Source organism: Pempheris klunzingeri, chromosome 21, assembly GCF_042242105.1.
Source record: "Pempheris klunzingeri isolate RE-2024b chromosome 21, fPemKlu1.hap1, whole genome shotgun sequence".
In the NCBI taxonomy this organism is placed as follows: Eukaryota; Metazoa; Chordata; class Actinopteri; order Acropomatiformes; family Pempheridae; genus Pempheris; species Pempheris klunzingeri.
The window spans coordinates 2,201,411-2,273,499 of NC_092032.1; the positions used below are offsets into that span (position 1 = coordinate 2,201,411).

The window sequence follows — 72,089 nt, forward strand, 5'->3', positions numbered from 1 at the left end:
TAAAGAGCTTCGTTTAAAAAAAAAAAAGGTCAGTGACTCAGTCATTTCCTAAAACACCTGCTCACTGTGGTGTTTTATCAAACATTACTCAAGAAGAAGGAAATGGTGCGTTTGTTGGGGGACTATTTCCAGCGGCTGATTTATCCACATGTGCTGCTCTAGTGAGGTTTTAGGGCAGCAGGACAGTGAAGGCGGAATTAAGTCAAATAAACGTGAACATTTCAGCCGGTGCGACAGTGTAGCTCATTGATGAGTCTTTAATCGTTTTTGGACAACAATGGAACTCAATGGCACAGAGGAAAATAATATATTATATATTATATATCAGAAGGATCCATTCAATGTTGTTTTAGGTCTTTTCATGGGATTTGTTGACCACAGAAAAACATGACAAGACTTATCCAGCGATCCTTCCATTCTTTCAATAAAGTAAGATTTTGAAAGCAGAAATGTAAAAATGTAAAAAGGTATGCCTCTTTTATCTCTAAGGTTTTACCTTTTACTTCAATATTATTTTCCAGTCAGGTTTTTATGTTATTACACATTTGTAATGTGTCCCATGGCAATGCAAACACTTTGCCAGATAAATACTTGACATTATTGGGATTCAGGGATTTCTGAAGGAATATTGTCAGATTTCAAGGGTTGTCTACATTAACCAAACCGGATGGCTTCGGTATCGGTCAGAATACTTTAAAACAAATACAATGATTCTAGATTAGAGGCATTCTAGATTAGGCAGCGATGTACGGCATATGAAAACACTGAAAACCATTTTACATTTCCCCCAATGAGCTGATATAACTAGATGTTTTTTCTATGAGCAAAGTAACAAAGCACATTATAGTGAACGTAGCTCACAGTTTGAAAAAAACACACTTAGACACATGCACAAATCAGTGTCAGTGACCCCCAATCATGTCTTCACACCTTCAGGCAAACGAACTTCATAAACTAGTGGATGAATTGCCTTGCTATTTTCCCCCTCCTCATCTCCCTTTTTGGCTTGCCTCTTCACAATTAAGTTGCCTGGAGCTGAGCACAGCTTGCATTTATCAGACAGCTTTTTCTCTTCATTATGGCTCTCTATATAAAGGCTGCTGATTTATTCGAGTGAATATGTGTTGCATGTCGCAGGCAGAAAATTACTATACGGCTTATTAACCTTTGGTCGTTATGAAATGATGGCTGGTTAGTTTGAGGTCATTTCAAAAGCAGGAAACTAAACTTATTGGCAGTCAATCACTTGAATTATTTACCAGCTATCATTTTTACATCTTTTTGTCAATCACCAAAAATTTGATTTTCTGAATGACTCACTAACAGAAGAAATGGAGAATAACACTGCAATAATCTCAAAGGTTTGTTACAGTAAACCTAAGCTCCGCTCAGAGGGGATTACTGAAGATTAATTATTTGTAATTACTATTTCCTAATTTGAATCCAGTCGGCTGATCATGTCAGTGATTTTCCCCCTCAACCAGGGTTTTAATTTCAGCCCCAAATGCCGCCTGTTATTCAGCTCACTCAGAGGTGGTCTGATAACTCCACTGCTGCTCCCCAGAAGCTCCTCTGGGTTTCAACTCATTTTCACAATGCTTTACTCACCAATTGAGCCACTTCCCCAGTGGCAGTCAGTGCACTGTTTAATTTCTGTCTGTGAAAGTGAGGATAGATGATATTGAGGCATTTAAAAAATAATTATGGGTATTTTCAACCTTTCTTGTTTTTGTCACCGTGACAACTGAAAAATATTGTCTCTTCTTTCTGCAGCTTTTGGTCTCTGCTCTCTAAGCTGCAATAAGTGGATCTAATAAGTGAATAAAACATGTGACACTAACACTTATTTAGACTTTCTTTATTGATCCCCCATAGGGGGAAATTCATCATTATCATTATATCACCTTTAAAAATCCCATATTATGAAAAATGTACCTTTTAACACACACACACATAAATATGTGTGCTTAAAGACGGCCTTAGTCCGTCCTCTCTGTTTCTCTTTCAGTAAATGTGTGAGAACATGCTGTTTAGATTTGTCTCCCCTTGTGATGTAATAAGGGGATCTGTTAATCATGTGACCTCCTCCAGCCATTCAGCAGGCCAACTGTCCCCGCCCACTGAAAACCTCCTGACTCCACATCACTGTCTGCCATTGTTGTTTGTCACCAACACCAACTCCAGGTAACACGAAGATGTCGAGGGGAAAAGCAAAGCAGCAGCAGATTGTTCTGTTCTTCCAAAACTTCAGCATTCAGACAGAGGCTGAAAACAGCTGCAAAGGCCATAGATAGATAGAATGTCTGCTATTAGAAGAATAATGCATGCATTAAACCACATAAACCTCTTCTAGTAGAACCTCCAAATACAAGTACAAACTTTAAAATGAGCAGAATATGGGACCTTTAAACATGTTGATTCAACTGGGATCTGCCCACCAATTGCCCACAAGGTGGCCATCTGGAAAAAAACAGCGTGGGATGTGACAATCCCTTATTATATCCAGTATAGTCATACTGACACAGCATCTGGGCCATGTCATGAGTTCCAACAAAAAAAAAGCAGCTGGTCACATTTTTTTTGTCTTTTTCAGGCCAAGTTCTGTGATGTGTCTTACAACACTGTAGCATGACAGCAAAAGAGGAGTGATGTTGCTGGTGTTTTCAGGTGGAACAGTCTCTCTGGCAACAATGAATTACTTCATGACGCATATGTATCCGACACATCGACCATCTTGAAAGACGCAAATGTTGTGTCGCCTAATGTCAGCATGAGAAAAAAAGCACTATGGTTATTGAAGAAGTAACAACAAGCAAGCGTTTTGCCGAAGAAAGAGAGTAGCAGAAAGAGTGTAGCATCAAAAGTTCTGAGTGTAGTAATTTAGAACTGGTTTTACTTTTTATCATTAGGAAGAGTTGAAAGAATATTACATGACATGTGGTGATACAGTGCAAGAAGGCTCATGCTAGAATGGAAAAAGTAACTTTGGAAGACAAGTTGTTTAATATAAAAAATGACTAATACAAAATGTATGATATGACATTTTTCTAAAGGTTTCTACAGTTTTATAGTTTTTTAGCTTCAGGCTGATATTTCACAATGTTTCAGCTGGGAAAACAAGATGAACGAGAAGTTACAAGGTGTTACCGTTGTAATGTATTATTCTATAGTGAGTTTTACAGCCACACTCTCTGAGCTCAGCAGTGCTACTTACAGCTGTGGAAGAGTGCTGTTCATCCCTCCAGCAGAGTTCCACACTCTGACTACCTTTAACAGGAGCACGTGGTGGAACAGCCTCGCTGACACAAACAAATGTAGGGATTTTTCTTTCATTTGTCACCTCTCTGTTTCTGCTCACCAGATTGGCCATCTGCCCAGGAGATTAGATTTGTACTTTTAGGCAAGTGTCACTAAAATCACTAGGAGCAATCCTTTGTGGAGAATGAATATTCATGTTAAATTTCACGACAATCTGGTCAGTTAGATGTTCACACTGGAGTGTTGGACAGATGGACTGACCATCCTTGTGCTCTGCCTTTAGGTGGGCAAACTCCCGACGTATTAACACTGTCGGGCAGCCAGTGATTACTTAACAAACTGTGTGCAAAAGCAATGACATGAATCTAAATCCTTGTAAAAGTGAAATATTGTTTGAGTATACCAATAAGCAAACAATAAATCTTATCCTTGTGCAAGTGGGAACTGCAGAAATGGACTCATTTCTGCCCCTTGTGGCTGACGGGGAGTAAACAAGCATTACAACTAACGTTCTCTGTTGATGGTATCTGAGTCAATAGCGGCTACAATGGGTGTTTTCCCTAATTGGCTACCGTGGGCAGTAATAAAGTTATCACAGCTCAGCACAAACAACATGCAATAAAGTAGATTCTGCATTTCAAACCATACATGTACAAGCCACACAAAGGAAAAAAATGATGCTTTATTGGAAGTATTTCGGTCTAAAAATGCTTCCAGTAAAATATGTAACAAGACACAATGCTTTAAGGCTGAGTTAGTGTAGTTATATTGATATATGCAAGGTAAATTATCCCAATAACCAATTAATAGCAGCACACAGCTATCTTGTATTTTTGGGATGATATAGTTCCAAACAATACTAGGAGTCAACCAACAGGATTGTTCCTTTAAATCTGAACCGAACCAGAAAACAAAAAGAGTGCGCAGCCCTCCCTGTGGCGGCTGCAGAATAGAAAAATTCAACACATGTTGCCAACAAATCAGCAGCATCTGGAACGGTGAATGAAAAAACACAGAAAGCTTTAGGTTTGTCACTGTATGCTCTTTCTCCTCGTGTCTTACTGACAGTCGTCACTTCACAACAGAACCGGGTAACAACAGGTTGTGGATTATGGCTGTAATGAAGCATTAATATGTTTCCTCCACCTTCAGCTTCTGTTCCCTGAGAGCGAGCGAGGAAGGTGTAAGGGATGGAGAGAGAGACAGAGGACAAGAAAAGCAGTGTAACATATGAAGGGGGGTGGGCAGGGGGGGGAGAAGAGAGATACTTGCATCTCCTCCAGTCGAGCAGGCTCTGGAGGTTTAAATGATTGTCGTGGGGCCGATGTCTGCTGCAGTCATATTAAACAACAGCTTGTCTGCAGAAATAAGCTGCAGGGCTATTGGTTTACTCTCCATCTTCTCCCTCGCTTCTTCTTCTACCCCCATTTGGTGTGGGTGAGTGTGTGTGTGTGTCTAGACAAATAATGTACTACACTTGTGTGTGTTTATCTGTGGATGTGTGTATATTGCATGCATTTGTATTTATTTATGCAATTGTGAGCTTTTAGTGTGTGTGTGTGTGTTTCTCGCGAGCATATATGTTGCTTGGTGAATAGTGTGTGTGTACTGCCTCTGTGTGTGTGTGTGTGTGTGTGTGTGTGTGCGTTACAGTGGAAGTGTTATGAGCTTTTTTCAAATATACGCAGTGACTCCCATGTGCCCGGCTATTGATTTAGAAATGACCGGCCTGCTCACTCACACCATCTGCTCTGCTAACGAAGAACGACAGAGAGAAACAGTGAATGGGCTACTCTCCCACTCTCTCTCTCTCTCTCTCTCTCTCTCTCTCTCTCTCATCTCCACGGCATTTAGCATAAAATGAAACAAACAAATAAAAGGAACAAAAGGACAACAGACTGGTATGTGTGTGTGTGTGTGTGTGTGTGTACAGCAGTAAGACAGCTTTATACTGTCTTGCTGCTGTTCCACTTGAGAGGTTACAGGTTGACCTGCAGGATCCCTTCTGAGCAGCTTCGGGGAAGCAGAAGACGGAAGTCAGAAAAGAGAAAAGAAATCTGTCGTCGTGACAAGATGTTTAAAAGAGACGTGACTGATGCTGGAAAAGCTCTATACTTAGTGTCCACTGCTATTAACCTGGACTGGCCTTTGTATTAATGAGTGCACTCCTTACATTGATTCCTCCAGCATTGTGACCAAATCTCAATATGCAGATTATGCAAGCAGAGCAGTGGGCCACTATTCAGCAGACACCTGAGCCCAGTGCTCCCAGTCTGCTTTCGCCTTGTTTGCTTCCTTCATGATTTTTCTCCCCCACATCCACTCTTCTTACATCACCGATCTTACTGACGTCCATATATTTTTGTAATTTAATTCACGTTTTATAAAGAAATCAGTACATTGTTGGTGTCACGCTTTGACCCCTTTGAGCCTATCACGCCAGCTAACAGCTCTTATACCATAAGAAGGTAATCACAGCCAATGGAGAAGCTTACTGCACTAGAGCTGCAAACACATCCTTATTTTCCTCTTATGACTTATTCATTCTGATCGACAAACCAGACAGGTTGGAAACAAACCAGCAGGTTAGTCAAACTGATCTAGAGGAGACAACAAACGGTGATGACCCAAAACGTCCATCACAGTATACAGACCCACTTCCTTCTTCAATTTAACCTATAATCTACGTCCCACTTTATCTCCAGGGTGGTAATCTGGCTCTGCTGTAATATGTTTAGAGGAAATGTTACATTTGTTTTAGCAGCGATGAAGACGTTTACATGGTATATGGAAGCAGAGCAACAAAAAAGGATTTGAAATGATAAAGCAGCAGTATAAAACAAAGGGATTTAGAGTCACAGGCCTGTCTCTGCTAACAGCCCATCTCAGACAAAGCTTCAGCTCTCTCCTGTTGCTCTGATGCTTTTAGAGTTCCCCATAGACGGCAACAACTTTGTATATATATATATATATATATATATATCAGCGTAATCCCGGTTGTAAACTGTACTACAGCAGTGTTCATGCCAGGTGCAGCTGTGGCCCCTCTGGTCCATATAAAACACAGCACATCTGGCAACACAATTATGTAGCTGCTAAAAGGGGCTGGAGATGGGTGTGTTGCATGGGCAGTGTGTGCAAAGACACACCTGCAAGTGTATGCGTTTATGTGGGTGAGTATCAATAGAGTTCCTACATACAGGTTGGCAAAGTGTATTTTATTTCCTTTGACAGGATTGCGTGTGTGTGTGTGTGTGTGCGTGTGTGTGTGTGTGTGTGTGTGTGTTGAATATTACATGCATCCCATGGCATTAGCTGTTAAAATCTGAATGTATGTTCCATGTAATATTCATTCAGCGGAGCGTGTGCAGGATCAGCAACGCAGAACAAAATAAGCTTCATATTCTCTTCTACACAGTAAATACACAAGCATGATGAAAGCTGCATTAAATGTACGAGGCATGATGTTGTTCACACACACACACACACACACACACACACACACACACACACGTTCATATAAAAAAACAAAGTAGACAACACACAGTGGGAACATTTAAAGCAATGCGTGTTTTGGTTGTTTCTTCTTCTTCTCTTGCTTTCCCCTCAGTCTTCTTCTCTTTCACCGCCCCCCTTTCTCCTCCCCCAGTGGATGTCTGTCTGCAGCTTGTTATCCGTTAGCGTGAGGCAGAGTGTGACAGTGTGATAATCCATGCCGATGTGTGCCGCTGACCCTGTGATGTGCTGCAAGACCGGCCTGCCTGCCTGTGTGTGTGTGTGTGTGTGTGTGTGTGTGTGTGTGTGTGTGTGTATTTGAGTGTGCGTCTATGCCACTTTTAACATTTAACATTCCTTGGATGTTTGTTCCAATTGTGTGTGTCTTAGCGTGTGTGTGTGTGTGTACATGAGTGTGCATTCTGATGTGCGGCCGTATCCGGATGCTTCTTTTTCTTGTTGCTTATCAGGCGACCAGGGTGATGCATATGCTGTTTCAATCATCCAGGATGTGAGGAAGCCTGCTGTTTGATATCCAGTATCAGCAGTGTGAGACTTAGCAGAGGCCGTTTTCACATTTAGTACAGTTCACACACATGGAGATCTTACTTTTATCTGGAACACGTGGCTCAGTCCACCACAGGGAAAGAGGAAGATGCCACTCCAGCCAGTCAAATATACCAGCGTGCTGACACAGCAGTGCTGTTTCACATGCACCTTTTGCATTTGTGAAAAATGTTTTTTCTTATTAATTAGTCAATTCTCTCAGTAGTGTTTTACCTAAGTGTGAAATGTAACATTAACAAACCAAAAGGGCCAAAATGCATATTAACGCAGAATGAAGCACATTCAGGCAGGTTTGTGCGTAAAATCCTTCCTAAATTCTTAGAAATGATTGGCTAGTTTCAAACTGGAGTACTGGAGTCTAAAGGACCCAAGTCAAGCAGACACTGTTTTTATTTTAATGCTGACTTTTAGAATTTCTGCCACAACGTCATTTGACAAGTGTATTAGTTTTAGTCAAATTTTAATCACTTTTTTTTATTAGTGTTAGTCAACAAACTATGTTGAGGCCTGACTCACTGTTTAGTTTGATCTCCTGTAAACTGTTTAAAGGTCTTCTCCCCCAGAATATAATCCTGGGGGAGAAACATAAAACTCTTTACTATGTCTCAATTTAATGGTGAGGTGGATGAAGTTATATAAACTATATCTACATGTTTTCATACTGTTAATAACATGATAGCTATGTCTTATAGCGGGTTTACTGGGCCACTGTGGGCAGTGATGCCAAAGAATTATCAAGAAGGCTTCCTGGTTACATTAAATACCGTATGTGTCCTGATTTATTGGGTTTTATTGGATTTATAATATGCTTGATAACCAAACATCCCAATCTGGTCATTTTAAACACTTTCTGTCAATATCTAAATATAAAATGAATTCTATCATGATACAGGATTTTATCCATCTTGTCCGCTCCTTATATAATTAAATGTATTTTGTCCAAAAGCAATCACATTTGAAAATATGTAATCTAAAAAAATATTCCGTCTTTAAAAAGCGTCATGTGACACTCTTCATGGATGGATTATGACACCTGAACCATATTTGACTGCTGAAAATGTTGTGAACACAGTTTGGCAGCACTGAACAGTCTGACATTAAAACAAACGTTTAGACATTCTGGTATTTTGCACAGGAAACGTAATTCTTCACATATTTTGAATTATAGTCCTGCCCATGGACAGATTTCATTATAGCTGTTTGACTACAAGACTCCAGTTACACAACTGGAATGAATTCAAGTTGAATACATTCTCTATTTTCCCCACAATTACTACCCAATTACATTGTTCTTTTTAATGTAATATGTATCCTATCCATTACATTTATTGCAAGTACAGTGCCACATTTTAAGAGGCTTTTTATGTAACTACTTTGTTTTACATTTTACAGGCTGGATCCTGGATATAGTAGCGTAGTGAATAATATATGACAGGATTTTCCCCCATAATACTGACACCAGTGGAACAGGCCGAGGATGCCGCTTAGATTCTTCTTAATTTTGACTTTTTTATTACATATTTCAATAATGGCCTGTGTTATCATGTTAATGTGTTTGTCCTCAAAAACGTAGGCACGAGCTAGTCATATTTTTTTTAAAGAAATGCATTTAGCCAATTAGCATGCTATGGACTAAGACAGGTCACTTCTTTTTTTTACAACTGAGAATAGGCCTTTATAATGTCAGGTCATACATGTCACATATTTCACATCAGTATTATTTGTGTTGTTTGTTAAAATAATTTCTTGCAACAGGTATCCACGATGTGTCCACATGCATGTGTTGTGTGCATTGGTTTACAGGCAAACATGTGATGTGGATGTCCATACATGTTGATGTTGATTTAAGATCATTTTTATCCTATAAAAGGGACAGAAATCCGGTCATGGTTATTATTGTCATGGAAACCAGCTGATGGCAAGCATAAAGCAACCTCACACTCACTTTCTCTCTTTCTAGACTGGTGGGGGAATCAGCCGAAAGTAAAGGTGTTACTGTGTTGGATCAGTTCCAAGTAGTCACTCCTCCACACACACACACACATACACACACACACACACGCACACACACACACACACACACACACACTCTTCGCAGGCATGGTTTTAGCTTCAGCAACACAAATACACAGTCAGACATCCTCTCCTGCAGTGGATATATAGCCAGAGCGCCCTCTGCTGGTGACAAGTATAACTGCAGCTACAAAACCTGACTTCTACACACCACCATCGTCGTCATCATCATCATCATCATCATCATCATCATCACTGTCGTCGTCAGACCACATGATTTGACTTCAGTGCAAATAACCATCAAACAAACAAAACCCCTTTATTTCCCTCAAGTATCTTTAAAGTTAGAAAACTTGTTTTATTCCCCATTGTCTGACAGTCTGTGTGTGTGTGTGTGTGTGTGTGTGTGTGTTCCAACTACCATGTTTACACTACATTCACATTCACCCATTCCTACACTGATGCCATGCAAGGTGCCACCCTGTTCATACACACACACACACACACGCCCAAGGCAGAGGCTTCAGGAACAATTTGGGGTTCAACATTTTGCCTAAAGATACTTCGACTTGCAGCTGTGGATCCAGGGACTGAACCGCCGGTCCTCCTATCAGTGGACGACCCGCTCAACCTCCTGAGCCACAGTCAGCTTTAGTGAAGATTAAGTGGAAAAATAAGGACGTTTCATACAACCTGCCACAGAAATGTTGAAGTGATTGTCATTTGCACTGCAATCTCACCTTTTTATGATTCAAATGTAATGTAGGGAGATGGAGAGGAGGACATATAAAAGAAATCCTGTCTTATTTCTGTCTTGTTATTTATAGTCATAGTCGTAGCACAGATTCATGCACAAAATACTGCTGCATACACAGAAACCTTCTCACACTGACATTGTCACACATGGATAATGCCTTGCATAGGCATATACACACACACTGTACTCACACCTGGCAGTGACAGAAACTATAGTCTTGATAGCATCTGGTCAGTAATCAGGTCCAGATTAGGGGACTGTTAATTAAATGTAATCACATTGCCTCCTTATGGCCTAACGCCATATTGTCAAACAGGACAAGACACATGGTTAAATCCTGAGCAACATCACGCCGGCTGCAAACAAACTTCAGTCTGAGCCCTGAGTTTTACATTTCAGATGTTCAGCAGATGCTCAGATATTTAGGCAGGCTTACATTAGACTGGAAATTTTACTGCTGAGCAGAAATCATAGATGAGGGTTTGAAGTTGGGGTGAGACTCTGAGACAACAATATCTGAAGTGATGTGAAAAACCATTCACTACGTCTAGGATTTAGACAACTCTGCCAACCAAGGCCTTATGCTAGCAGTGACACAGAAGAGAACAAAGAAGAGAACAAACAGAACAGTGGCTGCTTGCTTGCTGAGATGGATATCAAGAGTTTTGATTTTTTTTGTCCTGAAGGTTTAGAATTAGAATTGTGTGCTGCTCCCACTACTAAAAATTTACATTTGAATTTGAATTAAGCAAACATTTCAATTAAACTACTCTCTGCTGAATGAATTGTCTTTGTCATCACTTTTAAACTGATAGATAAGTTCTTTTGGTATGAAAGAAACAAAACAAGATCCAGTGTTGCCTTTTAGTTCTCTATTGTATCAAGACTATCTCTCCACTCTGTTACATATTCCATATGAATGGGGGGGTGTGGGGTGCTGTTGGGGTATGTGGGTATATTGCCTTGCCCAGTCGCACCGTATGGCTTACCTGTAAAGCACCTGGTGCAGAGGTGCCTACCTGAACTGAGTCAGGGTGCAGTATATGACGTGTGTATATGTATGTGCAGGTTACAGCACGGAATCTACTAACCTGTAATAGTTTGGGCATCTGTCCACAGGCAGCCTCCCTAAATTGCTCTTTCCCTTACTCTATATTCCTGGTTATGTTGGCCTCCCAACCACAGTGCATCTGTACTTCTTCTGCCTGTGACGGTGCTTCTGTCTCCCTTCAGCTGCTGTTTTCCAGTGGTCTTGCAGTTATGGGAGGAAACCGTGATTCCCTGTACTGACACATTACATGAGCTAACTCACTTGACCTGCACTGACCGCAGACAGTCAGCGAACGGCTAAACTCAACTCCACAGATGAACTGGCATCTCATCCAGTGCAAGAATAAACACGGTAGTTAGAAAGCGGAGTGCCTCTGAAGCATATTGCTTTTGGTCACCAGCTGTGACACTCAGTGGTCATCTGTGATGAGTGCAGACCAAGCTGGCTAACAGTGATTGGCTTTGGAGGCATATTCATGGGTTGTGCTGACCATGATCCATGGCTAACACTTTTGACCCGTCACTACAGTTTTCTCACAGACCTTGTGTAACAAGTTCAGCCGCTTTCACCACTGTCAATGACCCAACATGCAGAGGTGCTGCTAGCAGAACTGTCCACACTTTTAGTTTTTCTCCTACTTTTTGTTGGCTCCCAAGCAAGACTGGGCTTTGGTCCAATTCAGAATGTTGACAGTTCTGAGGCTGAGGCAAGCCATCACTGCGAGGAACTAGTTCACAACCATCAACCTCAAGGATGCGTAGTTTCAAAGAAATTACAACATTTCTGGGCTTGGTCCTGGACTCCAAGGGGGTGATCATTGTACTAACCATGGAGAGGCAACAGGCCGTCAGAGCCTGCCTCTGCTGCTTCCAGCTGTCCCCTCACCTCATGGTCTAATAGCAGCCACGGCACAAGTAGTCCTCGGTCTTACCAGACCAAAGTAATAATGATGGACAGAGTATGACATAACACGTCATCAGCTCTTCTCCCTGAGAGCTGACGATCTGCCTCTGGCACACCAGTGGACTCAAAGTCTACTTTACATCTTCTGCCCTTTCACTCGTTGATTCAGGTGGAAGAGGTCAGGCTGATTTTGGTGGCTCCTATCTTGGATGGGGCTCATATTGGTGGCCCTTAAAAGGAACAGGCTTTCCAGAACCTGAAGTGAGGATAGAGGCCAGAGGTCTGTGCACCTTCAACCAGGGGTGCCTAGTTGTGGGGCTCACCAGGTGGATCAGCTATTATTAACATTTAAATGACACACATACCTGAGATGAATGGGCAACCAAGAATGAATAAAACTCTTCAAGCCCGTATTTGATGCAATTTTACTAAATGATTATCAAAAGATTGCTTGTATTTCCGCCTTTACTTGCAAATGGCTTGCACTCGTGACAACAAGCACTGTCAGTGTTGAATCTACTGAGGTGTAACCAGACTTTTGAGCATTTAATTCTCTCTGCTGCTGCCACCAAGAGCAGGGTCTGTGTGTGTGTGCTTGTGTTTGAGTGTGTGTGTTGTGTGTGTTTAAGTGTGAGTGTTGTGTGTGTGTTTGAGTGCACGTGGGAGACAGTTGCAGAGAAGTCTGCTGTTACCCTGAGAGGGATATTGGCAGCAATCAAAGCAGTTTGTGCCATTGAATACTGAATGAGGATGGCCATCCTCATAGCTGAGGAGTCATGAGGATTTCCTGGCTGACTTCCAGGAAGTCCTCATGGCTAACTTCCTGGTTCCTCTGAGGTAGCCAGAGGCTTTCAGCTCACAGGAGTAGACCTGTACCTCTATGGGACTTGCATGCGGTCCTTCGCATGGGTGCCTAGTTATAGTGAAAAGTAGGAGTGCATGACAAGTGATGAGCAAGCAGAAGTATGGCAGGAACACCTGAAAATCCTGCAACACAGTGCCCTCAGTCATGACCAATAAAGCTACTCCTTCAGTTTAAAGCTCAGTTTATAATGTAATGTGTATAATGTAAAATATTTTATTGTGTTCTGCAGAAATTTCAGCAGTGAGCATTGTCACTCTGTTGTCTAAGAGTGGCATCATGCACATATTCCATAGTTTGCCAAGACAAATTGCAAAGCCACTCAAAACGAAGCTTTTGTTGTGTTTGTGACCTGACTCAACATCATGTGCATTTCAGTATCTAATCCAGAATAAATTTAGAAAATAGCTCTAAACCTTCAAAAAAGAAACCCTAAACCATAAAAAAGTAAATCCTAAAGCACACTAACATGCAAATAGTTCTGCTGATGGTTGCAGGAGCAAACGCAACAGTCTTTGTGTCTTCATTTTGGATGGAAATGTCCCCACAATGGCTCCAAAATGAGAAACGCATGTGTGTACTTATCTTACGTAATCATTTTAATTTATTTCATTTCAGTTTTATTTCAACTTCAGACCTGGCAGCTACAACTTTTGCCATGTTGCTCAGCTTTTGTGGTTTCCCCTTGGAAACAGTGCAGAGCTGATGCAAGATCTGGTGGGCAGTGCCTGCTCATGCTTGTGGGAGCTGCCCAATCAGAGCAGACTGGGCTTTTCAGAGGGACTTAAAGAGACAGAGGCTAAAATGGAGGGTTCAGAAAGAGGGCAAAAAGAGCAGTATTCAGTGTAGATATTGTGAGAGAAATAATCTGTTTTTCAACATCACAGCATGTAAAATATTGTCCAAAGTTTTTTTTTTCTTCCATATTCTGAATTCAGCCAAGAGGAGCCCTCTGGGTACAGCTTCCTGCAGCACAAAACACCCCTTAAAACTAGAGACAGTCAATCACAAATGAAATATAACACACAGTAATTAGCAGTGTCCCCTCAGCTAGCCAGCCCACAGGATAATGTTTTTCTGTGAGTCTGTAATGGCTGCCGTTAGCCCGTGTCAGCATTGGTTAGCTCTGCCTATGGCACGCACAAGAGTTTGTCTGAACCAAATCAAACAGGTTATTGCAAAAACGTCCTCTTGATCATCCATTGTAACATGATACTGTAGGGGCCGTTGATGATCTTCTTTAAATGTAAATGTGTGAATAGTGTGAGTCACATGGGAACTGTGTGCTGCCTGTGTAGACAGCTGGATTCATTCAAATGACAGATGAAATGACTGAAAAACACAACTGAAATGCGTGCTGTCTTACTGTATTTTAAGATTGTCTTTGATGTGTTTGGTCTACAACAGTGTTCTGTTCAAGTTTCTGAATGTGCTGAATATATAAAAACCTACAGTAATAGAGTGTTGTAGATATTTCAGCAGCCATACTTCGTATTCCAAGTTTACCAATTTACATACTTCTCATTTTCTTTCCCGGCATATGGAGTTTTCTCACTTGTCAGCATGTGACCTATGGAGTTTTGATAACAGCTGAGCTTACGTCATAGATGAGTGTACTGAGCCCAAAGCATCACATACAACCAACCATCAACATTCACCCACCGTCAGACAGAGTTAGGCAGGTTTGTCTTTCAGTGTGATGCAGCGTCATGCCGGCTTTACAGCATCTCTTGGCATCTCAGCCGCAACATCGTGTTGATTACAAACAGCCTGCGGGGTTAGAGCCCAGCCTCTCCGTCTTACTCTGAGAAGAAGATTTATTTTCTGGGGTGGGAGAATATGAGAGGGGAAGACTTTCACACTCTCAGAGGCTGTAGTTGTGCATGACCAAAACAATGTGAAAGCATGTGAAAGCCAGAGTGGAGAGTGCCAGACATCATAATTAGACTTGTAATAAAAGGTAAAAAGATCCCTGCCTAAAAGGATGTTTAGAAACTGTGCAGCTACCAAGGCTGGAAATGAGATGACCATGAGTGCCATCACTGATGTAATCAAAGCACACCAACAGCTCTATGTTTGTGCAGCAGTGGAGCATAAAGTAGAGTCAGAGACACAGTTTACTCTGTGCGGCAGCGCTCTGACAGTTTGGTGATGGAAGTGAGTCAAAAAACCAACAAAGAATTTCCTGTCATTTTGTCATTGAACACAATTGACAAGTGTTGATGAAACATTTCAAATACCATCCTTCACTCTGGCAGTAGAGGACAATTGTTGGCACTGTAACAGTTATTTACATTTAACTTTAATCATTTAAAGGTCATGAAAACGTTTTTTTTTTTCCAATCAGCTTCTTACTACGAGTGATGGGGTCTCACATGAGCACACTGTTTTTTGCCATGCTTAGAACTGTGTTTATTTAGAGATTTTTTTTATCTTGATATTCTTTGACATGGAAAGGGAGGCTCAGTTGGAAAAAGTTGATTTCCATTATGTACTTCCAAGCTCCAATCAGTTTATCATTTACTGGGTTGTTTGGTCGCTATCAAATCTGATCGAACCACACCCACACAGATGCAGATGAGAATACTGATGAGAATATGCAAAATTCTTTTATATCCCAGCCCAGATATAAACACAATTACAACTGTCACTGGCAGTCAAAAGCATTGCTAACAGAATGCTGACCAGCATTTGTCAATCCTCGTCCTGGGGGTCCACTGTCCTTCATGTTTTAATTGTTTCCCTGCTCTGGCAGACCTGATTCAAACAATCAGGTCATCATCACGTTCTGCAGAAGCCAGATATTGACCCATGCAATTGAGTCAGGTGTTTAGGAGCAGCAAAACATCTTAAACATGCTGGAAAGTGGTTCCAGCAGCATTCCTTGGAAATCCAGGGGAGAATGTATACATTTTGTGCCAGGCCATACCCATATTCGCATAAGGTCTCCAATGCGAACAGCCATGGCGCTCCTCTCAGTTTTGGCAGTTTCATTTGACTAGAGTGAACTGGGGGATTCCGACTCCAAACGTGGAATCCACGAGCAACCCAGGCTTCCAATTAAGTCCATCAATCCATTCATTGTCTATACTGCTTATCCTTAAGGGTCGAGGGGAGCTGGAGCCAATCCTAGGGTACACCCTGGGCTGGTCACCAGTCATTTGCAGGGCCAACACATAGAGACAGACAACTATTCATGCTCACATTCACATGTACAGGCAATTAACCTGCATGTCTTTGGACTGTGGGAGGAAGCCGGAGTACCCAGAGAAAAACTATGCAAACACGGGGAGAACATGCAAACTTCAGACAGAAAGTTTCAAGGTTCAAACCATAAACCTGCCAGCCAGCAGATTCCCACCTGGAAGTACTTGGGGGCAACAATGCTAACCACCGCACCACCATGCTGCCTTCCATAAAGTCATAGCAAGAATTTAAACAAGAAGCATAAGCTGAAAAGTATCAAAAGCTACAACAAGAAATAAACTCAAGTGCAAGAGGATCATCAGTTATACATATGTAAACATTCACATTTGCTTGAGCACCTTGTCTCCTGCCTGCATCTACCATTCTTCATGGAGGCTGTGGCCACTGGATTGGCAGTTGCCCCTGTGTGATAATAGTAGCCTTAGAAAGTGCATGCCTATTGTTGCTTTGGCCTCTTGTCTCCAGACAGCATCCATTGTTCTCCTCGGAGACAGCTTCCAAAGGGCTGGTGGTTGGCTCTGTGCAGTGGATAAAGCATGCTCAGTTTCCAAAAAGGTGTGCATATGGATGTTCAGGAAAGAGAACTGCACTATTGTTAATGAGTGTCAATAAACCTCTGGAAATGAGTCTTATCCTTGTATCCTTATTTGTGCTATTTTCATGTTAAGAAATGTCACCAACCTTTTGATTGGGAGCTTTGATGCAGCCATCCTCTTGTCATAGTGCAACCAGCAAGTAAACATCTCTGATTGTGTGACCATTTACACATGAAACATGTGACAGCCGGAAAAGCATTGATGCATCATTCAGTGACATATTTAGAGCCTTATATCTTATCTTAAAAACATCTGTCATGGTCATTATTGTGACAGATGGGATTAGATGGGTTAAAGAAAGCAGTTGCTTTGAATAAATAAACCACTGAATGAAATGAAGCTCAAATGATCCAATGACAAAGATACACTCAGAGGGATAAGTCGAGTCCCATGATCTGTCTTTTTTTTTTATACTGAAGAAATCAATATGATTCTCAGGCAAGCTCTGGAGTTATAAGCAATGTCTTTTTCAATGATTTCCAAGGGGGTTTGTGGATGTTTGATGGAGATAATGATATACTGCGAAAGTGTATGCCATGCTGAATCTACAAATATGTGTATCATTTTTGTGTGATTAGTGTTATGACTTTGAGAAGGGGTGTGGTTTTTGATGCAATCTGGTGTGAAGCGTTTTAAAGTACCTTAATTGGCTCCACGAGGTGTATGTGAGATCCACTGCTGTTGCAACTACGGACCAAGGTGATAAGTGGGCCAAATCAACAGGCCAAACTCTAATAACTCACTTTCAGTTGTATACAGAACATCTTTGCGTCACGTCTCTTACCCTGCGGCTCCCAAGGAGGTCATGGCCTCACAAGTTTGCACAAAAAATGCTGTATTAAATGAATGCATGGTTAGAAACTGAGTTGAGAGTTAGCAAGTTAGGTAGCTTGGATGTCAAGTTGTTGAACAGGATTTAAGGCCATTTTGAGAATAAATGTGAGAATTAAAGTCACTCAACCTTTTTTAATTCACCAAATGTAATCTAACAACAATCATGCTGTAGTTGCCTTGTGGGTATTGTTGGAATAACAAAAAAGAAAAATGTAAGCAAGTTAGGTTTAAGTTTAGTTTCACTTCTTTGTATGGTTTATTGAGATAAAACATAATGAAGGCAGCTTTAATTTTACCCCAAAGCAAATCATGCTTAATAGTTTAAGATGAATGCAATTCTTTGAAGAAGGTGGACATCTCTTGCACATTTGCATTGCATTTTGTATTTTTGTATTTCTATTTCTTTTCAATTTTTTATCTCCTTTTTCTTCGATTCTGATGTTGCTGTTGTGTAATGACAATTTCCCCCTTGGGGGATAAATAAAGGTGCATCTTATCTTATCTTACATGCAATCATGCTCACAGCAAGAGTATTGTACATTGCCAAGAGCCCGATGAAAACCTGCAAAATGGACAAAGCCTTGCATCCATTCATGTCAACACAAAGTTGGAATTAAATTTATTTCATTATTTTTTAAATAATTGTGTTTGTTTATTTATCTTTTTTTTTTTAAATCTAATTGTGCAAGTAAGATGCACCTTGTATCCAGCCTTGGTTTTGTCTGTTTGACAAGATGGTTAGACAAAGTCTGTATGTTCCAGACACAATGAATGGTAAATATGTCCATGTGCAATATTTATCTCCCATAATAGCACCCATCTCTTCACTCACTTTGACAATTTAATTATAAAATCATCAAGACTGGTAAATCATACACAAATTAAGCTAAATAGAACTGTCAAAGGATGGACTCTGACGAGCAAACAATCCTGCAACAACTCAACTGGAAATAATGAATGATACTGTTGGACTTGCCTGGATGAAAATGACCGTGTTTAGCTTCACTATCAAAACGTAATGGACACGCTGCTGTAGCAACCGTATTAACACTTTTTTCTTGCTTTTTTTTACGTTTTTGCATTAAACTAGTGTTTTATTAGTAATGTTGTTTTATGTCGTTGCCCCAGAAACATGAAAAAGCACCAAATACCTCTACAAATCTGACAGTAATCAGGTAATAGATGCAGCTTCAATATCCTGCTTTTATGTCAGTTCAGATGTTATTAGCCAATCTACATGTATGTATTGGATTTTTTGTGAGACCGTTTTCCAGCAGTAGCTACATTCACATTTGGTTTGTAATGTTAAAGGCTTGTGTGCTACTTTTTGAATATGGACGAGTGCCATCTTGACTAGCTGCAGATATAATGAAAAGCAAATATTCATTTTTGTTTTATCAACTTGAATTTGACCCGTGCAGTGCTTTTGACTGTTATTTAGCAACAACAACCATGCCTGACTGCCTTGATCGAACAGGGAGACATTCACAGTAACATTGTATGTTTGTGTGTGTGTCTCTGTAACACTGTAAATGTTGAATTTACTTTAAACGCGAGGTTTAGATTATTTTCTAGTCCTTACACTTTACATGTCATATGTACATTTAAAATGATTGGTGGCTGTAATCATTTTTCCTGTCCATACTGATAGATAGCTTCTAGCTTGTCACACTTGGTAGACAGTGAGTTGACATTTCACACGAAAAATCGATGGTAAAGCTGACTTTTATCTTCTTCTACTAGCTGCTAGCTTAGCCTTAGGCTTAGCACCAGCTCTGCAACTGCAGTAAGGTTTCTTGTTTTCTTGTTTGACTCCTTGTCCAGTACCTAATAACGCAAGAAATGCTTATCTTCTGTACAAAAACACATACAACTCAATATGTGCTGCCACACAGTATGGCAGATCATTTGAAAAGAGTTTTCTACTTTACGAGACCACACAGTAAGAAATTGCTGACTAAATTGAAAGTCCTGGTTCTGTGCAGAAAGGTTCCCCTGTGCGAAGCTCATATGAGTCTTCTGCAGTTTGAGTTTGTACCTTTTGTAATATATCAATAATAACTATGTTTAGTTTTTTTTTCTATGTTTTCTTTGTTTTTTCTAAGTCACTCAGAAATACATGGCCCTGTTTGATTAAGCTGTTTCAGGATCAGGGACTAATTTATACTTACAAACAATTAACGAGGCATGGAAAAACATTTTTTTTCCTTCTTTCACTTCTGGTTTGTACTGTAGCAGTTAGACACTGTTTGAAATATGTGGAGAATAAACACGAAGCTGAGAAAGCCATTGGCTGTCTGAAAGGAATCCATCTTGGTATCCCTCCTCACATCATAAAGTGCTGTATCCATTCAGCCATATGCCCTGGATGCCTATAAATCTGATGGGCCATTTCCTCACCTCCCTCCCTGTCAAGGAACTGCTCTATTTGGCGTCTTTTACTGCTGGCTGTGAATTTCAATGTAGTAGGTAAGATGTAACCTCTGTTGTTTGTTCAGACAACAGTCACTTTTCATACAGCCACGTTAAAGCTTGATTGTGTTCTTATTAAGTAAACATAAGGAAAACCATAGTAGTGAAGAAGTATGTTTTAATTTGAGGAAAGAAACAAAAAGCAACCCAACAACTTAATGATCGAAACAACTTTATTGGAGGTCATACTCGAGTGGGTTCACCTGAAATGTTGGTCCCTCGTGCTGCATTTGCCATAGTTGTCCTTTGCAATGAGTCAACGGACCACTACAAGTTAAGCTTGCTAATCAAACTGTTACTTTGGTTTATACGATCATCTCTAGCTTATCACTGTGATTTGAAAGTGACTGATACAAAAATGTTCAATTTTTTTGACAGAAGCCATCCTCCCTTCAAAATTCTGATTGGAATTTGGAAATCCCTCCAGAATTATATTACTCATAATGCAAATATTCATGCAGTTTGACCTTTAAACAAACAGGAACTGTTCTTTTCATAAATTTCCTGCTTTTTCCTGCTTATCTGTCAATCTACAATATAGACTGTTATTGAATAACTAAATCTTCATCAGACTGGGTACCCTAAAACTACGTCTTACCAGTGGCCAGATGTGTACCAATTTGGACACCTGACACTAACAAGTTCGAGAACCACTGGTCTATACAGTGGTCAGCCACCAATGTGTTACCAAATTAGCTTGCAACTAATTGTGCTTACTCTGCTACCCAGCAACATAACTGTCACCTAGCAGGTTGGAGCAATCCCTCTAGAGTCTCCCAATAGAGACATCCCCAATCCCCAAGTGACATGGCCACCCCACTTTGTGTTGCTTTACCTGTTTGACTTCTTAGCAATATTGCTATGTTCACAGATCTCATCAACTTGGGTTACAACAATGTTAGACTAGAATTACACCCAAAACTATGACAATAAATTTGTAATAAACCATTACAATGCTTTGCCAGCAAAACTTCTTGTTGGGGGTTACACAATGAGATAGAATTCAACCAAAAACATATCCAAAGCTGCGCTCCCTTTATGTAATGTCTCACTAACTCCTTTATTTGTTGGCCAACTACCCAGCGTCATTAAGGTATTTGTGTCAAATGACCAATTATATTAGCAAGCTTCCTGCTAAACTCTCCAGCTTAAAATTGGAACACAGCAGGGCCATAACAAGACAAAGAGACATCAAGACAGAAAAAGGCAGATAGACAGTGACTGGGAGAGGGCCAGAACGACAGGGAGAACAAGGGAGACAGGGCAGCTAAAGGAGCAGAAGGAGCAGTCAGATTTATGGCAGTGTGAAGGTGAGATAGATGGCTGTTTGACCAGTGGGCTGCTGAAAATGGTCAAGCAGCCCTTTATGGTCCAGGAGAGAAAATGAGGTAGCTCTCCCACAACTATCCATCAGAGCCATTTAGAGGGTTGTTGGGGCCTGTAAATGGTTGTGTGTGTGTGTGTGTGTGTGTGTGTGTGTGTGTGTGTGTGTGTGTGTACATTAGACTATTACAGCCCCCCTGACTTTAATGGGTGCATGCAAGCTCTGTCATGGAGCTGTGAGGTGAAAGGTGAGTCTTCAGTACACAAGTGGAGCAGGCAGTCAGAGAAGCAGCAGCAGTGCTGGGTCAGGACAGATATGTTGTTGTTAGGATTTGTGGTCAGACAGACAGTAATCCACAGCTGATAAACACTGAAAACATGGCAGGCAGATATTTGTACTCACTGTAGATCCAGGTGAACAAGGAGCATGTGAAGCTGATAGATTCACTCTGCTCTCTGCTGATGATGATGGCCTTACTTACCCCCCCCCCTTAACCCTTGAACACTAACGTTGGGTGATGTTCATCGCGTGGGTTAATGCTGAATTTCTGCTGTCTGAAATTCTTGATGTGTGTTTTCGATCAAACCTGCTGTTAACTTTGGAGGTGGCATGATTGTACTTGAAGACAATAGAAAGATGTGAGTGGACATGGACACTCCATGGGCCATATGTATAAATGACATGTGCTCAGTACTCTGCGTTACGCAGTGGCACCAAAATATGTTGGGTTTTGCACCAGTTCTGGGGCAATTCGGAAATAATTAATAATCATCTAGGATAATTAACAATTATATTGATTAATGCAGGGGTGCCCAATACGTCGATTGCAATCTACCGGTCAATCGCGAAGGTAGTGCAGATAGATTGCGTGATATTAAAAAAAAAAAAAAAAGATTTTAGTCTATCATCTATCATCCCTAATTAGGACTAAGCAGTTTAGAAAATAAATGAATGTATGTATCCTCCCTACTGCGTTTGCGACTTGATTGACGTACAGGGCGGCCAGTCTCTGATCTCTTCTCTGCTACGGGTCACGGGCAGGGACATGTGCGGTCAAACGGGCTAGCTACTGCACAACTCCAGCGAGCGAAGTTAACTGGTTAGCCTTCCAATTTATATCTACTAAAGAAGGGATACTCTGGGATGGGGAATGGGATAGGAAGGGATATTTGACTCCATTCAGTGCAAGTCATCAGAGTAAGGTAGTGACCATACATGTTGCTCTTGTCACTTGTGTGCAATATTGATGGTTACATCACTGTTTGTCACCTGTGTGCATTACTGCTGTTAGTTTTTATGTGAAATACCAAGGTTTACATTAGTGTACACCAACATATATTGTATATATAAAGTATACTCAGTATATAAATAAATATATGTTTAGCATTTTTAATGTAGGTAGATCATTTTTACCTGGTCATTTTAAAAGTAACTCGATTGGGGCACCACAAGTATTGACTGGAATATTATAATGTGAATGACAAAATGAAGGTGACACGGTATTGGCAATGACGTGAGAGAACTCTCAGGTAAGCTAACACTAGCTAACTAAGTCAGTCAGTGAGCTATATTGACAGGTATTTCATGATGTAATTGCTAGTTTCTCAATGCTTAATGTCAACATTACATACCATACTCCCTGTATGTTCTTTTCAATGCCAGTTCCACAATCCTCTTCCACTGGAGGGTGGAAACAGATTTGTTGTATGAAAATAGATGGAGAATTAAATCAGGACCTCAAAGCAGACCACCATAACTTCACTCACTGTGGTCTGCTGTGGTTTTGTGACAGATTTTGTGACACTAGCAGGGGCACAAATGCCATGGTTGGAGTAGGGTGTAAAATTATTTTCATATTTTATTGCCATCAGCCTTCTTGAAATCCCTAGCCTGGTTGCGTAATGACAGCTGCTCTGTTACTGTTGGAGAACCTCACTGATGTGACAAAATTTGTGAAACTGCACTTTTCTGCTGTTCTTCTCATTGACAGGTCTAATGAGAGGTAGAGCAGGCTCAAGTATTGATATGTAAGAGATGTCTTAGGGTGTTAAGGGGGAACATCCACCTATGTCTAACTATGGGAGTGGAAAGGAGGCTCGTGCACATGCATTGAGCTCCACGATGACTGAGATGTCTTACACAGAAACATGCAGCTTTAGAAATCTGATGAAAAGGATGCATCTACTTATTTTTGTCTTTGTGTGTAAGTACAGTTTTAGTCGAGAATTTACACATCATATACATCATTTAAATTAAAGAATAAGGAAGTACAAAGCAGGGATAAAACTGTCGACTAGTTGGTGGAAAGATTCCTGTACAGACTGACGTTTGTGTTTGCTGATTGTCTGACTAATGATCACTTCTGATTGAAGTGATGACATTTATAAAGGACTATTTCTCTGCTGTGACAGTAAAGCAGCTGCAGCCATGTTTCCCTTTGACCTGGAAAAAATTATTCTAAAGAGAATTTCAACTTCTGAGTTTTTGTCATGTCTTATCTCAAGATGCTTTCCATAAAGAGCAGGTTTAGACCAACCTCTTTAAGAGAGAGACCCAACGATTCAGTCAGTCAGTCAGTCTAAGCCTATAGCAGCATTACTAGATAGATAGATAGATAGATAGATAGATAGATAGAAATACTTTATTGTTCCCCCGGGGGGAAATTCTGGTGTTATAGTATAGAAATAGTATAGAAATAAAAGTGACCACCACCATGAATACAAACAAATAAATAAACAAAATAAAAATGTACAAAATGTTGCAGGTAAAAAAAAATAAATACAAAGTGTAATATACACTATAAACAGTACGTGCAAACCAAATGTAATTTGCAGAGTAAAACCAAAGTGCAAGTTAAATAAAAACTGTAGTGCAAGTTTTAAAGTCCAGTAGTAACATGTTCATGTTAAAGGGGCTGCTCCAAGGCCCGAGCCAGCCCTAAACTATAAGATTTATCACAATCTTATAGCATGCATAACAGTGTAAATTAATGGAGTGTTTCCTGATAATATTACCCAGAGGAAGCATATATAAGGTAAATGATATCAGTCCAAGCACTGAACCTTGTGGAACTCCATGTCTAATTTTAGTGTGGACAGAGGACTCATTGTTAACATGTACAAACTTAAGTTGATCTGAGAAATAAGACTTAAACCAGCTTAATGTGGTTCCTTTAATGCCAATTAAGTGTTCCAGTCTCTGTAATAGGATGTGATGGTCAATGGTATCAAATGCAGCACTCAGATCTAACAAGACCAGTACAGATCGAAGTCCTCTGTCTGCTGCCATAAGGAGGTCGTTTGTAACCTTCACCATTGCTGTCTCTGTGCTATGGTTCGCTCTAAAACCTGACTGAAAATCTTCAAATAGGCTATTGGAATTTAGAAAATCCCACAGCTGATTGGCTACTACTTTCTTGGTGATCCCTCAGCTGCAGAATGATGCATTAAGTGAATTTCACAGTGTTTCCACAAGTTAATACCTCTTGCTAAGATCATGCAGTGCTTGATTTAATCTACGGGGGTCCTCATTCACTAATTCACTTTATTTGTTGCACTTAGTCATTCATTCATGTGTCTGTTATTAGTTGTGTGGGTGTGTGCACGTGTGTGTGTGTGTGTGTGTGTGTGTGTGTGTAGTTTGTAGTTTAATTAACCTTTAATTTTGGTTTTGGATTTTGATTATGTGACGTGTAACAAAAAAGTCAGTCAAGTCAAGTCAGTGTTTATGAGCCAAGAACTCCTTCACATTGAAACCTTCACATTGACATAATTTCTCCCTTTTCGATGGGTATGTATGTATCCCTTAAATTAGCGATGTAAAACACACATCACAACACACATTGAGATTACAACTGAATAATGATGCTATCTGGAGAAAACAACATTCAGTTATATTTCTGAGATAACTTAATTATGTCATTATCTTACTTACCTCAAGATAACGAGACAACATTTCACGTGATAATGAGATAATTAACAGAGTAGTGTGTTGATTGACTTTAACATAACAGGATGATTAACACGCTTTTAATGAATGTTAGCAATCACAGTAACAATAACAGTAGCAACAGTGGTTATTATCGGCTTCTGCAGATTTTACAAGTGTCACAAGTGGTGGTGGAGCAACGCTGTGAATCTTGATTTAACAACATTGTGGAAAATGCTATTTTATTGGATAACTATAAGCCAACCTAATATGACTTTCTATATATGTGGCTGTAATCGTAGAATATGGTATTTGTCCAACCCTCATACTAACTTCAGTAGATCTTTTCAGTTTTGAAAAAAAAAATACTTGTAATACGACACAGATTCAGTTTTTATCAGAATATCAGACAGTGTTCACTGTTAGAGTATTTAAGCCAGTGTCAGCCAGTGTCAACTAAAGCTACGATGAAGAAAAATACGGTCAGGGGAAGGTATGTATCAGGTAATTTATCAGGTATGGTTAGTGAGGGAACTAAAACCATTAGATTAAGGTTAGGAAAAGTGTTTGGTCATGGTTAGATATTGCAAAATGTCATCACTGACTGGTGGAATGAGATAAAATGTGAACCCTTGGCCTCAAGTATTGATTAAAAGCAATAAATACGCTGTTGCAAATTAGTTGATGAATATATGAATATGAATATAATTTATATGAGATAGCTTGGCAATTAAAGGTGTGTCTCTAGTCACTGCTATTTGATCATTATGAATAAAGAAACATTCTGATGACTGCTCTACTTTCTCTACTTTCAACAGCTTGGATGAGCTAGCACAACACCACCCCATCGGTTGTCTGGAGCTCAGTCGTCCTGCCCTTCTAAAGCTAATAACGCAATAAACCTAATCTATCCTTAATACAATCACATCTATTCAAATCCAATCCCATCCCATACTCCTAATTGGATCTGGTGGATCATGTTACACCCTCTGGCTGCCTAGTTGTCATGGTGATGGGTGGCAGATACTTTCAGGACTGGTGGGGCTGAGGGAAAAAGACACATTACATTCACTGGTTCTAAAGACAACATGTCCAACAAGAGCTGTTTGGTCTGCCTGCAGATGTGTCAACTGCTAAATGCGGGACACAGCATGGTCTGATGAAGACTGCACATTCACTAAAACTGAATGAAACAGCTGAAGCTAGTCAGCTAAGCTAAGTCTCTGTCTCAACTGATGATACACACCATATCTTCATTTATGTGGCCAGTTTCACCATAATTGGATATTAAACTGCAAAATGTCTGGTTTAACAGAAAAGCTCACACTCACACGTACGGGCAACTTATGGCGCTTTGCCATTACACAGTTTTAGCTCAACTCACCTCGATTCGACTCGGGTTTGGTTGGTTTTCCATTACAGTTGCATACCACCTCAAAGTGGGCGGGGCCATCATAGCAAGGCGGCCCGAAACTCCGGTGGCGTAATTTGTATGCGACACAAACACAACACAACTAAGGACATGGAGTGTTTGGTTTGCGTGTATCCGTTTACCTCGTTCACAGAAATAATAAAAACGCACAGTCGCTGTTTCCAGGGTTTTAAAAATGGCGGGTTTGATTCTTGTGAGCGAGTCGCTCTCATGACTCATCCAGTGACGTCACTCCCTGGCCAATCAGTGGCCTGTAGTCTGTTGACGTCACATTTTCGGCTCGACTCAGCTCGCTTGGAACCCCGGCAGAGGAGGTACTAAAAAAGTACCTGGTACCAGGTACTATCGCCTAGTGGAAAACCAAAAAGTCGAGTCAAGTCGAGCCGAGTAGGTGCTAGTGGAAAAGCGCCATTAGATTCAGCAATTAACCTGCATGTGTTTGGACTGTGGGAGGAAACCAGAATACCTGGAGAAATCCCAGGCAAGCACGAGGGGAACATGTAAACTCCACACAGAAAGGTTAAAGGTTCAAACTGTAAACCTGCCGCCCAGATTTTGCCCCTTTTTGCTGTGGGGCAACAGTGCTAACTGCTACAGCATTTTGGTGCTAACCGCCACAACACCATACTGCCCTGTCGTTGGAGGCGAACTGCTAAAATGTCATCTTTTTTATTCTGCAGTAATTATTAAAGAGGTTACTTTTTAAAATGTTATAAAAGTTATAAAAGATATAAGATGCCCCCCGGTGCAAAGACATAATATGATCAGTGTGATTGGCAGCTGAGTTAGGCTAAGTACGTGAAAATGGCCTAACACAGACCATCATGACCCAATCAGTGTGAACACAGTCATATAAATTAAAATGGACCAAGTCACACATTCACATTATGTGAGAAATTTAATTTTCCATTTATTTGGGGTATTCACGGGATTCTCATTAAAATTATTCATGTCTGAGTATCTCTGCATGGCTGTCCAGAGGTTCTTTGTGCTGATAATTCCACGCTATACCAGATTGATTTTCAAGCTGGCCTGAAACAATTTTAGGTGAGATTTAAATCTGCCAAGGGTCACCAGCTTAACCACCCCTCCCACTACTTTCTCTTGCTCTTTCTCTCTTTATGCATCACTTTTTGTTCCTGGTTCTCACTGTCTGCCTGTGAAACTACATCCCCAGCATTGTAAATAATTTAAGTTTCAATATTATGTATTTAACTCTCCTCAGAAAAGGGTATGAAAATGTAATAACATTTGCATAATTGCGCATTAATTATACATTCAGCATTTTTTAACGAGTTAAGCGGACTTTTGGAGGCAGTACATTTTGTCTACAGTGTGAGGCGAGGTCAATTGCTAATAAATCAAAGACAGGGCTCAAATCTGTGAATAGGTGCAGTGTGAATCCATAATGGTGCTGAAGGAAAATGATCCCATATGAATGAGCGAAAACCACACAATAAGCTTCCATTCATATATGAGATACCCGATGATGGTTGCTTGATGTGGTTATTCAATATGTGCTTCCGTATAAGCATTGACAGTGTGCGAGGCAGGTATGTTCATTGTGTACACCATCTTAATTTAGCATGTTAACATGCAAACATAGAGCAGCTGAGGCTGATGTGAATGTCATTGAATATGTATTTTTATATATATATATATATATATTTATATATATAAGGTTTTTAGTCATAAGTCAAAGTATTAAAATCTTACATTTAGAGCTGATGATGGCAGTTTTATACAACATAGTCTGTTAACTATGGTCTGCCATGGTCTGGAGGAGAACCATTACATAATATATACATGGAGAGGGAGCTGTGTGAAGTCTGACAAATGCCACTTAATGTTACTTAAGTCAACATCGGTTTGGGCTGGAGATTCAAGATTGGAAATGAAAAACAGTGTTGGTGTGGACAAAAGCCTGGACAACATGAATGCCTGTACCAAATAAGGGAAGGCAAAACTCTGATCTGCTGAAGGCACTATTTGATAAGTCATAGAATCACATCTATCAATAAATAAAAGTCATGGGGTTTCCCCTGCCTGCCACAGTATGGACGAAATTCATGGCAATCAATCAGCTTTATTGAGATATTTCAGTTTATTTCAGCCATTTTGGACAAAATATATGTATAATTACAGGTGATGTTTCACTTGCTACTTCCATGATGACTATAAACTGGATCTTTTAACATTTATTCCACTTTACCAAGCACCATGCTGTCAAAGATTTATATTCCCTGATTATTCAAAACTGTGTAGTACCAACTACCAACATCATTACTGACATTGGGAATTATATGTAGGTCTGGCTTTTCATATTACGTTAGCCTGCTGTGACCCAAAGCAGCACAAATAATTAGGCGGTGCCATGTTGAGTTGACAGTTCTCATGGAATTCAAAGCTGCGCTAAGTGTGTTTTAACAATTACACACTACTCATTGCTGACCTTGCTGATCTGTGATGTGAAAAGAGGAAGGCAAAAGATCAGTGTGTGAGAGCAGTTTTGCGTTTACAAGACAGTTTGTACTTTCCTCTCAAGTTCTGTCTGAAAAAGATTTCTAACCAGCAAGCACATGGACACCTCAGAGTGCAGCATCTCAATTAGTGAGTAGGAGTTGCTCTACACGGTTACACCTCCCTACCCGATGTAGTCAATATGGCCATCAAATTTCCCATAAAATCTGGACTAAATGCAGCTTTGATCATAATCTACAGGAATGTGCTCTGTCTAATTTGTGAAAGTAAACTGCTCCTCACAAAGTACCCATCAGATTTTTCAGAGGTCCTGTTGTAATAATAATCATGTGTGAGTAAATGTCTCGATAATTGCAGGTTCAATTTGTTTTGGACACAATGTCCTTTTACCAGTTTCTCTCTTCCTCCCATCATTTGCAGAGGAAGGGTTAGAATCAATAGAGCAGAATTTTTTTTCCACTCTTAGGACTCCAAAGCAAATGTTGTTGTCATAAAGCCATAGTTAATGAATATGTAATTATGTTAATAAAGGTAGTATCACTTATATAAAAATCCATAGTCATAGAGCTTGAGTAAAGCATCTCATGTCACAAAACATTTACATTTTGGAGAGAACCGGTCAACATTTTGGAAAATATGCAATTTTTTTTTTGTGTATGCTACATATGATGCCAGAGTAAAGACAGGAAACAGAGGGAAACAGATAGCCTGGCCCTGTTCGAAGATAGCAAACTTTGCCTAGTAATACCTTGAAGACTCACTAGTTAATACATTATATGTTGTCTGTTTAATATGCGCCAAAACAGAAGTGGAACAAAACAATCATTTGTGGTTTCATGAGAGTTTCTTGCCAGATTCTTTCCTGGCCGGGCACACTGTCATCATGAGTTGCCAGGCAACCACCAGAGACTACAGAAAGTCACTGCACTGGGCCAAGACATAGTTCTGCATAAGACCTCAGATGAGACCAAAACTTGTCATCTATATGCTAAGCTAAGATGACTGCTGCTGGCTGATGTGTGCTGTCGATCTCCTCCTCTAACTATCAACAAGAAAATGAATATGCAAATGTCCCTGAATGAAAAGAAAAACTATTCCTTTGACATCAGTTCATTAACCATAATATAACAAGTTTTATACATTCAGTCTGTCATATAATTTAACGAAACATATTCAACGACAAGACAGGATGATGGCTCGGCTTTGTGGGAGAAGTGGCATTACTGTCTGTAACCAGTGCTTTGAAGCTGCAGAGTAGAAAAGGTGCAACTGATCCAGGTGTTCAGTGGTCAATAAGTTTATTTCTGTGTGACCAAGTGTATATTTCTACCTTTTTGTCTTTTTTTGAATTCTCTGTTCTCCTTTTCAACTTTCCTTTTCTTTGTAAACATTCAAAACGATAAACATAATTCTACAGACAATTGTAAGTGACTGACTCAACACAGCTGAAAGTTTATACATTTTGCCAATACACCTAATTTGCAATTGGGGTTGAATAATTTTGAGTGCAACTATATATACACACACCCTAGGACAGGGGTGTCAAAGCCAAAATTTAAAGTCACCGTCCAAGCCGCGGGCCGAACGGGCTCAATATTTATTGACCTCTTTTATTTAGAAATATGAATTTGAACAGCCAAACTTGCGTCCTACCTGCTTTGAAAGTCTCTGTTTTCAAAGTCCACTTTTTGTTTAGCCATTTATTTTGGGGGCTAGCTTAAGTGTCACCATCCCTCAGGCCTCAGTTTAATCTACTACCCTCTTAAGTCATTAAGGACAATTACTGTGATTTATGCAATGCATTCAACAACAAAATGTATTACGTTATGTGACGTTTCCCAACAGACTCAGTTATCTAGCAGCACACGACTTGGCAAAGTCCTTAGAATATGCCTGGAACACTCACAATGCTAATTTCGGAATTCAATTTAAAATTTTTCTAATAGATCAATAGAACACTGCGAAAAAAAACTGTACTACCCTCTTAAGTCATTAAGGAGAAAAATGTCCACTTCCAAAAAACTGCTATAAAAACTTTACAGATTAATATTTCTTTCTGCTTTTTTCTGCATAAATCTCTTGAACAACTTCAGCCCTGCTCAAAACTACAAAACATTCAATCAGTTTGATGATTTTAACCCTTTAAATGCCAGTTTGATTACTTGATGTCACTGTTGTTATTTATGAAAAAAACACGAACATTAGTTATTTTCCATATAACAAATGTTGGGCGGGCTGGGGGATTTTTTGTAAATCAGTCTTGGATATGTCAAAGAGTAGCCAAAATATTGACTTTAGATAGATAGATAGATAGATAGATAGATAGAAATACTTTATTGATCCCCGGGGGGAAATGCTGGTGCTACAGCAGCAAAGAAGCAAAAGCAAGTAAAAGTGACCACCAACAAAGGCATTTGGGTGCTGGTTCAGAAGTCTTGCCACAGTGGAGTGGATAGTGTCCATAGCAACCCCCGCATCAGCAACAATAATGGTGGAGGTGAACTCTCTAGGCAGGTAAAACGGGTGCATCCCCACAGCTAGCAGTTCAATGTCCGGGCTACAGAGACGTTCCTTCACATGTACATGCCCGGGATTGCACCACGTCTCATTCACCAATAGTGCAATCCCGCCTCCCTTCTTCTTGCCGCTCATAGCAACGTCTCTGTCCGCCCAAATCGTCCTGAACACTTTGATGCATTATTAGTTTTTGTGTAGCATCAGATTTAAAATGTACTACCCTCTTAAGTCATTAAGGACAAAAATCCCATTACAGTCCCATTAAAACCACATTAATCTCATAGCCATTATAAAATATAACATGTATTCTGTAATGTTAGGGTTTCATTTTTGAGAAAAATAGTAAAATGTGTCATTTTTACTGTTCACCACTAAAATCTGCCATTTCCCCATTATAGGCCTATGTATAAAATGCTTGTCATTCCATTAGTTTTTGTGCTTGTGTTATTGAGCTTACTAGGCTATTTTAAGAAAGTGTGTGTGTGTGTGTGTGTGTGTGTGTGTGTTTGCTGTTTCATGTGTCTTTCGAAGTATACAGACTGACCTTAGCTTGACCTTATTGTAGAACTTGTAATGTCTGATAAAGTAACTTTAGCATACTGTCATAGACAGCCATGCATGCACTCCTTCAAGCAAATAAAAACATGGGCCCCCCCATGGGCATGATATAATCATGCAGCCTGTAACTCCCAGAGAGATGCTGGAAAGTGAAACATCCACATCCTCAGGAGGAGAGTCTGTTGTGGACTTTGTGGTGGAGTCAGATCATTCTGCTTCCTCTTCTTCCTCTCCTGACCTTTCCACTGAGAGTGGAGAGGACACAAAGGATCCTGGAACAGGATGGACTTCAAAAAGTGGGCAAGTCTGGTTTCCTACTAATGCAGAGACCACCCACCATGTTCCTGTTGCCAGAGGTTTGATTCTGGGGCCGACACGGTACGCCATTCCCAGGATTTGCAACGTGGAATCCTCTTTTGATTTACTTTTCACTCAAGAGATCATCAACATTATTGTCAACATGACAAACCTGAATGGAAGACATGTTGTGCGAAACTGGAGTGATATCGATGACACCGATATGAAAACATACATTGGACCTCTGATTTTGGCCGGTGTGTACCGGTCCAAGGGGGAATCAGCCTGCAGCCTCTGGGATGACCATAGTGGACATCTTCTGGGCCACCACGAATCACACCAAATTCAGGGTAACCAACTCCATCCTCCGGTTTGAGCTGAACAGACCTTTCCATGTCAGAGAGGACAAGCTTGCCCCCATCTGCTTAATCTGGGAGATGTGGACATCTCGCCTCCCGATGCTTTTCAACCCTGGGAGAGATGTGTGTGTTGATGAGCAGCTTGTCCCTTTCAAAGGCCGATGCAAATTTCGCCAGTATATGCCAAGCAAGCCAGCAAAGTATGGATTGAAAATCTGGGTCACTGCTGATGTTGCCACTTCCTATGCCTGGAAGTGCCAGATTTATACAGGAAAGGCTGTTGGCAATGCTGTGGAGGTGGGCCAGGGAAAACGTGTCGTCCTGGAGATGACAGAGCTCCAAAGGGTCACTGTCACGTGATCTTTTTTTTTTTTTGCAACATATTCACTTCTGGAACTTCTGAAGAGGAAAGTGGCCCTGGTTGGGACCATTAGAAAAAATAAGCCTGAGCTTCCACCCAAACTCCTGCTGCTGAGAGGGAGACCTGTCCTGTCCTGTGTCTTTGCCTTCACAAAGACAACCACAGCGGTGAGCTACATTCCCAAACGGGGGAAAAACGTGATCCTTCTCAGCAGCAAACATCAAGATGCAGCTGTCAATGAGGATCAGAAAATGAAACCTGTGATCGTCACAGATTATAACCGCTGCAAGGGAGGTGTTGACAACTTGGACAAGGTATGAGCCTTTACACATTTATTACTGTATGCATCTATTCCAAACGTAGCCTGCTTATTCTTACTGAAATAGTGGGTGTGTGATTTTACTTTTTTTAGTATTCAGTAGGCTTATTTGTTATTTTGGTCTTTTGTAGGTTATCGGCACCTATAGCTGCAGAAGAAACACCTGTCAGTTCTTCAACATGATTGATGTGTCTGCCTTCACCTGGAACCATGCAAAGACACACAGTAGGAGGCTTTTCTTGGAGGAGAAAAACCTGGTGTCTGCAGAAATTATGAGGAGAGATCGCCTCCCCTGTACAATGCCTGCTGCTAGGATTCACAGGCCTCAGCAGCTGCTCCCACAGTGGCCCCTAACACTGACGCCACCGCCAGCAGCTCCACAAAGAAGAGGGGACTGTGCTGGATGTGCACAGGAAAAAAAAAAAAAAAAGACACCTGTTGCATCAGATGTGGCAACTTCACCTGCAAAGAGCACAAAATCTCGTGCTGCAAGTCTTGCTGGGCGGACTGAACTCTCTCTAAACTCCACTCACACACACAAACCACACACACTTTTTGTTCTGTAAATTGTACTAAAAGTTAAAATGTATATAGTTTGTTTATTTCACTTGTAGATCCATCTTCTGATTTTCTGTAAGATACTTGTTCAGAACATATCAGTAACATATTGTTCTCCTTTGAATGTTTGAATGTTGATTGTGGTTCACAGAATCGTGGAAGAATATAAATAAATAAAGATTTATTGATAAATCTGATGCTGATTTAAAAATTATTTCAGTGGAAAAGTGGAAATAGTATTACTGTAGGATTTTTACAGATGTTTTATCACCAAGAAATGACAAGCATTTTATACATAGGCCTATGATGGGGAAATGTCCGATTTTAGTGGTGAACAGTAAAAATGACAAATTTTACTATTTTTCTCAAAAATGAAACCCTAATATTACAGAATGCATGATTATATTTTGTAATGGCTATGAGATTAAAAAAAAAAAGTGGTTTTAATGGGACATTTTTGTCCTTAAGAGGGTAGTACATTTTAAATCTGATGCTACACAAAAACTAATAATGCATCAAAGTCAATATTTTGGCTAATCTTTGACATATCCAAGACTGATTTACAAAAAATCCCCAACATTTGTTATATGGAAAATAACTAATGTTTGTGTTTTTTTCATAAATAACAACAGTGTCATCAAGTAATTAAACTGGCATTTAAAGGGTTAAAATCCTCAAACTGATTGAATGTTTGGTAGTTTTGAGCAGGGCTGAAGTTGTTTAAGAGATTTATGCAGAAAAAAGCAGAAAGAAATATTAATCTGTAAAGTTTTTATAGCAGTTTTTATAGAAGTGGACATTTTTCTCCTCAATGACTTAAGAGGGTAGTACATTTTTTTCACAGTGTTCTATTGATCTATTAGAAAAATTTTAAATTGAATTCCAAAATTAGCATTGTGAGAGTTCCAGGCATATTCTAAGGACTTTGCCAAGTAGTGTGCTGCTAGATAACTGAGTCTGTTGGGAAACGTTACATAACGTAATACATTTTGTTGTTGAAGGCATTGCATAAATCACAGTAAGATGAATAGCAACAGTTGTTCCTGCTGGTCACCTTTTTACCCACCCAGTTAAGGAAGAGACTAAAAATGGGCCTTAGGGATTCAGTAAGAGCATCAGCCCCAAGCGTAGGCCATTATATGACATGAGAACCATTATTCACACACCACTTTTAGGCCAGAAACAATTGTTTTAAAGTGATTATCATGATTGCATTGTAATTAACCATTGTATATGGAGACTTGTACCCTAATGTCGACTGTCTAGAGCTCAAGTCATAATAGAGAACCGGGGGCCAGGTCTTGACCCAGATGCCTCCCTATCTAGACTCGGACCTATAATTGATAAATTATTGAGGATGATTAAATATTGCCTGAGCATTTCTATTTTACCAGCTGAGGTTATCTAGCCTCTATGGCACTGATGCAGGGACCCGGGAAACTCACAAACCAATTGCATGCATACTAACTCACCCAGTGAGTGAAATACACACATGGTAGATGAGAACAGTTGGAGAAAAGTTCGTGAGAAAAGTAATTTCACATGCAGTGCTCTAAGAAGCAAAAATAGAGCTTCTAATCAAGAATGCACATAGATGTTTCTATTATATTCTCCATCAAATTTACATTAATGCAATACAGTTCGACATCTATATAACCATAGAGTGAATCTACAAAGTGCCATCAATGATACACACAGTCAAAGTTGATTGACAGTGTTTCCCTGATGAATTTTCAATTTGAAGATCACTACCCCATTGCTGCTGTTTACATTGTTTATATATTATTTTATGTTATGTTATATTATATTATAATTTAATTTACATATGGGATACATTTTTGAGGACATTGTAATGTTTACTGGGGAGGAGGAAGAGGATGGTCGGAGGAAATGAAATGCTTCCCCCTATTCTTTGGAGCAGGTGGTAAAATCTGTTAAATTATTTAGTTTATTGAGTGCTTTATGAGAATTTCTACCAAATACTTTTAAAATAATGTTTTGCTGTGGCTCTGTTGATGAGTCACAAAGCAATGCTTCACTGTTACAGAGTAACAGTTGGGCAAAGTTGGTCATTGTGGTTTAATTTGAAGGTCCAGTCATGATAACATTATCCACGATCCCCTGGTGAGAGTTGAATCAAGCTTTTGAAGCTGCCATTTGACAATGGACTATAAACTGTTAAATGTTCCACACTATTCCTCTGTTCTGCAGGTAGGAGTAATGTTCTATCATACTAGCAGACAAAGAACGTGAGCAAAGACAGGAAAGGACAAGACTTTAAGGTAGAAAACATGGTGAATGGTCCTTTTTGCTTAGGGAGGTTCCTAACTGAGTGAAATGACCAAGAGGTATTTACATGTCAGCCATAATAAGAGCTGTTTACATTCTCTAAATGCTAAGGAAAGGCGGTTCAGTGCTTCCTTTATTATCTGCTTTAGCACAAGATGCTCCTTTCATAAGATGCCTTCATGAAAGGAAATGTCAGTAACACAATTCCTTGTATTTATAACATTGAAAGAGACAAACCATTCAGTTGTCTGCAAAGCACACTGACTGCTGCTTATTAAGCACTTTCAATTAGAATATAAACCTGTAATATGCGTATATGTTCTGCACTTATTATAGGTGCACTATGAATGTGAGGCTGCTGTAAAATGGCAAAGTGAAGTTGTAGCGTAACCTCTGCTCAGTTTACATTAGTTATTTCTTCATTTTCAATGCTGTTGTACAGCTAGCCTTTAAGAATACCATACATTAATTGGTTTTGCCGTTGGTTTAGGAAAGAGTTACTGATTTTAGTGTTTTTTATGCAGGCCGTGACCTGTGCATCTCTCACAGAAAGATCCACTGTAATAAATATGACATACACTGTTATGGAGCACTGCACACAAGACAAACTACTCTAATGCAGTCATTGGTCCCTCAAGCCTCAAACACAAGTCATTCTGGTAAGTCATTGCGAAAGTCATCCTAAAGCTCTTATTTCCGCTCCAAGGAGCCAGAATCAGGGGGCAAGGAGGGACCTCTGACAAGCCATGAACAAGGATAGAGCAGCCTCCCTGGAAGACTTTCAGTTGAACACCATGCACAACTTCACTTACATCCAAGGTGCATGCTTGAACATGTCTAACGTGTTTAAAGTCTATTGTACAGCACCGTCTCTACTATTGGAGCTGTGTTACAACAAGTTAGTCACACGGAATTTCATTAAATAGTCACGAAATTTTAATCTATGAATTTGTGTCCGTGAGCACAAATTTCCAACCAATGTATTTCTATGGGATTGTCTTTTCGTGTCCATATCATGTGTCCATGTCTATATATTTCTTCTGTCAGTAGGACGTCTGTAGGACCTGGGAGAACAGAAGCCGTGCTCTTATTTCTCATATTATATGTGTTTTAAACATATTTTACTTCCCTACAAAGTAGGTAGATATATCTATTGAATATATCAAATTTCTAGTAGAGCCAAAATAGTAATAAGAGCGCATCTAGATGATCTAAGTAAAGAAAAACTGAATTTGTTGGTTTATGTCAGATAGTTAAGCTGCTATTCTAGAAAAACGTTTGGATTTGTGATGGCAGTTCTCACAGTTTACAAAGTAGGATTGTAAAAAGAAATATCTATCGAATATATCAAATATCTAGTAGAGCCGATTTAGTAATGACACTATGATTTAATTCAGTTATGTAAATTATGTAATAGTATCACAGTAATAATAAAAGTTTTGTAACATAATGCAAAGTGGATGTGTTCGTCTCCATATACAGAGTCGATGAGGCTCATTAACAATAAGGGCGCTTTCGCTATGAAAAATGGATAAAAAGCTTGATTTCTTTTCAACTGAGGAGAAAATAATTCAAACTGATGACCCTGATGATAGTCCACCATATTTTTGAGCTATCAAGGACACTGTCGTGTTTTTCTGTTGAGAAATGTTTAACAGGAAGTGGCGACAGTAAAGAAAGTGTCTTCGCTTTTTCCGCTGCTTTCACTATTAAAACAGTCAAAAAACATGATTATTCAGGATGGAAGGAGAAATTAATTCAAATGGATGTTCATAACATAAACTGCTCGTATTGTTGACTTATCAAGCACATTTTTAACCGACAGCGGACCCTCTGGACCGCCGCGGACTGATGTGGACTGATAAAATAAAGAGAGGAAAACAAGGATAAACTCTTGTGGTTAAATGTTGAGTAATGTTGTGGTACAATGAGAAATACAGAAGTCCTGATGATAGGAAAAAAGATGAAATGCAGACATGAAAAGATAATCCCAAACAAATGCATTAGTTTGATTCAAATTCATGCTCAGGGACACTAAAAAAAAAAAGAGAATTTCTTTTCATAGATTAAGATTACGTGATATATGAACCAAATTGTTACTGGTATAAACCATTAAATTGTATACATCAGTCAGGTAATTGGACAGATATACAGCTTAGGTGTGGTGGCAATGGTATCTCCTTGTCTCTGTTCAAAGATGTTTCAGGTGTCAGATCTGAACGTCCTTCTTGATCTTTCTCTGGTTGTACACTGACTCCTCGCCGATGACCTTTGACTCCAACAGATGCTGTGAGTAGTTTTAGTCTGGTGTTCACACACAAATGAAATTGTCTAATTCTATACAACACTGATATTTAAGGGCGTTATAAACAATAGGAATCATGGCCAACAAAAAATCATTCCTTGGGACAGAATATTCCTTTAACACGAGGCAATATCAAAGTTTGTAAGCTCTGTGAGTAGGTGCGTCTCCCTAGACAGTCAGCTCCCTTCAGCCTGACTGGAAAGTTAATGTGTCTGTAACACTAGAGGGGCTTAAAACCTTCCTCCCACTTGTTTATCTGGCCTATCTCCATTTGGTGTATTACCAACTGTTCACTGATATTTACCTTGCCCTGGGCTCTGGCCAGCACACCAATAACACCTGGACCATTCTTCAAACCCAGCCCAGATAGATCCCCTGAATGGGGAAACGTCAATGAATCAATGTCAGCCCTGAAGCACATGGTGATGCTCTGATTGTTTGAGCAGGATTAAGAGGCCACAGGGCTCTGTGTGTGTATGTGTGTGTGTGTGTGTTTGTGTGAGTGGGAGTGTGTGTGAGCGTATGAGAGAAGCAGAAGCAATGGGGCTCGTAGCCTGGATGGGGACCAAGATTGTTGATTGTAAGCCATCTTTCTTATCAGCTGGTGAGTGCCCGGATGGAGTGTGAGGGTAAGGGCGACTTAGGAGACATAGGTTGTGTGTGTGTGTGTGTGTGTGTGTGTCATACATGTGAGTTAATGAGGAAAATGTAGGCAATTCTCAGCCATGTAAATAATTAATAATAGATTAATGATTACCAGAATAAAATATATACTTTCCTCTTTACTGTTACTCAGCAATTGGCACTGGATGCGTTGCAGCACAACATGAGCTAACAAGGTATTTGAATCATGAATTTAAGGTCACTTAATATAACAGGGTGTTTTTCGTGTTTGTATTTGATATTTTTCTATATATATTGTTTTTGATATTTCTACATACCAACTGATTGTGTTTTAGCAAGGTGTCGCTGTTACGGCCCGGGCCGTTTTGTTCTGTTATGTGTTGTTATTTCTGTGTGGTCCTGTGTTGTCCTTTTGGTTTGGTTCGTGTTTTTGTGTCAGAGTGAGTGTTCTTCTTTTTTTAGCAGCTGTGTTGAACCTGCCCACCTCCGACCAGCGAACGGTGTCGCTGTGTCATTGGTTCCTGCTGCTGCATCCAAGGGTTTAAATCCAGGGAGTTCTAGTCGCCAGGGGGAACCTCGGCTTGACAGCAGCGACTTGTGTTTTCTGGCGTTCTCTGAATGTCCTCAGATCTTTTTGTAGTTCGATTGGTAGTAGTGCTCCTATTAGGTTTGTAGTTTGGGTGGTGGTTTTTGATTGTGTCTTTTTAGTTGTTTGTCTTTGGGAACACTGTACATATATTGCACTATTTTGTTTTGGGTTTTTTTTGACTATGGTCCTCTTTACCTGCACGTCAGGCCTCTTTCTGTTAGAACAATAAATTTGTAAGTTTGATTTGGAGACAAAGTTTGTTTTTGGTTTGTTTACTCTTTTATGTTGTGTCCCAGCTCCCCTAGACTGGGGCGTAACAGTCGCATCTCATGCTTTAAAGCAGCGATGAATTTTGAACCAAGGCCAGGATCTTTCCCAAACCTTAACAGACTGCCTAAAAAGAACCATAAAAATCATGTTTTACTTGCCACAGATGGATATTCAAGGAAAAATACGTTAATTTGCTTGCACAAATATGTTCAGTAGCAATACATTGCAACAACTAAAAACTTTTTTCTATATTATATCAGTAGATAGTGTAATCTGTTAAACTGTTAAACACTGGTATGTTAAAGTTTATTTTATGAGACAGGGTTTCTTAGTTAATCAGACTGTTGTGACTCAGAATAATTTAATACATTATATATATATATTCTTGCACTAGAGGAGCAGGAACCACAAATGAGCTTTCACTAATTGTTGTTAGATTGGTATTGATTAATCAACCCTGACAGTTCTATTTATTTATTTCATTATTTTGAAGCAATATAGTCTTATTCTTTGCCACTTTAAATTTTTTATTATTTTTTTTTAATAACAGCTTGCACTGTCTGTTATAATACACAAATGCATACTATGTGAAAATCACCAGCTCCTTACAGCACATCTGTCATTTAAAGGTCTTGAGAGGACAGTAAAATGACAGCACTTGAATAAACTGTGTTCAGTGAGAGAATAAAAACGTTCTGTCGCCTGCACCGTCTGACAGCAATAATCATTTCTAAACCCCCTGTCACCTGCTGTTGCAAATCTTATGCTGCCCATATCCTACACTATATGAACAAGGCAGCTATTCCAGTTTGATAGATGAAATAAAAAGGCAGCATGATTGTGTCAGTATATTATTCCTTTCAAGATGACCCCTTTTTGTGCTTTATCGCGTGATATAACTTTCAGAGGTTCAGACGGCATTTACAACAGTGCAGATTCATGGTGGGGAGAAGAGTTAAGAATGGGTCCTTTTATGATGGAGATGCCATTCAGAACTGTCTGCTGTGAGTTAAAGATCTTCAGGTGTACCCAAATGATACAGTCCAGCAAACTGTAATCATAGCCAGAGGGCCTCGCATTTTGAGCAGGTCAAGGTTATATGTGTAGTAACTGTTGCTATTACTTGTAAGCAACTAACAGTTTACAGCTTCCCTGACACACTGATATTTAGTAGAGATAGAAATTAATTAGTAAATGGCTGTCGCGGCTGCAGCTTCAGGGGGTTTCTGATTTGTTCATTTGCTAAAAACATCAAGTGTGACTTCAGTTTACGGTATTGATTGTAACTGGATCAATAAAAAACATATATGATGAAATAGGCTGGTGGAGTTTGTAACCATTGATCTCAGCAGCAGAACAAGGTCAACTGAGAGAAATATCCATCCCAAATTATTATCTACAATTACTGCACTTCTAGTAGAGGTCTCTCTCAAACAGTTTAGACCACAGACGGTACAAAAGAAGTGGATGTAGGCACTGTGATACCACCCGTTTGGTTTGTAGACTGCTGTTTTGAAGCCTCAAGTCTGACAGTTTGGCCGTTGCCATCTCTCATTGGTTAGTCACAAAGTAGGCTCACCTTAAAGCATACCCTACTTTATCATCTATTTTACATTAAACATAATTTTCAAGATGAATATCATGTTGTATTGAAGAAGGCTTGAAACTAGCAATTACAAAAATGTTTATTCATCTAGTGAAAAGTAGGGTAACTTTCTCATAGCCTTCGATTTAAATGGAATTTGCTCGTTTTGGAGTCGCCCTGTGGTGGCCATTAGAACGAATGCAGGCTTAAGGACCTTTGCATTGGCTTCTCTTTTCAGACCTGGTTCAGAGATGGTTCTATGGTTCAGACTGACAATAATCCTGAGTGAAGAAACGCAGTTGTCTCATTCATTTGAAGCCAATCCAACAATGCAGCTAGGAGGGGGGCTAAACAGAGGCAATGTCAGTAGTTTTGCAGGTTTTTGGTTATAAATGTTTGGGACAAAATAAAATGTTCTCCTGATGATGGCACTACATGAAAAGTCAGAGGAAAATTTTTCCGGAGGGAACATGAATATATGAAACGTCTTTGCAATCTAAGAGTTGTAATGACATTTCACTCAAAACCTCAAATGTAAAAACAGTGGCGCTAAAGAAAAAGTCAGAGGATCATCATCAGTCAGTTGGTTACATCATTGGGAAAACATGAATGTCTGTACACAATTTGGTGCCAATCAATCCAGTTCATGTCCATGTTTCACTGACCCATGTGGTAATCCTACCAATGACCATGTCACAACATTTCACTATGAGTTAGAAACTGTAAACCTCACAGTGACGCTATATGAAACGTCTGGGATCATCAAAGGTGATATCAGTAGGATTCATCCTCTGGGGACAGCAAATGTCTGTCCAAAATCTTTCCAGTAGTTACCAAGATATTTCAGTTTGGATCAAAGTGGTTAACAGAATGATGGGCTTCAAAAAAATACCACGTCCTGAGCTGTGGTACTAGCATGGCTGAAAGTGATCATATAAGGGTGGATACAAGGGTGAAAAGTAATTTACACAAGAGTATCGCCGCAAAGGAACACAAATTCACCAAAGATGCCTAAGGCAAGGAAAATGGAATGGGTGAATACCTGAGCAAAAATCCAAATGATCTGGGACCTAGATCGCTTGCTAAGGGGTAGTGGATCAATACTCTTAAACAATGCCCCCATACTTTGTTATTAGCCACACAGACAGCCTTTTGGGGAAAGAAAAAGTGTTGTGTTCAATGCCAAGGGTACTAGGGTTGAGTATTGATACATTGTTTGTGGCTTGTATTTTGGAGATTTATTGTAATACCTGATATCTTTATAACTGCAAGTAAAAGAAAGCTGTGACCAATTGGTCACTTCAGAGAAACACTACTGTGGATCTACTGTAAAAGACATTGGATGAAATTGCACTGTTATTCACAAGAAGCCCTGTTTACCATATTTCTTACTCTCCCTTTTTTTTTCAAATGCTAAAGGATGATTGTGCCTCTCTTTGTGATGAACTGTACCTGTCTGTTTAACTGATGCCTCATTATATTTCTTGTTCTGTATTTTTTTCATCTCCACTAAATTCATAAAACTATGAAAGAGATCAAAATGAAAAAATAAAGATTAAAACAATCTTTTTTTCAAACTTATTTTGAGGCTTTACATATTTGTGATTTCATTGAATGATTTTGTCAAGATGCAGTGGAAAAATGTATGAGTTACAGACAAGTACACAGGCTGCTCCTCACTATAAACCCCTCTATATTTTACTTGAAGCATAAACAGTGTCTTAGACATCCAGCAGTAAGTAACAACAGCTTTATGTCTTTACCTACCATTGGAAATTAGAGCAGGTGGGTGGGGGGGTGTAATCAAAGGCAGACGGCCCCATAAAATCAACAAGCAGCTTTATCTGAGGTCTGGCTCATATTGTTCTGGGATCATACACTCCTCTATACTGCACCACAGGCTGCTTTCACTGTCAGTCATCCAGGATCCAGTAGTCGCAGGGGATTAACCAGCTCTGTGGAGGCCAGAATGTACACACAGACATACACATCACCAACATACGATTTATTATTATTTATCTTTTCTAACATGAAATATCTGCAAGCACCAATGCCTCTACTGGTAATTAGCATATAAAGTTTGCCCAAAATAGGTTAAATAGCAGATATTTTGTAGTCTGTGCAGGTCAGTATTTTTTTCACTTCCCTCTTCTTTTATCTGTGTTTTTAACAGTTCCTGGAATTGAAGTTTGTAGTGCTCACAGTATTTGTGACCAGCTTCATTATTTTGAGTCACTTTGACCAAGAAATCCATTTTGAGTTTTCTGCATGTCTGTAAAGAGTCTCAGTTTGATGACGCTACCAACAACATTTTTTGACTCTGATTATTCTAAAAGACACTCCTGTAAATGGCAACTGTCATCAAACAAGGGCATTAAAAATAATAATCAATATTACGTCTCTTTTGGCCACAGTGAAGTTCCAATACGCCCACTTCCAACTATAAACATAGTCGCTAAATGGCTTTTTAATTGCAGTATTTATTGGTAGACCCGGTCTTGCCAATATGAGGTTAAGACAGCTTAAGTTAAAATCTTTGGGGAACATGCACAACAATACTTGCATTGTCCACTTAGTTATCATGTATTTGTCTTTCAGCCATTGTCAGCACATATGTAACCCGCAAATTAAATCGAGACACATAGTTTAGATACAAAAGGAAAAAACTGTATAGTGCTTAACAAATGATAGATGATCTAGACACTTGCATATATTTCATGATTGGACATGGACTTGTATGTTTTTATGTGCATGTACCTCTAGGCATGTGCAAGAGCCCATTTATGTACATATAATGTATAATCTCATGTAGTGTTATTTAGTGCTATATATATAGAAAAATATTTAATATTGCTATTTTAACACAATCACATATGACACATGTATGTACCATGTGACTATTTCATAACCTTACATGCAAAACTAGCGTAATCACAAATGAGCCACAGCTGGTTTTGCACAAACCACATTTCTTGTGTCCTTGTGCAGAAGTCCCTGGTGGGGCTGTACAAATACCACTGACACGTAGAACTAAGGCTTCAAGATCAAGGATTCCTTCACTTCAAAGGAACAAGTGATGGTACTTCTTCATACCTAGCAGAGGCATGAAGCTGGGATAGAGGAAGCTATACCAGCACCAGTCCATGCATCGCAAAGCCAGGTACCACATGTGCGACACTTCAGTATATACACTGTTGCCCATGAAGTTGGAATAAAATGTGTTTTACCTCTTCTCATGAAATGATTGTGACAATGTGATTTATTCTTGATAAATAAAGTGTATATCTTCTCAACTTTATTGATCAAACTCTTCCAAACATATCACAGTGAAACTTAAACCACAACGAACCTTTGCAAACTGTGTATTCAGGCTTTAACTAAATTGGGGGTATTGAACAATTATTCCAACTTTATGGGCAACAGTGTATAATGGCCAGAAACTGCTTGGATCTTTAAGCTGCTCCATACCAGTCTCACAGAGGAATTCAAGTGTACAAAAACTAGACACTAGATGACACTGAGATTTAGTGATGAGCAACATCTGGGCACAAATGGAGGCTGGTCAAAGCAGTGGAGGAAGCAACAGTAGCTCTCAGACATGCAGAAATTGCAGGTTCAGCAATGAAGAGGAAACCTTGGTCTAACAACTACCTGGCCAGCTTGGAATTAGGCCACAGCACCAGACTTGAAAAAGTTGGTAGTGGAGGAAGTCAGGAGGAGGCTCCAAGGTGGACCCTTGGCAAACTCCAGGAGTTGTGTAGCAGTATGCCCAACTAGATCTAATTGGTACCACTCGACCTCCTGCACCAGCTCTGGTTATCTTCCTACCACTAGGGAACATGTCCCTTGAACCAGTCTCCAATGCCAAGGGGCACTCAACCCATGTCTGTCCTTATGGATGGGGGAACCCACAGGGCAGCAGCTCAATGTAGCCCCATGGGTCAAGGCCCAGCCACGAGATGCTCCCCTTCCAGGTCTGATCCAGGAGGGGACCCGGTTTCCCTTTTACGAGCAAAGTACTCCAGCTCCTTCTTGGAGGTACAGCTTCTAGGATCTGTTACTTGCTCTTGGTCGAGCCATTCTCCTGGAACTAAATTACCTTGAGAGACCCAATCAGGGTGCCTTTTCAGAGAAATTACAAAAAAAAAAAGTGTCTTTGGTGGTCTGTATTTTCCTATGAGTGTGGACAAAGATTGAAGATAGCATTAAGGCCTTATGAAGAATATTGTGAAGTGTAGCATAGTCAGTTTAGACTAAAGGCTTCCAATCACTGCCAGTGTAGTCATGGTCAGTTCTACAATTTTACAGTTTATTGTAGACATGATCACAATCTATGTTATGAATCCAAATCCATCCAATTAGGAATGGACCAAAGGCCAATATTAACCTCATATATTGGTCTAGCCCTATGAATACACACACACACACACACACACACACACACACAATGTATAAAGCCCTCTGTGGACCAGCTCGAGGCCATCGATCATCAGGCTGTGGCCTGGGATCATATTCCCGGATAAAGCAGTGCCTTTATAGGCAACAGATTGCCTAGCACAATGAAAGATGTCAGCAATTTACGGCCAGATTTGTGGTTTTAGGTGCTGAAAAGCTATTGCATGACATGCAACATGATGATTTGTAACATTCACAACACTGACAATCATGTGCAATAAATATCATTGCTCAAGTGGTGCAACGAGGTCTCAGTATCTGTGTAGGCAGACACTACTGTTTTACTGTACATTTCCTTTAGTGTCCATGTTTTGATATAAAACTTTGTTGTGAATCTGTATGCATTTTAATAGAAGTGAGCTAATATCTTATAACACTTTGTTCAGTTTTTAACAAACTACCATCTACCATGTCTTCTTAACATCTTTCCCATTGATATGGTCCGCACCTATCTGGCAAAATAAAGCAATAAACAGATAAGCCTGGAATTATAAGCACAAGGAGGTAAACTGGTATCAGTTTATTTTACAACTCTGTCATTTTTACAGTTAGGGTTACTTTTTTATGGACTGAACTGTGGATCAATTTTCATTGCTGTTACATAAAATGTATTGTGGTATCAAATATTTAAGGGATATGTATAATGCCAACAGAGATGATTGTAGTATTGATTAAGATGTGCAATATAATGACTTAGTGTGACATAAAGTGTGTTGATCAATTGTAACTCAGACTATTTTGAATGAAATGTATTCCTGGTAACCAAATAACAAGTGTGATGAAATATCCAAATATATCGTTTTACAGTTTTTAAAAAATGCAATAAGAAAAAAACAAAATCTACTGGTGTCAACTTGAGTAGATACACTGTTTTTGAGAAGGAATTGGGACATAATGGTGTCCACTGGGAGTACTGTAGAGTGAAAAAACATAATAGAACTTGCCCGGACTTGCCTGGGCAAGTTGAGATGAGTTTGATCTAATTGTGTAAATGTCAAGATGACCCAGTGGGCAGGTGCATCATTTAACAAACTCAGCAGATTTTTGGGCTATAAAAGGAGTGATCACGTACTATTGAAGGTAGTGACCCCAGTGGCCATAGTAAAATGCATTCCAGGGGCCAGAGTGGGCGGCATAGATACCAATTTAAAACTGCTGGCTAAGGAGAACATAGATTTGGTAAGATTCTAATTTACGTTCGTGGGAATGACACTTGATTACGCCAATCGGAGGTCACTAGAATTAATGTGGAGTTAATGACAACAATGTCATAGTTTTTTCTGGTCCCCTGCCCAATCTGACATGTATAGCCGCATGTCATCACTGGGATTCATAGATAATTGGTAGTCTTTCTGGGGAAGACCTGGTCTTATTAGAAGAGATGGCATCCATCCCACTTTGGCTGCTCTCTCATCTAGAAATTTGGCTGAGTTTATTAGTCCCAAAACTTGACAATACAGAGTCAAGCTACAGTCCTACATGCTACTCTGCTCCTCCATTAGAACAGTCACCTGCCCAACATCCCATAGAAACTATGTCCGTCCCATTAAAATCATTTAAATCTATGAAGCCAAAAGTTTATACCTAAAAATTTTTATAAAAATGAATACCACCACTGGCAAAGTCAAACAGGACAGGAGAGTTAACTGTGGACTTTTAAACATCAGATCTCTGCCATCCAAAGCTGTTTTAGTAAATGATCTGATATCAGAGCATCATATTGATTTATTGTGTCTGACTGAAACCTGGCTACACCATGAAGAATATGTCAGCCCTCATGAAGCCACTCCCCCCAGTCATATTAATACTCACATACCTCCAGACTCTGGAAGAGGAGGTGGAGTTGTAGCCATTTACAACTCTAGCTTATTAAATCAAGCCCAGACCGAAACTTAACTATAATTCATTTGAAAGCCTTGTTCTTAGTTTCTCTCATCCAACCTGGAAAACACTAAAGCCAGTCTTATTAGTTACAGTGTAACGCCCTGCTGGTCCAGACTCTGAATTCTTAACTGAGCTCTCAGAGTTTCTATCAGATTTAGTCCTTATTAGTAATTATAGTAGGTGACTTTAATATTCATGTGGACAATGATGATAATGATGGTCAGAGCACTGCTTTCATCTCATTATTGGACTCAATTGGCTTCTTCCAGAGTGTAAATTAACCCACTCGCTGCTTTAACCACACCCTTGACCTTGTTCTGGCATACGGTATAGAAACTGAACAGTTAACAGTCTTCCGACAAAACTCTATTCTATCGGACCATTACCTGATAACTTTTGATTTCTTGTTACTGGACTATGCACCATATAACAAAAATGTCCTCACTAGATGCCTGTCTGATAGTGCTGTTGCCAAATTTAAGAAAGTGATTCCTTCAGTATTTAAACCTATGCCGCGTCTCCATACAATAAAAGACCCCCATGTGAATCTTAGCCCCTCCCAAATTACCCCAGATTACCTGGTCAATTGTGTTTCAGGCTCCCTACGAATGACACTTGACTCCATCGCTCCTCTAAAGAAGATGATAATTAAAGAAAATAGACAAGCTCCCTGGTATAATTCCCAGACACGCAAACCAAATTAGAAGAATCCCGCTTAATCTGGCAAGACAGTCTGAAAACCTTTAGAAAGGCCCTCTGTAAAGCCAGAGCCGTCTATTACTCCTCCTTGTTAGCCAGGCTGACAAAGAGCCAGAACTCTACTGATCCTTGTGATCCTTTAGAGCTCAGTAGCAACAGTAAAATTCTAACTATTAGAGACAATTCATCACCTCCAGCCCTCAACAGGCTCTGTTTCAACCTCAAACTTAGGAATCATGGAAACAGCTGTTGATTAACTGTTGCACTGTATGTTGCTAACGAAAACTTTGGGAACAGTTTTGAAGTTAACTCCTACAGATAAATGACCCTGAGCAGTTGTAAGAAACTGTAAGATTAGAGCAGCTTGCGGTCCTATTCTGGTATGGTGCTGCTGCTGGCCTCTAACCGCCAATTAAACTATTAGACTAAGTGCTGAAAATTAAGAATCATCCGCATCAGCTGTAATGACTCTTAATTGCTGGCTATCACTAAAAATTTGTCTCTTGATCAACTCTGCAAAGTAAAACCCCTCTGTTGCTCTCTCTCCTTCCATCCCTCCTTCCCTCTGTCTCTATCCAACCTTACGGATCTAATTTGATTGCGTCAGACTTTCTCATGACTTTATTAAAGGAGTTTTCAGATCTCCACTTTTCTTTTACACCAGTGGTTCATCTGCACAAGCATAGGCTGGGGCTGCTGTAATTTAGATGACTTGATATCACATCAAAAATGAAGGTGGACCCTGAATAGCGGCAGCCTCCTCCTCTCATCTCATCTCATCTGTTGTCGTTCATCAAGCCTCCAAAATCAGCATTGGGAAGAAATAATAGGACCTTGATGCCACTCACTAGTCGAGCCTTTTAAAGGATGTGCTCTCCTTCAAACTCTCTGGTTTGATAAACATTTAGATGAAAGGCAAGTGAGTGATAGGTGCTGTTTAATCAGTCTTTCATTTCACTGCATGTCAAGCCTCCCATTTTGTGCGGAGTTAGAAAATAATGAGATATGTGAACAGTAGTTTCAATATTTAGATACATTTATCGTTTTCCCCAAGGCTTTCTGTTGGTTCATAGTGAATAGTGAATCATCTTATTTGAAAAGCTGAATGTTGTGTTGTACAGACATAATTAATAGAGTTTACACCAAAAAACGAAAAAGGTGTTTTTAAAATCAGATGCTGTGGCTACAAGGCTGTGTGTAGTGGTTATTCCTGTGCTTACATAACCACTGTGGTGGCTGAGCAGAAGCGTCTGACTCGACACCTCCAAAAGACAAATGTCCACAGAGAAAAAATGAAAATAAATGTTTCCAAATAAATCACTATTTATTTTTAACATAACGTCTGCAAAACTCACAAACAAAGATGCTATTTTAAATAAGGATGCTAAAGATAAACTCAGGATTCTCTGGTGAACAGGGCCACAGGTCTTGGATGTGAGGTCAAAAGACTGTCTCTTGCTGGTCGGCCACACCTTCCTGACAGTCTCCCTCACCTTTATCCCCATCCTCCAGCCGCTAGATGGGGTCGGCTCAAAAAACTGAAATTAGTAAAGGGAAAACAATGATTCTGGGTCCTACACTGTGATTCTGGCATAGTGTTGGTACAACCCTCTGCCTCGCATAAAATCATAAAACTTCCAAATTCTCCTTGTTTTTTTTTTTGTGTTTTTTTTAAATGTTTTTAACATCAATACTAGAAATGCAACTGTAGAAAGTAATTTGGCGTATTCATATTTTAAGATGCTACAAATGGTATGGAAGTACAATGGAAGTAGGGAGAGTGGTTGATTGAAGACCATTGCAATCAGAACATTGCAGACCTGTGTTGCGTTGCAAGTAGTTGCAAGTTTCAACTCAAATCATCGTGAAAGTTCAGTCTAAAATGGGCTTTAGAAATAAAGGTGTTAACTAGAACTAAGGTTCTTTAGCCTGTCCCCATTGCAGGAGAACCCTTGCAGAGGGTTCTTCCTAGAGGCCAGCTTAAACGGTTATACTTGGAAACATCTGTGAAAGCTTCCACCCCGAACCCCTCGCAAGAAGTTCTACAGAGAACCCTTCTTTGGTGTAATGGTTCCTATGGGGATTCTACAGAGAATCCTTTTATATTCGAAGGGTTTAATCAAGAACCCACCCAGGGTTTCTCTAAAAATAGCCTTTTTATGAGGTTTTCACCTCTATGAAGGACCATATTTTAATCTACCAGTGAGGCCAAAAAATGATTGAATCCCATATACTGAATGCTGTGTTCATACATCATTTTAACATTTTACCTATGCCACAATTACCAATTTTTAAATTCAGTTAAATTCAAACAATTTCAAATAAGTAAAAAATTATTTTAAATATCTTGGAAAAATTATTTGTTAGAGAAACAAGAAACACATGCTAGCATTAAAATGGTTGATCCTCCACCATAAAAGTCCTCAACTACACTCAAGCTTGCTGAAATAAGATATTAGATTTTACCTTACCTCGATTCTCTTTTTTCTGAACTTCTGTCACTTCAGACCAGCTTCTAGTATGACTTCATACACAGATAGACTTGTAATCATACAATGTGTGAACAGAGTGAAGGGGTGTGAGCATACTCGTATTAAATTAAGAGTAGGTACTTGAATTGCAGAGACTAAATCACTGTTAATATGTCACTCCTGCTTAGTAGAGGACGTGTGATGACCTCAGAAATTGCTGAGATATTGCTCTGTAGTGGTAAAGACATACGTCTCTAATGCTGGGGACACACTGCCTACCTCTACCTGTGCGTGTCGGCTACCTCGCTGAACTGCTGCAGCTCACAAGCATGTGATGTCCACACAGCCAACCTGCGTCACTCTGTCATGGTACTTAATGCCACGTGAAAGTGTCTTTTATGAGTTCTTGTAAGAGGGGTGGGGCTGCACAGTCCTTGTCCATTTCAGAGATTAGGTTTCACTAGATTGTGCAGTGTATGATTGTATCTGACAATACATTTTAATTTAATCTTTAATTGAATTTAATAAAAAAAATCAATTTTCTTTTAAAAAGATTTAAAAGATTACTTTTTTTGTTGACCTCAAGTAATCCTTCTAAGTTCAAACAACTGTAGCCATTTTTCCTCTTTGGCCACTAATCCCTCTCAAACAAAAAGAAATCACACTCAGACTTGAAATGAACTCAGTGTGTGTGTGTGTGTGTGTGTAGTAAAGCATAATAATAGTATGAAGCAGGTGGGGTAAGAGGGAGACATCCACAAGGAGACCTGAAATTGAAAAAGCTTTAGTGAAACTGAATGGTACTTTATCACGTCTCTATGCTGACTCAATTAGGTGAGAATCTCTCATATCAGTTTTCTATTATTTGCAGGTTCTATCCAAATTTTCAAATTACTCTAATAACTATGTTGAGCAGTAGATAAGTATATTATGTTTTTTTGTGTTTGTCTGTTTTTTATTTAAGAAATATGACTCAGTGATGCTAGATCTAAAGCCAAACTACATGTTTCACAGAGGCAAAAGCAGAGAGGAATATGGTGCCTACATGCAGTTGGTTTTGTAGCCCCACACCTTCATTTTGATGACAATAGCTAATGGCTATTGGACTGAGCAGGTGGGTTGACCCTGCTTCAATGAAAACTGAGAGCGGGTATCAAGTGGGGTGGCTCCTCAAAAAAGTGTAACCTGAGAAGTGTATTTAATTTATGTCGTACTTAAAAATCAAGTTAGAACCATCATCAAAGCTTAGTCATTAGCTGATTTTACTGGATTTACCTGAAGGGCCAGCTTGCACAAGCTGGTTTCACTGGTGAGCTCAGTTTTGTGTAGCTACTTGAGAAGTAAGCACCCAGGTAGGTAGTGCTGGTGTAACTGGTCAGATAGTTTCAGACCAGCTTAGTAATGCTGGTATACCTCTGCTGGTCAGAGATGACAGACCAAAACTGTCAGGGCTTCCACCTCTGGTCAGAGCTAGAGGTGTTTTTTCTTTTTCTCTGTGTGTGTCTGAGTGGGTGTGTCCAGGTGCAGGAGCTTGATTGCCAGAGTGAGTCCACCTGCAGCGGGGAGTGGTCTTCCTGTCTACTCTTCAGGTCTTCCCCATATAGAGCCAGTCATGACCACCACTCAACGCCAGACTGTAGATCTTATCCTGTTCTGAATTCAGGAAGCCTTTTGATCATCCAGTAAGGGGCAAGGATGCCAGCATTGTCATGTCTCGTGTGTGTCTGTTCACTTGTGTCTAGTCTTGTCTCCCACTTCCTGTTTTATGTTGAAACCCAGTACTCTCCTCTCATTTCAGGCTGTTCACTTCCTGCCCTTGTGTGTTTCCCGCCTTTGTGATTGTCTGCCCCGCCCTGATTGTTTCCACCTGTTCCCCATTACCTTGTGTTTAAGTAGTCTGCGTCTCCCTTTGTCTGGTGCCAGATTGTCCAGTATCCGTACGGTCACTTCAGGTTCTTCGTGTCTAGATTTGCTATCGCTTGTATTCGTTCCTCGTCTCTGTCTCAGTTTTTGTCCTCCTCACCAGTCGGTCTACCCTGGTCTTCGTCTCAGCCCTGCTACCTGCACCTCCAGCCTGCTTCCCCAGGTCTGCACTCCGGCTCCCTCTCCTCCACACTACGCCTGCCTGCTCCCCCGGATCTCCACTCCCGTCCTGGTTCCCTCTACACCAGCCTGCTTCCCCTGGTCCCCCCTCCCTGTTCCGGCTCCATTTTGTTTGTGTTTTCATTAAAATCTATTGTCTTCTACCATTGTGTCCTGTCTGCATTGTGGGTCCAGCCAGTCCGTTCCGCTTAACAGAACAATCTGGCCAGCATGGACCCCGCAGACCAGGTCTCAAGTCCCGCCTTCGTCCACCAGGCCATGGCACAGCAGGGTTTGCTCCTGGGCTGCCATGAGAACAGCATCCGGTCCCTTTTTGAAGCAAACCAGGCCCTTTCTCAACAGATGGCTACACTAGCTTCGCAGCTCTCCACCCTGCTCTCTCTTCAGAGTCCTGCTGCCCCGCCAGCTCCTCCCGGACCGGAGACCACTTCCCCCCCTTCCAGACATTCGTGCCTCTCCACCTGAGCCCTTCTCGGGTCAAAGCCACCTCTGCCGGGGATTTCTCTTCCAGTGCGAAATGGCATTTAAACTCAGACCAACATCCTTTGCCTCGGAGATGGCTAAAATACATTTCATTCTGGGACTGCTGAGAGGTAAGGCGTTGGTCTGGGCGGAGGCTGCCCGACAGTCATTAGAGGGTCTTTCCTTCAAAGCCTTTTTGGAGGAGTTTAAATTAGTATTTGATCATCCGGACTACCAGGCTGATTCCTCTATGAGACTCGTTAAACTCTCCCAGGGACGGCGCCCATTTTCGGACTTTGCTCTGGAGTTCCGGACCTTGAAGTAGACTGGACGGAGGACTCACTCCGGGCCATTTTCCTGAATGGTCTGTGTGAGCTGCTGAGAGATGAACTTAGCGCTAGAGACGAACCAGAGTCCCTGGATGACCTCATTGGGTTGGTGTTCCGCTTGGATGGACGCTTAAGATCTCGCCGCCATGGACTGAGCTCCCCCTCTGGATCTGATAGCACCCAGTTCCCTCAGCCAGTTCCTCCCCCTGCTCTCAGTTACTCAACCCCCTCTCCACTAGCTGCCGAGGAGCCCATGCAGTTAGGCAGGGCAAAACTGACACCAGAGGAACGCAACAGACGGATCAGCGCTGGTGAGTGCCTCTATTGTGGGAGACCTGGTCACTTTCGCTCCTCTTGCCCAGTACGGCCAAAAGACCGGGTCCACCAGTAAATGTGGGGGTGCTGGTGGACCATACCTCATCCAACAAGGTTGGACCTCCCCGCTTCTTAATTCCTGCCACCATCTGCTCACAAGACCAGAGTCTCTCCCTGTCGGCACTACTTGACTCTGGGGCTGAGGAGAATTTTATTGATGCCCAGCTGGTTGAGAAGGCCAGCCTAACCACCGAGGCGTTGGATTGTCCTCAGGAAGCTTTGGCGATTGACGGTAGGAGCCTGGGTCGGGTAACGCACCGCACATTACCAGTTTCTTTGATTTTGTCTGGGAACCACCGGGAAAGTATTCAACTCCTCCTAATCTCCTCACCTAATACTCCCCTCATTCTGGGTTTCCCGTGGTTAGTACACCATAATCCACACATAGACTGGGCTCGGGGAAGGATCCAGAATTGGAGTATACAGTGTCATGAATTTTGCTTGCAGTCTGCTCTTCCACCAGCTGATGGAGCACCTGCCTCGTCTCCGTCCTCCCCAGACCTCCCTGACCTATCTGGAGCTCTCCCTTCCTCCTCACCGCCCTTAGATCTGGTTCCTGGAGCAGCACTATCTTCCAGTCGCCTGTATAATCTGTCCCAACCTGAGCAGGAGGCGATGGAGAAATACATAAAGGAGTCCCTGGAAGCAGGCCTCATTCGTCCTTCCACGTCCCCCGTTGGAGCCGGGTTCTTTTTTGTGGGCAAGAAAGATTTGTCTCTGCGCCCCTGTATTGATTTCCGTGGATTAAACGATATCACTATCAAGAACAAGTACCCTCTCCCCCTCATCGATTCGTCACTACAAGGCGCCACAATCTTCACGTAGTTGGATCTGCGTAACGCCTACCACCTGGTGTGGATACGCAAGGGGGATGAGTGGAAGACTGCATTCAACACGCCTTTTGGCCATTTTGAGTACCGGGTCATGCCTTTCGGGTTGACGAATGCCCCTGCCGTGTTCCAAACTCTGATTAATGATGTTCTGAGAGACTTCCTGAACCGTTTCGTGTTTGTGTATCTAGATGATATTCTGATTTTCTCCCAGACTCTCCAGGCTCACCAGAATCACGTCCGGATGGTTCTCCTGAGACTCCTGGAGAACAAGCTCTACGTGAAGGCGGAGAAATGCCTGTTCCATGCCCCCCAGGTGACCTTCCTGGGATTCATTGTTGAGAGCGGACAGGTGAGGGCGGATCCAGAGAAGGTCAGGGCCGTAGCAGATTGGCCCACTCCGGCTAACCGCAAACAGCTCCAAAGGTTTTTGGGGTTTGCGAACTTCTACCGGAGATTTATTCGGAACTTCAGTTTGGTTGTTGCTCCATTAACCTCTCTCAGTTCTTATGGACCCCTGAAGCTGAAGCTGCCTTCTCTCGACTCAAGTCTCTGTTTGTTTCCGCCCCAATTCTTATCCAGCTAGATCCAGCGCAACAGTTCGTCGTGGAGGTGGATGCTTCAGATGTGGGAGTTGGGGCAGTCCTCTCTCAGCGGAAGGGCCCAGATCTCCATCTCCACCCCTGCGCCTACTTCTCTCGCCGACTCTCTCCTGCAGAGAAGAATTATGATGTAGGCAACAGGGAGTTGCTAGCGGTTTAGTTGGCCCTGGAGGAAGGGAGACATTGGTTGGAGGGATCTTCACTTCCCTTTGTGGTGTGGACAGACCACAAAAACCTGGCCTACATCCAGGGTGCCAAACGCCTTAACTCCCGTCAGGCCCGTTGGGTCCTGTTTTTTGTCCCCTCACCTGGGACATTGAGACCACTGTCAGGCAAGCGCAGCTCCAACAGCAAGATCCAGGTGGCGGACCCCCAGGCTGCCTATTTGTTCCGGATTCCGTTCGGTCACAGGTTCTGCAATGGGTCCATGCCTCCAAATTTTCTTGCCACCTGGGCATCAAGAGAACACTATCCTTGGCTAAGCAGCATTTCTGGTGGCCCACCATGGACCAAGACACCAGAGACTTTGTGCTGGCCTGCACTATCTGCGCTAGGGGAAAGAGCACTCACACTCCACCCGCTGGTCTGCTCAGGCCCTTCCCTGTCCCGGGTCGGCCTTGGTCTCACATTGCACTGGATTTTGTCACAGGTTTGCCATCTTCTTCTAACCAAACAGCTATTCTCACCATTGTTGACCGGTTTTCCAAAGCTGCCCACTTTGTAGCTCTGCCCAAGCTCCCATCTGCCAGGGAGACCGCTGACCTCCTCTCCACTCATGTCGTCCGTCTGCATGGTATCCCCCTGGACATCGTCTCTGACCGGTGCCCTCCATCCAACACCATCTGCAGCGCTGCCAGGCCATTTGGAGGAGGACACAAGCAGCCCTGCAGTCAACCACGGAAAAGAATAAGAGGTCAGCTGATAAGCACCGGTCCCCAGCTCCACAGTACACTGAAGGTCAGTCAGTCTGGTTGTCGTCTCGCAACATACCCCTCAGAACTGAATCCAGAAAACTCTCCCCCCGGTTTTTGGGCCCATTCCCTATCCACAAGATCATCAATCCCTCTGCTGTCTGCCTCAAGCTTCCAGCTTCTATGCGCATTCACCCCACATTCCACGTCTCCCAAATCAAGCACTCCAGGGTGCTTTCTATAAAGGGCTTCGGGAGAATCTAAAAGGATGAGCTCATCACCCATGAGGACGCCTCATCCCAGGACCAGCTGATAAGATAAGATATTTATTTATTGATCCCTCAGTGGGGAAACTTTGCTGTTACAGCAGCTCAAAGGGACAGACAAAAAAAAATAAAAGCACACAGTTAAGAATTAGAAAAATTAAATAGCAGAATATAATAGAATTAGAAAAATTAAATAGCAGAATATAATATAATATATACAGTGGTAAAAACCTATGTACACAAAAAAATGTAATTACAGAGACAACAACAACAGGGTGAAGTGAAGTGGGGTGAGAATTATTGTACAGTTTATGTTATAGTAAAGTGCACAGGTGGTGGTGGTGGTTGGTGCAGCAGACTATAATGCAGCATTGTACAGTCTGACTGCAGTCGGGATGAAGGACCTGCGGAAGCGTTCCTTCTTACACCTGGGGTGTATCAGTCTGTGACTGAAGGAGCTGCTTAAGGCCCCCACAGTCTGATGCAGAGGGTGGGAGGTGTTGTCCAAGATGGAGGACAGTTTGGACAAGGTCCTCCTCTCTCCCACCACCTCTATGGGGTCCAGGGGGCAGCCACAGACCGAGCTGGCTCTCTTAATTAGTCTGTTGAGCCTGTTCTTGTCCCGCTCAGAGCACCCCCCTCCCCAACACACCACTGCATATGAGACCACAGATGCCACCACAGTCTCAAAGAAGACCACTCCTTTGGAGTTGGTCTGCTCACTCCAAAGGATCCTAGCCTCCTCAGCAGGTATAGTCGACTCTGACCCCTCTTGTAGAGAGAGTCAGTGTTGTCTGTCCAGTCCAGTTTATTATTAAGGTGAACACCCAGGTACTTGTATGTCCTCACTCTCTCGATGCCAAGTCCCTGGATGCTCACTGGTGCAGTGATGGAGGGTTTCTTGTGGAAGTCGACCACCATCTCTTTCGTCTTGCTGGCGTTGACTAGGAGGTTGTTCCGTCCACACCAGTCAACAAAGTCCGTGATGACCGTCCTGTATTCACAGTCGTTCCCCTCTGACACACACCCCACGATGGCAGTGTCATCAGAGAACTTCTGGAGGTGACAACTGTCTGTAGCGTACCTGAAGTCTGATGTGTACAGGGTGAAGAGGAAAGGTGACAGTACCGTTCCCTGGGGGGCCCCTGTGCTGCAAACCACCACATCAGACACACTGTCCTGCAGTCTCACATACTGGGGTCTGTCGGTGAGGTAGTCAGTGACCCATGCAGCCAGCTGGTCACTGACTCCCGCTCTCTCCATCTTCACCCGAGCAGTGGAGGTAGGATTGTGTTGAAGGCACTGGAGAAATCAAAGAAAGTGATCCTCACAGTGCTTCCACTGCCCTCCAGGTGAGACAGGGATCTCTGCAGCAGGTAGATGACAGCGTCATCCACCCCAATTCCAGGCTGATATGCAAACTGCAAGGGATCCATGTGTGGGCTCACCAGGGGGCGGAGATGGGTTAGGACGATCCTCTCAAGTGCCTTCATCAGGTGAGAGGTTAAGGCCACGGGTCTGTAGTGGTTGGGCTCCTTGGGGCGCGAGGTCTTAGGAACTGGAACCACACAAGAAGTCTTCCACATGGCAGGAACTGCCAAGCTGCCAATGAGGTGGTGGGGGGTGGGGGGGTGGAGGTGAGAGGACCAGAGGTGGTTGTGGAAGTGAGGGGGAGGGTGAGAGCCCCGGAGATGGTGGTGGTGAGGAGCTGGGGGTAGGCTGGTCTGTGCCCAGAGTTTTATTGTCCCTGGTGTAGCAGTCCACGTACTGATGAAAGTTAGGAAGAGTGGCAGACAGGGAAACATGGTTGAAATCTCCGGTAATGAGGAGAAAGGCTTGGGGATGCGCTGTCTGCAGCTGTGACACAACACTGTGGAGAAGCTTGCAGGCCGCGTCGGCGTTGGCCGAGGGGGGGATGTACACAGTTATAGCGATAACGTGAAAACTCCCTCGGCAGGTAGTACGGCCGGATGCTAGCAGCTCAATGTCCTTAGTGCACCGTTGCTCCATGACATGAATGTGCCCGGGGTTACACCACTTGTCGTTCACAAACATCGCTATTCCTCCGCCCTTCTTCTTGCCACTCTCCCTCCTGTTTCTGTCCGCTCTGACGAGGTGAAATCCGTCCAGCTGCACCAGGGAGTCCGGGGTGAGCTCGTTCAACCAGGTCTCGGTGAAGTGAAGCAGACTACACTCCCGGTACTCCCGCTGTAGCCTCATCAGCGCCGCTAGCTCTTCCATCTTGTTCGGAAGAGACCTCACGTTTCCCATGACAACAGATGGAAGGCATGGCTTGAACCTCCGTCTCCTCTCTCGGCGCTGCACTCCAGCTCTGCATCCCCTCCTCCTCCTCCGTAGTTCTGCAGGGATCTCTGGTCTCCTCTCTTGGGGTAGCCTAACTTGGCTCAACGCTAGCAGCTGTTCCCGAGTGTAAACACCTGGGCCGTGGATGACTGTGTTGGCCGACGCAGCGTTAAACAGCCCAGAAAAAAGTAAAAAACACAGCACCAGTCTCACCAGCTTCACATTAAAGTGTGAACGTGAACAGGGACGACTGCTGCAGGCGCGTAAAACGTAAAGAAAAGCAAAAAGTGCAAAAAAGTCCGAATAATAAAAGGGAAAGGTCAGAGCTGCCGTAACTGGCTGCCACTCACTTGGCGCCATCTTGGATATGATTTCTACCTCCATACGGTTGGACAATCAGCTAAAGGAGCGACGGGGAACTATCTCCGGGACCAGTCCATCTTTTCCTGAGCGCTCTACGGCCGCTACTGTTCAGCCTCTCTGTCTGGATCCAGAACCCATGCAAATAGGAAGGGCTCGGCTGACCGCCCAGGAGAGGCAGCACCGGCGGGCCACGAACGCATGCCTCTATTGTGGACTTAATGGACATTTTCTTGCTACCTGCCCCTCTCGTCCAGAAAAAGGAGTGACTCACCGGTAACTGGGGGAATACGGGTGAGTCGAACTTCTATGAATTCCCCCAAACGACTACAGCTCCCTGCATCCCTGTGTTGGCGTTCCCAGTCTGTGCCTGTAGTCACCCTGGTGGATTCAGGGGCTGAGGAAAACTTTATTGACGCTCAGTTAGTAAAACAGCTCCAGATACCTGCTCAGTCTCTACCCTCACCCATAATGGCTCATGGTCTTACCGGTACCCCGCTGGCTCAGGTGGCTTCCATTACCAATCAGGTAACTTTGGTTCTGGCTGGTAATCACCAGGAGAAGATTAGTTTCCATGTCCTCAACTACTCCAATCCGCCAGTGGTACTAGGTTACCCATGGTAATATACCACAACCCACATATTAACTGGACCCGGAGGGAAGTAGTCTCTTGGAGCGCTGACTGCCATGCTAACTGCCTACCCTCCGCCCTGACCCCGTCCAACCCTAACATCACTCCACCTCCCGAATCCATAGACTGTAGAGTATCACGACCTAGCCCAAGTATTTAGTAAAGACAAAGCCCTCTCACTACCTCCCCACCGTCCCTATGATTGCGCCATAGACTTGCTCCCCGGTTCTACCCTCCCTCACAGTCGCCTATATAATCTTTCTAAACCTGAGCAGATCTCCATGGAAGATTATATCCGTGATTCCCTTGCAGCAGGACTTATTCGACCATCTTCATCTCCGGTAGAGGCCGGATTTTTCTTTGTCAGCAAGAAGGATGGTTCTCCTCGTCCCTGCATTGACTATCGGGGCCTAAATAACATCACAGTTAAAAACATGTATCCCTTACCCCTCATCAGCTCCGCCTTTACCTCACTTCATGGTTCCACCATTTTCTCCAAGCTTGACCTCAGAAATGCTTACCATCTCATCCGGATCAGAGAGGGAGACGAGTGGAAGACAGCCTTTAATACTCCCCTTGGCCATTTTGAATATTTGGTCATGCCTTTTGGACTTACAAATGCCCCTGCAGTGTTCCAGGCCCTGGTAAATGACATTCTCCGTGATATGATCAACTGCTTTGTTTTTGTCTATTTGGACGATATCCTGATCTTTTCCCCTTTTCTCCTAAGTCCCCTGAGGCGCACAACCAGCATGTCCGGGCAGAATTGGAGAGGTTACTGAAGAATCGGCTTTACGTAAAGCCTGAGAAGTGCGAGTTTCATGCCCCCACTGTTTCATTTTTGGGGTACATCCTTTCTCAGGTCACTGCAGTCCGGGAATGGCCTCAACCAGAGAGCCGCAAACAGTTGCAATGTTTTCTTGGCTTTGCGGGATTATAGCAAGGTGGCCGCTCCCCTTACGGCCTTGACATCTACCTCACGGACTTTCCTGTGGACTCCAGAGGCAGATCATGCATTCCAGAATTTAAAACGACAATTTGTTTCTGCTCCCATCTTGACGCAACCTGACACAGGTCTGCAATTTATTGTGGAGGTGGACGCTTCAGACTCTGGAGTGGGAGCCGTTTTGTCTCAACGTTCTCCCCAGGACAACAAATTACATCCTTGCGCCTTTTTCTCCCGCAGACTTTCTCCCGCTGAGAGGAACTATGATGTGGGAAACCGGGAGTTGCTGGCTGTTAAACTAGCATTAGAGGAGTGGAGACATTGGTTGGAGGGGGCAGAGCAACCTTTCATCATTTGGACTGACCATAAGAATTTGGAGTACAGTGGGACAAAAAAGTATTTAGTCAGCCACCAATTGTGCAAGTTCTCCCACTTAAAAAGATGAGAGAGGCCTGTAATTTTCATCATAGGTACACTTCAACTATGAGAGACAGAATGGGGGGAAAGAATCCAGGAAATCACATTGTAGGATTTTTAATGAATTAATTGGTAAATTCCTCGGTAAAATAAGTATTTGGTCACCTACAAACAAGCAAGATTTCTGGCTCTCACAGACCTGTAACTTCTTCTTTAAGAGGCTCCTCTGTCCTCCACTCGTTACCTGTATTAATGGCACCTGTTTGAACTCGTTATCAGTATAAAAGACACCTGTCCACAACCTCAAACAGTCACACTCCAAACTCCACTATGGCCAAGACCAAAGAGCTGTCAAAGGACACCAGAAACAAAATTGTAGACCTGCACCAGGCTGGGAAGACTGAATCTGCAATAGGTAAGCAGCTTGGTGTGAAGAAATCAACTGTGGGAGCAATTATTAGAAAATGGAAGATATACAAGATCACTGATAATCTCCCTCAATCTGGGGCTCCACGCAAGATCTCACCCCGTGGGGTCAAAATGATCACAAGAACGGTGAGCAAAAATCCCAGAACCACACGGGGGGACCTAGTGAATGACCTGCAGAGAGCTGGGACCAAAGTAACAAAGGCTACCATCAGTAACACACTACGCCGCCAGGGACTCAAATCCTGCAGTGCCAGATGTGTCCCCCTGCTTAAGCCAGTACATGTCCAGGCCTGTCTGAAGTTTGCTAGAGAGCATTTGGATGATCCAGAAGAGGATTGGGAGAATGTCATATGGTCAGATGAAACCAAAATAGAACTTTTTGGTAAAAACTCAACTTGTCATGTTTGGAGGAGAAAGAATGCTGAGTTGCATCCAAAGAACACCATACCTACTGTGAAGCATGGGGGTGGAAACATCATGCTTTGGGGCTGTTTTTCTGCAAAGGGACCAGGACGACTGATCCGTGTAAAGGAAAGAATGAATGGGGCCATGTAATGTGAGATTTTGAGTGAAAACCTCCTTCCATCAGCAAGGGCATTGAAGATGAAACGTGGCTGGGTCTTTCAGCATGACAATGATCCCAAACACACCACCCGGACAACGAAGGAGTGGCTTCGTAAGAAGCAATTCAAGGTCCTGGAGTGGCCTGGCCAGTCTCCAGATCTCAACCCCATAGAAAATCTTTGGAGGGAGTTGAAAGTCTGTGTTGCCCAGCGACAGCCCCAAAACATCACTGCTCTAGAGGAGATCTGCATGGAGGAATGGGAAAATCAGTGAGTGTTCTGTTGCTGTCTATCACACTGAGGCACGCACTAGCTCTTGAATTAAACACTGTTTCTCCATGGAGGTGGACTAGATATCTGTCTGCATCAGTTAATGTCATCGTTATGGCGAGTCTCTAAATTACTTCAAGAGTCTTTTTATTCTAACAAGAAAGGATATATAGAAGTAGATCATGACAAATACAACACATAAGGCTATTTAGAAAATAATACTGTTGAAAATTCTAAAATCTTTATTTTGTGTTTCAATTAATTCACCATCAAACATCTTAAGCTCTGTTTTGCTCTCTCTGATTTCTTGTTTTGACCTCTGAGGGTCCAACTCAGTTTCACCTTTGGCTCTGCTGGAGACGAGCTCAAGCCTTGCACCTCATCTCACCTGGGCCCCTGAGGGTCCAGTTCCAGGCCTGCAGCCCCCTCCTCCTGCTCCAGCCTCAGTGTGGCCTGTACAGAGCAAACCAAATTTTTCATGGCAGCAACGAAAGCCCTGCCTGAACCAAGTTTATCAGCACCAGCAGGTATGATCCAAAGTCTGCCAGCTGATCTTCAGAGCAACAGGAGAGCAAGTTAGCACTGAGCTGCTAACCTGCAAGGAACCTTCTTCCAGCCTGGTTCATCAACAGGCTGAGAAAGCAGCACACTGAAGGACCTTCTTCTTCCCTTTTGAGGACTGGTAACATACTCTAACTGGGCATATATAGCATAGCATAACTGTATACATGGCTAAGCAATGGTTTAACCTTGTTAATGTATTGGTTTTGATTTGCTTTAATGTTCACAGAGTTTGATTATTGTGATGTGTTGTAGTTTACTGTGCAGCCATAAAGTTTAGTTGATGTTAGTTTGCTCACACAGACACAGAGTCTACAGACTAACCATCCTCTCCTAACCTGGTACCTTTATCCTACACACTCACACATATAGTGTGACAAATAGACCTCAACCAAGCGACAAAGCTAAGCTAACAGCTACAGCACTTAGATTTCCTTTGTCTGCCTCTGACCCACACACCATCAAATAACTTTGATTTTAGTCATTAAGTTAATTATACCAATACCAAATTGATGGTTATTTTATCAGACTGAATAAGTTAAACTGACTATCTTTTTCCTCAAGGTGGTGCCCCAGACTTTACAAAAGGACTTTCGCTAAATCCCTTTAATCAATATAATTATTAATTGTCTTTGATCATTATTTCCAATAGCCAGATTGCCCCAGAAATGGTGCCACTGTGTAACGCAGAGCACTGAGCACAACACCAACTAATGACTGACTAAGTTTAGAGGCTGTTTCCGGCCGACTTTCACAGTAGAGATAGTATGGAGCAAACACCGATTGAGGAAATCCAACAAAGACCTTATTCATACTTGCCATGTTTTTCTTATCCTGATAAAATTCAGACGCTACTTAATGTACTTTTGTTTCCACTTAGCTGCATGACTTTTAGCCAGATCAAAAATTTAATTGCACTCATCTCAGTTTTCTCAAGCTTTATGTAAATCAGAGTCGTCCCTTCTCTGGTCCAAAGGGTAACCGGCCTAGTCTTACCAAATGACATATGAATAGCACAGGACATTTTGCATGTCATGTGTATGTATTTGATGTGAATGCCATTCAGTCTAAAAAGATGCCATGCCATTTTATGTACATCATAGAGAAAACAACACAAATGTTGTGTGAAAGAGCACAGAAATCCATGCAGGGAGGAGAGTGGTGTGTTTAGTGGGTTCAAACACAGGACTTGAACACAGGAGGCCAGGGCTTGGGGAAGGGAAAGCTTCTGTAACAAACATATTTTAACCTTATGTTTAACCAGTATCTTTTTTGTCTCTTTTTTTGTCCCTGGACCTAAGAATGTAACATTTTGTTCCCTAAATCTAATGACATTTTGACCATCACCTGAAAAGTTTCTCAGCAAGCTTTATTTTGACAGTGCACCATATAAATGTCTACCATGACCTCACTGATGCTTAAACTTATTTAATGGCAGAATGACTTTGTTTCAGCTCAACAGTTTAATCTAGCCAAACATATTTAACATTTTTAGAGTCCATAATCTTTATGAAATAATGGCCAATTCCCTAGAAGAGCTGAGTTCATTTAGTGTGTCTTCATAAGTGTGCAGAAAAGGCAGGAGCAGAGAGGGACTGAGAGACTGTGGAATTGTAAGGGCAAAAAAAGAGATGTCTTCCTTTCTGTGAACATAAAAGAGAGCACATTACTGTTGGTATTTCAAACATGCACAGCAAGGCAGCTGGCACAGTGAAGCTAAATGAATGTTGTGGGCAAACTATGAAAGGCTTGAACACTGCTGCTTTTAGTTCTGACATGCCACAACGAAATCAAAATCCTTCGGTGTCAGAATGTCAGAAGTACTTTTTGAGAATTTCTTTTTACAGCGAGCCCCATGGTAACAACATGCTGCCATCTCTGTGTTTGCCTCTGAGGGACAAAAATCATTTTTATTATTTCTGATTAATCACTATTTCACATATTTGAAGAAATATTTAATTGAAAGAGATTTTCATGTTTAGTTTTTGTGATTTTATAAATTGGATACTTTGCCCTTTTGGCATTGAAATATCTGTTTTTGCCTCTTTTTGTTGTTATAATGCAATTTTATTACACTTCCTTGTTCCTAATGGTTCCATATTGCTTTGACTTCTTCTAATTACAGCCACTGTCAATATAATTAATCTGTGTAATGGTGCTGATGTAACTATGATTGACCACAGGGGCATTTAAAGGCCATGGACTAAACAGGTAAGACATGACCTTTGTGAAGATTTACACATCCAATCAGCAGTTAGTCAGAGTCATTAATCAGAGTGACCTGCCTTTATTTATCAGACTCAACTATGCTCTACAACCACATCTCTCTGTGTTGTTTAAAGAGCAGTTTAACTACATGTACTTATGACCTACATTATTAATGTTTCTGTTATGCCCAAGCAGAACTGGCTGAACCCACAATGCAGACAATGACACTGGCGGTTGGGAGACAGGTAGGTTTATTGCAACAGTGAACAAAAGGGGAAGGCAGGACCGGAGTGGGGACCAGGGGAAGCAGGCTGGTGGAGCGGGGGACAGGACCGGAGTGGAGACCGGGGGAAGCAGGCTGGTGGAGCGGGGGACAGGACCAGAGTGGAGACAAGGAACAATCTTAGCAAACACAAAAACAAGTCTAGTTACTGGGAGCCTGAAGTTTACCATAGTAGGAAACGGACAATCTGGCAAAGAGTGGAGGACTGAGCTGGTCTTTTAAAGGCAGGGGAGGAGTAGGTGGCTTGATTGGTGATCAGGTACAGGTGTGTGGAGATTGCAGGTGTGTGAGCTGATGAGTAACCTCCTCGACTCCGCTCAGGTGACAGACAGGGGGAGACAGACACATCTAAGGGAGAGAGACAGGGGAAACAGGGAAAAACACAAGGATCCTTGTGGTTTCGATAGAGCTGACATGACTACCCAGTACACTAACCAGTATCTCTTTGGTTGAAGAAAGCCATCACAGGGTAGATGTTTACAATCATTCTCAGCCCCTATTGATGCTGACTCAAGTGACATCATATAAGGACATTTATCAGACTTTTAGGCTTTACACTACTCCTTAACACCTGGAGTCCAAGGTTCTAATACTGAACAAAAAGTTAACTAAAATCTGAATTTAGGTATGAAAAACATTCCAGTTAACTGAAATGAAATGGAAAAACCAGACTTAAGACTAAAACTAAGTGAAACTATATTGTGTACTGAAATCAAATAAAAACTCACACTTTCAGCAGTCATGCTGGTTGTCACCACAATGAGACAGTGGTGCATAACATTGAGACTAAGATGTCTGCATGACTGTCAGTCAGTTGTCTTCACAAAATTGTTGTATTTATGTTTTACTACCAATCAGAATTTTTTTTAAATCTGCAAACCTAACAAATACTCCCCCATATTGTAATATAAAAAACTAAAACTAATGCTAAAGTTAATAGAAACTAACCTAAAACTAAACATTTTATACAAATAAAAAACTAAAGATGAATGAAAAATACAAACCTATAACAACTCTGATAAAATCAAATTATTTCTTCTTTCACTGTCACACATTCCTCCGCCCCAAACTGACGCCGACTCAAGTTACTTGAGGATATTTATCAGACTTCTCACAGCTCTCTGGAGACATTAAAGGCTTTACACTACTTTTTCACACATGCAGTATTTGACGTCCCTGTGTGTCTGGGGAGGGGAAGAGCATAAAATGCCAGTGTAGTTAGACGTATATTTGCCGTTTATTGCACAAATCAAAGGAAAGATACAGCTCCTCAGCACACACACTGACACCTCAGCGGTATCAGCTGGGTTGGTCTGGTAGGTAGTGCAGGGCTGTGGGTGTGGGTGGGCCAAAATCAACAACATAGCAAAACCAAAACCAGTAAATCCATTTACATCAGATCACTCAAAATCACAGCTGAGTAGCTGGAAGAAACAAAAGACGAAACAAAGCCTAAACTACACTAGCATGTCATTAATATTAAACAAAAATACATTGGCGGCAGCCACCTCTTATCCTAATGTGCTATACAGGAAAAAAACTATGTCAAGGTTATGTTTGAAACCGTTTGTGTTTGAAGGCTTGGTATCGTTAACGGGTAATCCCAAAGATGAGCAACCAGTGCATATTCTGCGTGACAGCAACAGATCTGAATCTGTTATCCTGTCAAAAACCATGTCGTCTTCTGAGGAGTCTGCCTGTGGGGACAGCTGACTAACACCAAGAAGGTGGAGCACATCACAGCGGTTCTTAGATCCCTCCACAGGTTTCAGTGTGCCAAAGGATAGATTTTAAAATCTATGCTCCCCACCTATGGAACAAGCTTCCTGAACACCTAAGGTGTGCTAAAACTGTCAGTGGATTTAAATCAGGCCTTAAAGCATCACTGTTTACTGTGGCTATCCAATAATAGAGCTCCATAACTTTCTTTTAATTTGTAACTATTTATACACGTGCTTTCATTGTCTTTTAATAAGCTTTAACTGTTTATTTTCTTGTGCTTTTAATATCTTTTACATGCAATTTAATGTGTCTGTGTCTTGTTTTCATTGTGTTTTATGTCCCTGTAAAGCACTTTGAATTGCCTTGTGTCTGAAAGGTGCGATACAAATAAATTTGCCTTGCACGTACAATCTAAATTAGTTACCGGATTTTCCCCGTCACTGTTTGTCTTGCTTTGCCAACTCGTGGAATTGCTTTCTTCATTGGAAATGATATCACTGGTGGCAAAGTAACTTGAAACCCCGGCTCTTCTCCTCACCTACAAGGTTCTTAATGGTCAGGCTCCATCATATCTTAAAGAACTCATAGTACCGTACTACCCCACTAGAATGCAGGCCTACTGGTGGTTCCTGAAGTCCTCTAAAATAGTGATGGAGCCAGAGCTTTCAGCTATCAGGCTCCTCTCTTGTGGAATCTCCTTCCAGTTTGGGTTCAGGGGGCAGACACCCTCTCTACATTTAAGAGTAGACTAAAAACCTTCCTTAGTGATAAAGCTTATAGTTTAGGGCTGGCTCAGGCCTTGGACCAGCCCCTAGTTATGCTGCTATAGGCTCAGACTGTCGGGGGACTCCCATGATGCACTGGGCTCCTCTCTCCTCCTCTTCCTCTCCATCCTTCTGCTTCATGTCTCTTTAATGTCTGTTAGTAACTTGGAATCTTCCCCGGAGCCTTTCTGTGCTTTTCTCATCCCTCTGGTTCCTGTGGATCCTGGTCCTGGTTCTCCTGCTGTGGTTCTCTGGTTCCTGTGGATCCTGGTCCTGGTTCTCCTGCTGTGGTTCTCTGGTTCCTGTGGATCCTGGTCCTGGTTCTCCTGCTGTGGTTCTCAGGTTCCTGTGGATCCTGGTCCTGGTTCTCCTGCTGTGGTTCTCTGGTTCCTGTGGATCCTGGTCCTGGGTCTCCTGCTGTGGTTCTCTGGCTTCATGAATCACTGCTGAGGATCTTTTTACTGATATTAGTCCTGTTGTTATTATTATTCATATATTAACTATTGTCATGTTATTCACTGTTACCATGTTGGTATATTAGTCATATTCATATTGTCCATAATATAGTTGCTGTTATTATAGTTGAAGCTGCTGGAAGAGAGTGGAGGCTAATGTGCCATGTAACTATCCAGTCATTCACTTCTTTTCACCGTTCTCTACCGTTAGGCTCTACCACCACACCCCCACTGCTCTCCCATTTGTCTTCCCTCCTCCAACACTCCCTCTATGCACTGTGCCCATAGAACGCACCCCCTCTTCCTGGCAGGTTGCCTGTTGCCATAACACTATGACCTACAGCCACCTTTCAACAAATTCACCATTTCCTGGCTAAGCCAAAGTGTTTGAAGGAGTCTGATTTGAAGGAGGAGGAGGGAAGGGCACCCACAGAGTGAGACAGAAAGAGGGGGTGACAAATAGGCAATGAAAGCAAAGATTGAAAGAGTGGCGGTGGAGGGCAAAATAAATACATAAATAAATAAAAACAGATCGCCAATAAAGCAGACTCTAGTTTATTCCCCCCCTCCCTCCTTTAGCCACCTCTTCTTCTTCCTCCCCTTTGCTTTACAGGAAGACAAAGGATGGCAACATTTCAAGGATGGCTGCTTATCGGAAAACTGTCTGCCCACGTTGATACAGAACTTCCTTAACTTCTACCGCACGCTAGATGGGGAAAGTAGCTGACTGCAGCTTCCCCCATACGTTAACAATCTGAGACCTGAACAACAAGTTTGCACTGGCAGCAAACAAAGCCTAAAGCTGAATGCTTTACTTTGTAGCTGTTCAGTGAAGTCCATTAATCACAATGTAGTGACACATGTGGGTGTTCAAAATGCACTGGTAAGGGTGTTAGGACACCTATTACTAACTTACATGAACACAAGCTAACAGAAAGACATTTTTGAACTCCAGTGGTCTGTAATTTTAACAGAATAAGTCATACCGCCCACCGCCCAAGAGTGTAAGCAAATATGAAGATGTAGTCTTTATTCTTAGAAACAGTACATGGGAATCAGAGCTATGGGGATTTTCTTTCAATTCTCCATTATTTCATATGACTCATACCGCCGGGGTGGTGAATGTGGTTTTAGATCAGAAAAGTAACGTACTACCATTATCAGTTCTTTCAAAAACAATTCAGGACACAGAATTTAAGAAAATATAATGAACACTGACATTAAGTGACCCTAAACAGAGATTGAGATTATATTGGCCTACTGCTGGAATAAACTATTTAGATTTTTACCATAGTTTTATCAGCATGCCTTGTATTATTAGCATATATTAGCATGCACTCCCTTACCTCTGTGCCTTTGCTTTTCCACTGGAAAACTGAACAAGGGTAACAGACCAGAAGACATTTGATGAAGTCATTTTCAGGTCTGCTGTAGTGAGAACCAGGCGTATATCTGTAACAGTCTCATACGTACAGGAGGCAGATATTTCTTCTGTATTCTGTAAGTAGGTAAGCAGTGTGATCTGCACAAACTTAACACTGCCTCCATGCTTACCTGTTGTCCATTTCCACACTGCTAAATCTATCAGTGTAGCAACAGTCATGTCATACTCACCACTACTCTGCTGGTCTACCTTCTGCTTTCCTAACAGAAATACAATTTTAATTCAGTAATGATATCCATTTGGTTAAAACACACTCAACAAAATGCAAAAAAAAAAAAAAGCCAAGATACATTGTTGGCCAAGATAAAATAATTGCCATAATCATTGTAAAATCCTTTCTGTGAGTAATACAAACTGTTGCTCAGTGTCTTGGCTCCTGAAAAGCCTTTGACTTTTTAGATCATGTTTCATTTTGGACATAAATGAATTAAACATGCCCCCACCAACAAAGCATCTTGCACTGTTTTAGTGATCGGCTGATATCAGTCTGAAGCCCTGAGAGTGGCACAAGATTTCCAAAAAATTAAACATTAAAATGGCTTTTTGAAAAAGGGTAATCCACCATTCTGCAATAATCCAAGATAGATAGATAGATAGATTCCTGTGGACTTCTGCTGTAGTGCCACCAGGCTGTGAGACCACGCCATCTGCCGTTTGTACAGTTGAGTATGAAAAGGTGCCAGAACCTCAGACCAGGTTCTCCACATCAGTGTTATGTTTGCAACAGTGCAGATCCCATTACACTTTCAACATTAATTTGCCACTGGAGTTAAATCCATTTGGTGTGTCCTTTTGTCTTGCCATCTAAAGGTGAAACCTTTCCCAAATAGAAATGATGGATTGTGTGACCTCAGCTTCCTTTTTCTATTTGGTCTGAGGTGATGACAGAGACACCATAGTTTCCTGCCTGTAATGTATTTGGCTCCAACGGTGAAGAGAGAGAGGGATTGTACTCTCACAAGATAGATAAACCCTGATGGGGCTGTACTCTTCATAATTTATTGAAGCCATCATCTGAGTTGAGTATACATATTATAGTCTACATTATTAATTCCAATTTCTCTTGGGTTCTGTTTGTTCACTCCCACCTTTTTATAAGTGAAGTCAAATCCTTCTTCTCTGGCAAACATTGGCATCGTACTCCCCGCTACTGGAGAGAGAGAGACAGAGCCAGAGAGAAAGAGGGGTGGCTTGGAAGGAGGTTAAATGTTTCTAGGAGAGAAGACACAGGCTGGGAGTCTTTTACCTTACTTTAGTCACATGGAGCCGTGGAAACTTATTTCTGCCAATGTGATGAAAATTAAAATTAGTATCACAAAATGATGACTTACTGTCTCCAAATAATGTGAAGCTTTCTTGGTTGACTTGGCAGAAAAAGTGATTATTACCACCAACATCAAACATAGAGGCTTGGTCTTCAGGGATCTAACAGTGCCATTGTCATGATTTCTCTTTGGAAAGAAAGTAGCTACTAATTGTCAACATGGATACCCTGTTGTAAATGTCGTAGAGCAGGCGTTCTGCTGTGCACCTTG

At 41.6% G+C, this 72,089-nt stretch overlaps 1 pseudogene; it reads left to right on the forward strand.

The window, feature by feature from the left end:
* Nucleotides 1-32,369: 32,369 nt before the first annotated feature.
* LOC139221389 (piggyBac transposable element-derived protein 1-like) lies at nucleotides 32,370-53,887 on the forward strand (annotated as a pseudogene).
* Nucleotides 53,888-72,089: the final 18,202 nt, after the last annotated feature.